The following is a 72,089-nucleotide window of genomic DNA, read 5'->3' as shown; positions in this document are numbered from 1 at the left end:
AACTGAAAAGTGATCCCTGTTAAATATAAGAGTGGGAATAAAAGAGGGAGGAGATGTACAATTTGGGACATGCTCAATCGGATTTACCCCAAATGGTGGAGTTAGAAACGTGCCAGGGAATTCCAATACAATCCCATCAAGGTGGCATGTACCAATGCCATCTCTCTAGTCCACGTGATCAATCTCAGTTCAGAATTAATCACACTGATAGGTCTAAGAGTCAAAGGAATCACACAAACAAGACTAGTGTCTGCTAATAGTAACTGATGGAATCAAAAATGGAGAGAACTATCCAATATGGGAAGCAGGATACACAGCAGACTCATAGAATGGCACATGTCCTAAATAGCACTCTGGCCTCAGAATGAGCCCTTAAGGCATTCGGATCTGACTGAAGAGCCCATGAGAGTATTTTAGGCATGGAAAGCTAGGACACTCTTGGGAAAAAAAAAAGAAGACCTAAATGAAAGATCTCTGTGATTGAGATCCCAGTGGAAACAACGGGGCCATCAAAGAAGGAGGTACCTTTCTCTGAAGGGAGGAGATAACTTCCACTTTGACTATGACCCTATTGGAATAAGATCGAAGTCGGCAAACCCAAAAGGCTTCCATAGCCTTGGCAACTCATGACTAGAGCCTAGGGAGATTACTGATGCCATAAACAAGAGTGCCAAATTGTTAAGTCAACAACATGAGTCACTGTGTACTTACTTCTCATGTGGGATCTGTCCTTAATGTGTTGTCCAATGTGAAGTAATGCTATAACTAGTACTGAAACAGTATTTTTACACTTTGTGTTTCGTGTGGGTGTAAACTGATGAAATCTTTACTTAATATTTACTGAATCAATCTTCTGTATATAAAGATAATTGAAAATGAATCTTGATGTGAATGGAATGGGAAAGTGGGAGATGGGAGGGGTGCGAGTGGGAGGGAAATTATGGGGGGGTGAGCCAATCTAATCCATAAACTGCACTTTGGAAATTTATATTTACTAAATAAAAAAAAAAGAAAAAAAACTTTAAAAAAATTCTGTATATAAAAGTCTATTAGAAATATAAAATCAGTTTCATTAATGAAAGTAGATTATAAATTTCAGGTGTAAACTTTATGATGATATTAAATTATAATAATAAAACTATGTAGGTTATTTACAATTTCTTATTCCATCCTTACTAAAATATATTTAGAAAATATGAAAGGGTGTTTTAGCAGTTCATTAACTTGTGGTACAGCACAGAATTTACTTTGCTTTGGAATTGTAGATATGCTATTTTTTTAAAAGATTTACTTTTTTGAAAGGCAGAATTGGAGAGAGGCAGGGGCTGAGAGAGAGGGAGAGAGAGAGAGAGAGAGTTCTTCCATCTGCTGATTTAATCTCCAAATGGCCACAACTGCCAGAACTCAGCTGATCCGAAACCAGGAGCCAGGAGCTTCTTCCGGGTCTCCTACGTGGGTGTAGAGGCCAAAACACTTAGGCCATCTTCTACTGTTTTCCCAGGTGATAATAGAGAACTGGATGTGGGCACAGAAGGCAGAGGTTTGGCCTACTATGCCACTGTGCCAGCCCCCACATATTACAAACTTTGCTGTAGATTATCTAGAAAATAAAAGGAACAGCAACTGATTTCAAGAAGGACTAGTAACCTCTCAATATGTCACTGAAGTTTTGAGCTGTGTGCTTTTCCAGGCATGAAAACATAATCTGTGTTCATTCTGTCTTTAAATTGCAAATAGTTGCTTAGCTTCAAAAATCCCTATGTAATCACTCACATGGAAGATTAGTGCTGACTTTTCCATAAGTATTTGTTCTCCATCTTACCATGGGGATAGTTCTCAGAAAAATTAATATTTTAAGATTAAGTAGATCAGTGCTGTACTGTTCTATAAACAGTCACTGGCCACATGGGGCTATGTATATTTAAGTATAAATTAATTAAAATTAAATAGAATTGAAGATTCCATTTCTTAGTCTTACTGGGCTTATTTCAGGTGGAAATAGTCACAAGTAGCTAGTGACCACTATATTGAACAATATAGGCCTAGAGCTACAGGACACATTCATAACTGCAGGAAGGTCAATGGTACAGTGCTGAGCTAGACTAAATATCTTATAAAATATCCCCTTTCTAATTAGAAGCCCATATCTTGCTTTATTTCTAAAATAACAGAGTAAATAAAAATATGAACAAAATCACAAATAGTGAATAAAAATGAGTGAGTTATTCTAAAATCATGTGATTACATTTGTTTAATGTGGCCTACATTGATGTATATTAAGATGAAGACAAATGTTTATATTCATTGGTAAAACAACCCCAAAAGGAAAGTTGGTGATGCTTACAAGGTGGGTCTGGAGGCAGCATTTTTGTAGGTGCAGCTAACACTCGAATCAGAACAAGCACAGGACAGCTTCATGACGTCCTCTTAATTATTTGTCCAGTGCATTTGTTTTTGTAATCTTAAAATTGCATATTTTTTCCAATTTAATTTGTGTAAAAAGTTATTGCAGAACTAGGAAGGAAAATACAGTGCTCTATTTGAATAGTGATAATAGTTTGCTTCCTTTTACCCAGTTTTATGATAAGGTATTAATTAGATTGTAAATTTCACATCACGAGTAGATATTTTCTTGGCCCATATACTATCAAACTATGACCTACTGAGACTTTACCTGGATAAATTTTGGGAGTATACAGCAAAAAAGTCAATCTTTAACTCAATTATAAAAAACAGGTCATAATATATCCTGATCATTACCTACAACTGTGCAAAAGTAAATATAAATATGAAAGATAAAATTGAAAGGTCTTGAAAGAAAATATAAAAGAAATATTTATGACCCTTTGGGGGGTAAATATTTCTAACTGTAAAGGAAAAGGAAATGTATTTACATTATGTTGAAAACAAGGACTCCTATTCATCAAGACACCATGAAAAGAGTGAGAGGGTAAGATACAGAATTAGAAAAAAATATTTGTAATACACAAATACTGTGGACAAAGAGTTTCTGTTTAGAGTATTGGACTCCCATAAATCAATAAGAAAATGATTTAAAAATAGAAAAAGTGGGGAAAAATCATAAATGTGAACTTCAAAAACTGGATTACCAAAATATATGATCAATATACAAAAAAGTTGTTTCAATGATTTTTCTACTTTTCACTCACTGAACACTATATACAGTAGAACATTAAGCCTGTGATTGTAAAGTAGATTGAAAGTATGTTTTCATTGGCTGGCACTGTGAGATAGTGGGTTATGCCACCTTCTGCAGTGCTGGTATCCCATATGAGCACAGGTTCTGTCCCAGCTGCTCCACTTCAGATCCAGCTTCCTGCTGGTGCACCTGGGAATACAGCAGAAGATGACTCACGTTCCTGGGACTCTGCAGCCACATAGGAGTCCCAGTGAAGGCTCCTGGCTTTAATCTGGCTCAGCTCCAGCCAATGTGGCCATTTGGAGAGTCAATCAAGGATGGAAGACCTCTCTCTCTCTCTCTCTCTCTCTCCTGTAATGTAAAGATGTAAAGAGGTAGATGGACTAACAAGCAGTCAGGTCAGTCTGGTTGGGATAAGGAAAAGGGAAGTCTCTTTGAGGGTACAAAATGCATGCTTCCCTGGAAAAGCTTCCTTTAGCAAGACAAAAGTGAAGATCCTACTTCTCTGAGTTTCCAGTTTTATCATGAAAATAGCAAGGAAGTACTGATTCCATTGTTCTGAGTTTTTAATTTATTATGAATCCAGGACTACTATCCCACCCTGCTGATTTTTTTTTTTTTAATCATGAGCACGCTAGACTGGAATACAATTCTGGCTCCCACCCTCATGATTGACTGTTAGCTGCTGTTTTGTTTTGTTTTGTTTTGTTTTGTTTTCCCCAAAATTGTGCTTACAGACTCCATCACAGTTTCTCAGGTATGCCTCTCTTGGAGCTCCCCTCCTGCTCCAGCAGGAGGTTTCTGAGTTAAATAAATCTTGCTTTGCTCATTGCCTTGTTCATATGGAAATTCTTTCATGGGAGATAAGAATGGTGGTCTCCTTTCTTTGCTTCCATTTAACCCATAATGAGAAGGGGTGGAAGTGGGAGTGTCCTTATTTTCTTAGAATTGTATCTATGAACTACATCAAGTCTATTCTCTTTGTATTGTTCTATTTCTATTTTATATTAATAAAAAGGTTTAAGAATGAAAAGTTTAGCTTTGTTATTTAAATTATTAATATATTTATTTGAATGGGAGAGAGAGAGAGAAAGAGAAAAAAACACACAGAAAGTTTTTATCCACTGGTTCATCCCTAAATATCTAAAAGTTTTTATACAATGGTTCATCCCTAAATATCTTCAACAACCTTGGCTGGGGCTATACTTGGGGTCTGGGAACTCAATACAGATCTCCTGTATGGATGGCAGGAATCCAATTCCTTGAGCCATCACTTCTGCATTAGCCGGAAGCTGGAGTCAGGAGCCTGGGGTGTGTACCACATCAAGACATTATAATATGGGACACAAGCATCTTAATTGGCATCTTAACTGCTAGGCCAAATGTCTGTCCCTGTTTAGCTTTATAAATCAGCAGGAAAATGAAATTAAAACTATGATTTCATGACACATTCACTAAAATGGCAATGATGAGAAACAATGAGGGTACCAACACCGAGACTCTGCTAGTTGAAGTGTAAATATGATCAAACCTTCTGCAGCGCAATTAGGCATTAAATCTGGGCATATAGAGGGCCGGCACTGTGGCACAGTGGGTTAAGCCTCTGCCTGCAGCACCGGCATCACATATGTGCACTAGTTCAAGTCCCAGCTGTTCCACTTCCAATCCAGTTCCCTGCTGATGACCTGGGAAAGCAATGGAATAAGGCCCAAGTGCTTGGGCCCCTGTACCCACATGGGGGACCCAGAAAAAGCTCCTGGCTCCTGGCTTTGAATTGGCCCAGCTCCAGCCACTGCAACCATTTTGGGAGTGAACTAGCAGATGGAAGACCTTTCTGTCTGTTTCTCCTTCTCTCTGTCTGTAATTCTACCTCTCAGATAAATAACTAAATCTTAAAAAAAATCCTGGACATATAAATATTCCATCACCAGTAATTCTACTTCTAGGTTTGTAGCCAAGAGAAATATGCACAGATATGCTCTAAAAGCAATAATGTTCTTAGCAACATTATTCACACAAGAACCAAACTGAAATAATCCAAATAGTTATCAAGAGTAAAATAGAGTCATCTTGTTTATTTTTACAGAATACTACACAGCAGTGAGAATGAATGAACTGTGAAATATGCAACAACATGGATACATTTCATAAAAACAATATTAAGTAAAAAAAAAAGACACATTATGAGTCCATTTATCTAAAACTTAAAAATCAAGTACACTAATCTATGATGTTAGCTAAATTAGGATGGTGGTTACTCTTGGATGAATAGTGATTAAAAGGAAAGTGATTGCATGAATCAATTCACTTTGTATATAGTTGTGATGAACAGTTTCTCTTTGAGTGTAATTTTTCAACAGGTGCAATAAAATAAAATGTTTGTTTAAAATATGGAATAATAGATTTTCAATGTATGACTTTTGCCTGTAGAATATTTGTATCTGTACAAAGGCCTTTGACAAAGCTCTCAGTGTATCCAAAATGAAATAGGTAGAAAGCCTAATTACCAATGCCTAGTTTTGTCTTGTGAGAGGATCTACAAAAAATAAGAACATCCTACATAAATTTGAGCATGAAAGGCTTCCTGGGGCTCTAGAAAATTCTAAGTAAACTTGAATAAGTTCTCCCAAGACCCTTCATCAGGATTTTTTGGTTTGGATTAGAGAATCTTCTGGTTATCTCAATTTCAGCACAAGGCACTATGATGACACTGACATCAATAGCATGTGTAAGAGAAGAAAGGTAAACCTGATTTGTTTGAGAATTGTCCTCTGTGACATCTGAGGGCCATCAAAATTACAATCTGAGAAGGCTTCACAGAGTCTCCTTATTTATAACACATTGATGTCAGTTCAGAGAACTCAAAGTGTGGTAAGAGAGGTACTCAGATCATCATGTGTCTCCTTCCAATGAAAAGTCAAGATGTATGTGCCTAAACATTTGTGTTTATATGTGTATGCACATCCATACATGCAGTTTGTAAATGTATCTATTAAGGGATATTTATTATTAAGAGGTTTACATTATGCAAGTCATTTATAGAGAAAGCAAAATGGAACCTAATGTCTCTGCTGAAAGTTTGGATTCCCTTGGAAATTCGCAAAAATCTGCATGTGAAAAATTGTATGCTCAATTAAGTCCAGAAAACCAGATTGGAGCGCCCAGACTGCATTCCTCACAGCTCATATACTTTATGCCAAGACAAGTTAAGTTCATTACCTTCTAGGACATTTCTAAGTATTAATATACACAAATGAAAACAAATACTACTTAATAGTCTCTGGAAATAACCAAAGGATACTTACATCTTCCTATTAAAAGAAGTTAGAAAGGAAAAAAAAAAAACTTCTTAAAGAAAAATTTTATTTTGAAAAACTAAATTATAACAGTTTAAAAAGAATCACCAAAAGGCACGAGGAAACTAATTGAAGTAATTCCAACTATAGGAACAGAGAGCTTTTATTACTTTGCCAAAAGAAAGATTATGTTGTCATTTGAAAGACTTGACTTATTAAAATCTACTTATAGAGGTGATGAATTTTTTAGGTGAAAAGATCCCAATTTGTGGAGACAGCAGTGTGATAGTTCTTTGAATGCATCTCCCTGTCAGGCAGGGATCCACGAAGAAGAAATTTAAGACTGGAGAGCACGTTTCATCTGTGAATATTGAGAAGGAACCCCGTGAGGCCCACATTTAATCTCCATTCCCTGAAAACACTTGTACCTTTTACACTCTGCTTATTCATGCAGCTGGATTAACTAAGTACATAAGCTGCTGCTTTCAGCTCTGCTTCTCCTGCTTTCTGCTGGTAAAGGTCACAGTGACTCATACATGAAGCTTTTTGTTTGTATCTCAGAGGTAGCTGACCCCATTGCACCTGCTGTTGAATATCTGGCAAGGGACAGCCTTTCAAATGAATATGTTTCTTTCAAGAAGTTGCTTATTTTAAAATAAAATTAGCATTTCCATAGGTGCCAAAGCACTGGCAGGGGAGAATGGGGACCTTTGTGTAAGGGAAGTCAGGTACATTATGGACCTGTGGCAGCATCTGCTTGTTTACTTCATCCTGTGAATGATATCTCTAAGTGATCGCTGAATGAATGTATGGGCAGATGCATAAAACACTTTTCCTTGGCCCATTTTACCCAGTTACCAACACTTTATTTTGTTTACCGAGACCTATTCAATAGCTGTGTAGAGGAGGAACTTCTTTACCACACTTTCTGACCTTCCCCACTAAAGTCTTTTCTATTACAGTGATTGATGTTTAACCATTGGAGTTATTTTTCTTTTATGTTAACCAGTGTCCACACCTTATAAATGATGTGGGAGGAAGCAAAGAGGATCAATTTGGAGGGTACTGCAGAACAAGTGGGAAGAGGGGATTTTTTGCAATGAGTGTAATACCAAGAGGTTAGAGTTCACTGTGATGCAGAGAACAGCTGGAAATTTGGTTTTTGGGAATGCCATGGATAGATGTGAGTTATAGAAAGAAAGTTCTAGTGTCCATCCATATAACTGATGGGGAGAGACTCTAGAGGCAAGATGGTAAGTTTAGAAGCCATCCCAGTATCAATGGCAGAAGGAATTCTCTACTATTATGCCTTAGGATCTTGTTTGTGCTTGTTGGGGTAGTGACAGGGAGACAACAAAAGGGGGGTTCCAGGGTACCTGTAAAATTCTGCTTCTTGATCTTGGGTGCTGTATGTTTGGATTTGATCATTTGCAAATATGCACTGAGCTACATGTTTTGTGCTCTTTTATGTATATACATTTAAATAAAAAGTATAAAAGAAAAAATGACACCTGAATTTGGGCTATGGAAATGAATAGGAGGGGATCATTGCTAGAGGTAGAAGATACAAAGATTTGCACAAGGACCAGAAGAAGAGAGTTAAGGAAAAGAGAATAAAAGATTGGTTTTGAGCTATTTAGTCTTGGAAATGGTGGTAGTTACTTCATTCACAGAGTTGGAAACCTTTGGAGAGGATCTCCTTGGAGGGGAATTGATGGATCACTATTAGATATTTGAGATGCCAATGAGATTGTAGGTGAGACTATCCAATAAGGAAATGTGAATGTTATTTGGAGATCAGCTGAGGGTTAAAAATAGGAACTTACTGAAAGTTGTACAAACAAAACAGTTGAAAATAGAAATATAGTGAATCCCTACGAGATTAAGGAAAGAAGATAATTGAGTACTAAATCTTAGGATCTATTCCAGAATTTTACCTCATGCCAGCTTGGTTCATGACAGAGTAGCTTTGGAACAAATGTCTAAAATATATTGTTTTATTTAATGGATAAGTGTTTAAATCGTTTTATTTTCTGTATTTTCCAAATTGCCTTTAGTGAAAATGTATTTATTTTGTGTTTTATACACAAAAGTTATACAATAAAATTAAAATATTGTATGTAGAATTATAGGTGCCTAATTGTAGAAGACAATATCTGAAAATAGCAATCACCTCTCTGGTTTATGATTGTATATTTTTGGTCCAGAAAAATACATATTTTTATCACTTATTTTAAAAATTTTCTTCTAAAATATCCAAAGAAATGTAGTGATCTTTAGATGTGACAAATAAACTTAGTATTTCTGTCACCTTTATGTGCAATTTGTTAATTACATACATTTAAGTAAGGGAAAATACATCTATATGCTTAGTGTATAATTTTTATAGAGTAAGAGATCCAATACTAAGTGTAATTTCAATAAAATAAGTTAATTGGGAAGTATAAGTTTTATTTACAGATTCAGATGCCATGTTTTTATTTTCCAATTATCTTATTTCAAGTGGATTAATCAGTTTATTAATAGAAGCCTTTTAACAAATTAGTAGACAAGTTATGAAGGGAAAACACATTCTTAAAAGAACTTTTCTAAATAGTTCTAGTAGGTTTTAATTATCAATGTGAACTTTCTGGAAATCTTTGCCACTATGTAGCATGCATAAATTTCTGTGTCACGCTACATTTAAGCCTTCTGGTCATTGTTCGTTTTGACTGATGTACATATTGTGATGACTCTGTTTAAAACCATATGGCGCTTAAGCTGATGAGTTTGCTCTTGCTGACACATGCTAGGCACCAGTAAGAAGCAGTTACCATGACAGAGAGCTTCAATGAGATGTTAAACCTGCCATCCTCATCTAAACGTGGTAGGAGGGTGGTTTTCTGCACTAATTCAACCACCACAAGAAGTGTTTTGCATTAGATTTAAGTGGGTTTGAGATGTGCAGAACATTTTTTGAGAGTGAAACATAACTTATGGGATTTGTAATAGAAAGATGTTTGGTATTGTTTGTTCCTGGAGAGCCTGATTTATTTTGTACTTAATGCTGCCCAATAAAACATTCTATATGTCCCATGAAAAAGGTACTTAAACTTGTTATAAGAAGGAAAATCTGAGCCAATGCGGTGGCTTAGTGGATAAAGTAACTGCCTGCAGAACCGGCATCCAGGTTTGAGTCCTGGCTGCTGTACTTCTGGTCCAGCTCCCTTCCTTGCTGGTGTGCCTGGGAAAGCAGTGGAAGATGACCTAAGCCCTTGGGCCCCTGCACCCATGTGAGAGACCTGGAAGAAGCTCCTGGCTCCTAGCTTCAGATTGGCTCAGCTCTGGCCATTGTGGCCACTTGGGAGTGAACTAGCAGATGGAAGATCTCTCTGTCTGATTCTCTCTGTCTCTCTGTCTCTCTCTCTCACTCTCTCTGTAATTCTGCCTTTAAATAAATTAATAAATCTTGAAACAAAAAACCAAGAAGGAAAAGCAGTTAACATTTGTAGCATTTTTTGGTAAAGATTTATTTATTTATCTGTTTATTTGAAAGGCAGAGGTATAGAGAGGCAGAGAGAGAGAAAAGTCTTCCATCCACTGGTTCACTCCCCAAATGGCTGCAATGGCCAGAGCTGGACTGACCCAAAGCCAGAAGCCAGGAGCTTCTTCTGGGTCTCCCATGTCAGTGCAGGGGCCCAAGGACTTGGGCCATACCCTCTACTGCTTTCTCAACCATAGCATAGAGCTAGATCCGAAGTGGAGCAGCCGGGAGTCGAACTGTCACCTATATGAGATGCCAGCCCTGCAGGCAGCGGCTTTACCCCATTTGACACAGCGCTGGCCCCAACATTTTAAATCTTTTAGGAAATTGCTTTACTGTTTTTAATTCTCCCAAATACATACATTTGACCTTTGAAACTAGGGGATGAGAGAGGTTTATTAACTGTAATAAGAAATATTAATAATTTAAGATCAATATAGATGATGACTATATAAATGACACATTGATAGTTCTCCCTTTCATTCAATAAAATGATTTTTTGATTCTTAGAAGGATAAAGTTACAATATACATTTCTCTCATAGTCTGCCTCTTTTAGTACCTAATCTCTACTAAGATATTTAAATGTGCTGGTGGCATGAAATGTCCATTACAGGATTCTCACCTACAGAAAGGACACTCTATTTGCAACTGGGGATCCCTCCGTTCTCATTCTGATCTCTATTTTTCTAAACCTATTCAACAGAGTGAAGACATTCACTATGGTGACCCCACCCCCTTGTTTCTGAGGCAATTGATGGACTCTTCTCCAGGCAATGATGATTCAAGATGCTGGAGGGAGCAAGGCCAGAATGATCACTAGCTTGCCTTTTAGAATATTCCAATCGCATATTAATCCTTTTCCAAATAGATGTTGGACAAATCTATTTTGACCCACAACCAGGACAGGGAGGCCAAATCTAGAATCATCCATTCTGGCTGAAGTTGAACCACTGGCAAATGTATTTTTAAAACTTTGTTTTGTAAGGAATTGAGTCCAATTCCTTTCCATATGAGGAAAAGCAATAATGAAAGCTTATGCTTGTAAAAATGAGACCAAAGAGCCGCAGGACATCATTATTTTGGAAAGAAAGTTAAAAATCCATGAAGTTAAGTCACAAAGCATTTTAGATGAAATCAACAGTTTAAAAGATAAATATTTTGTGTTTTTATGCAGATGTCCAAGATGTAAAAAAAAGCCACTGTGTTAAGAGAAAGCTTAAGTTTTCTATAGGAAAATATCCATGTATGCTGCCTTCAAAAATGGTTCCTGAGATACAAGTATAAGCAAAGGGGAAGTAGTGCCATGAACAGGAGTGTCAAATTGTTAAGTCAGCAACAGGAGTCACTGTGTACTTATACCCCATGTGGGATCTGTCCTTAATGTGTTGTCTAATGTGAAGTGATGCTATAACTAGTACTGAAACAGTATTTTTATACTTTGTGTTTCTGTGTGGGTACAAACTGATGAGGTCTTCACTAATTATATGCTGAATTGATCTTCTGTATATAAAGAGAATTGGAAATGAAAAAAAACAACCTGGTGTTAAATTGGAAATGGCATAGAAAATTAATTAATTTTTTTAAAAAAACTATTATGTAGTATCTCTGTCTTTAATGTGCTGTACATTGTTATTTAATGCTATAATTAGTACTCCAATGGTAGTTTTTTCACTTTGTGTTGCTATATGGGCAAACTGTTGAAATCTTTACCTAATATGTACTAAACTTATCTTCTGTATATAAAGAGAATTGAAAATGAATCTTTATGTGAGTGGAAGGGGAAAGGGAGCGGGAGGGGGGAGGGTTGCGGGTGGGAGGGAAGTTATGGGAGGGGGGAAGCCATTGTAACCCATAAGCTGTACTTTGGAAATTTATATTCATTAAATAAAAGTTTAAAAAAAATAGGTTCTTTAAAAAATATTTTGTTCCTGAATAGTTTTAATTTATTTATTCCCATATACCCTCAACCGATTTCCCCTATTAACATCTCATATTAATATCTTTATCACAATTAAAAGTTTTATTTCAAAGAAAATCATTCTCAAAGGAATATTTGTAAGCTCTTCAGTCAGAATGATGAATAAACAGAGATCAGCAATCTCCTCAGAATGGTAGATTATTGTTCCTTGGATTCTTAAGGCCTGGTGGTTAAGGACAGACATCACTATATCAAAGAGATTTATTGTAAGTTGATTGGTTTGTGATGCCAAATAATAAAGTTGGTAGAGTTTCTAGTAAAGACAAAGAAAGAGGAGGATGTGGTGGCATCAGCAGGTCTTTTTGCTTCCTTACATAGCACAGCAATCATTCCAAAGAGGAACTAGATGGTACATTCAAAGTAAGATAATTACAAGGGAGTTTACTTACAAATATATAATTTTATTCTATGTGAATGTAGGAGAAACTCATGGGATAGTGCAGTAATATGGGCTGGTCCCAGTTGCACTGGAATCATACCCAGGCAGGGAGAGATGCAGGCAGTAACAGTTTCCTAGAAACTCGATGGAGAGATTCATGTGGATTTGAAGGTCTTGAAAGGAGCAGTGAGTTTCAGTGTGGTGACGCAATTAGCTCACAGAGGCCTTGCAAGATGTGAACCAAGGGGATGAACTCCTTGACACTGCCATACTGTCTCCTGATTTCCTGCTGATGCTCCATATTGACTGAGTTGAAATCTAATTGTAAGTTGGAGGGTGGAGGTGATGAGTTGGAGGGGAGTATTCACTGTATTTCAGGTCTGTCTTCAAGGTAGAGCATAGGTGGAGAGGGATAAGGTAGGCCCTGAGAGGTAATTGAGGACTTGGCACATACCACTAGCTTCCAATAAACCAAAAGATCCTGCTTCCAATTCTGAGGGATCTACTTACCACCTTGAAGGCCAAGAAATATTTCCTTTTTCTCTTGTACCTTAATTAAACTGGCTGATGTCTACTTTTTTTCTCTTGTGATTTTCATTCATAAAATAACTCCTTATGAATTTTAATGATTTCTCTCAGTTGTCTCAAGTGCAGCTTAACCTTATACTCTACCTCTTCTCCTTCTCTCTGACAGCCCTCTGGACCCTATTGATTTCCTCTTCTCTTAAAAATATTGTTTGGTGACCATACTTTAATTGTGTGTGCAGTATTCTTCAAACTCATAACACATGCCCACAAACAGAAATGGTTTGATAAGAATCAACATCCCTTCATAATAAAACCTAGAAAAATGAGATATAGAAGAAATATACCTAAAAATTATAATGGCTACATATGACAAATCAGCAGTTGTTATGATATGGACCTTGATGAAAGAAAAATCAGGAAAGAAATTCCATTCTGGGGGCCAGCACTGCGGCATAGTGGACAAAGTCACTGCCTGCAGTGCCAGCATCCTATATGGGTGCCAGTTCTAGTCTCAGCCACTTCACTTCCGATCCAGCTCTCTGCTATGGCCTGGGAAAGCAGTAGAAGACAGTCCAAGTCCTCGGGCTGCTGCACCCACGTTGGAGACCCAGAAGAAGTTCCTGGCTTCGGATTGGCACAGCTCCGGCCATTGCAGCCAATTGGGGAGTGAACCAGTGGATGGAAGACCTCTCTATGTAACTCTGACTTTCAAATAAATAAATAAATCTTAAAAAAAAAAGAAATTCCATTCCCAATAGCTATAGAAATTTAAACATTTAGGAATAAATTTAACCAAAGGAGTGGAAGATCTCTACAATTAAAATTATAATACACCAATAAAAGAAATATCAAGGACACAAAAAATGGAAGAACATTCCCCGGTTTTGGCCTGGCCCAGCACTGGCCATTGCAGCCATTTGGGGAGTGAACCAGCAAATGATTTTTCTTTCTCTTTTTCTCTTCCTCTCTCTGTGTAACTCTGACTTCCAAATAAATAAATAAATCTTGAAAAAAAAGAGAATTGGAAGAATTCATACTACTGCAATATCCATACTACCTGAAGTTATCTACAGATTCAGTAAAATCCCTATCAAAACACCATTAGAGTTCTTTACAATGTTAGAAAAAAAGATCCTAAAATTTAATGGAATCAGTAAAGACACCAAAAAGCCAAAGTGATCCTGGTGGGAAGAGTATAAAATGAAGCTGGAGATATCACAATAACTGATTTGAAAGCATACTCCAAATCTATAGTAATTGAAACAGCATGGTACTGGCATCAAAAGAAACAAATAGATCAATGGCCAGAATAGAGAGCCAGGAAATTAATACAAGTACATACAGCCAACTGATTTTGGATAAAGATACCAAGATACCTTAGAGAAAGCATAGTCTTTTCAGTGAATGATACTAGCAAAATGGACATACCTTTGTAGAAGAATGAAATTAGATCCCTACCTCTCACCATATAAAAAAATCAATTCAAGACAGATCAACTACCCAAAAGTAAGGCCTGAAACTCAATTTGCTAGAAAAAAACATAGGAGAAACATTTCAAGACATTGGTATAGGTGATAATTTCTTGGATAAGAACTCAAAAATGCAAGCAAGCAAAGCAAAACTAGACAAATGAGATTATATCAAACTCAGAAGGCTCTGTGGAGCTTAAGAAAGTGAAGAGTCATCCCACAGAATGGGAGGAAATATTTGCAAGCTACTTATCTGAAAATATATAGGGAACTGAAAAAAATTCAGCAACAACACAAACAACCAATCAGTTAAGAAATGGGTTTAGGACCTGAGTAGACATCATGTTAAGTGAAATGAAGCCTACACAGCTTGCTCATATGTGGGAGCTAAGAAAAAAAACTTCAATTCTTTTAAAAGATTTATTTATTTACACAGAGAGAGAAGGAGAGGTAGAGAGGGAGAAGTGTTCCATCCGCTGGTTCACTCCCCCATTGGCCACAACGGCTGGAGCTGGGACAATCTGAAGCCAGGAGCTTCTTCTGGGTCTCCCACATGGATGCAGGACTTGGGCCATCCTCTTCTGCTTTCCCAGGCCATAGCAGAGAGCTGGATAGGAAGTGGTGCAGCCGAGACCTGAACTGGTGCCCATATGGGATGCCGGCACTGCAGGAGGCGACTTTACCTGCCTCAATTTGAAAATGGAATGTTGATTACTAGAGGCTGTGAGAGACAGAGGGTATTTGGATTATAAATTAGGGGAACCTGGGCAGGATACATTAATTGTGACAAATACACTAACATGAGATGTTAATAGTAGTGGAAGCTGGGTGTGATATATATGGAAACTGTACTATTTATAATTTTGTTTGGTAATTTTCTTTAAAAAAGATTTTTATTTATTTGGAAGGTAGAGTTACAGAGAGAGAGAGAGAGAGAGAGAGAGAGAGAGAGAGATCTTCAATTTGCTGATTCACTCCCCAAATGGCTGCAAAGGCCAAGGCTAGGCCAGACAGAAGCCAGGAGCCAGGAGCTTCTTCTTGGGTTTCCAAGATGAGTGGCAGGAGCCCAAGAATTTGGACCATTTTCCACTGCCTTCCCAGGTGCATTAGTAGGGAGCTGATTTGGAAGTGGATCAACCATGGCTTGAGCCAGCACCTATATGGAATGCTGGCAGTGCAGGCAACTGTTTAACCTGCTGCACTTAGCACCAGGCCCTTGTTTGTAAATTTAAAAATGTTCTGGGGGTCAATGCTGTGTCAAATCAGGTAAAGCCACCGCCTACAGTGCTGGCATCCCAGATGGGTACCTGTTTGAGTCCTGACTGCTCCATTTCTGATTCATCTCTTTGCTATGGCCTAGGAAAGCAGTAGAAGATAGCCTAAGTGCTTAGACTCCTGCACCCGCGAGGGAGACCCAGAAGAAGCTCCTGGTTTCTGGCTTCAGATTGGCTCAGCCTTGGCTGCTGTGGCGATGTGTGGAGTGAACCAGAGGATGGAAGACCTCTTTTTCTCTCCACCTCTGCCTCTCTATATCTCTGCTTTTCAAATAAGTAAATACATCTTTTAAAAACATTTTAAAAATATTCTGAAATAAAAGTTTAAAGAAAGGACAAATAGATAGAGAGGGCTAGAGATGAAGACAGATGGAGGGGGATTTCCTATTCACTTTTGTGATCCCCCAAAGCCTGCAATGTCCAGGTCTCCCACATGGGTGGCAGAGACACAACTATTTGATCCATCACCTGCTGCCTCCAAGGGTATACGTTAGCAGGATACTGGAATCATGAGAAGCACCAGAACTTGAACCCAAGTTTGTATAGGCATTTGGGGAGTGAGCTGGAAGGTGGGAGATTTCTGTCTGTCTCTCTGCCTTTCAATGAATAAATATTGAAGTAAATTTAAAAAGTATTTTATGAAACTACCAGTTTGACTCTTTAGTAGTCCTCACAGGATTCAAAAGCTGTGGGATAGATACTGTTAGTGCCCTTTGGATCCCTTTTACTAGTTCTGTCTCCCATGTTCTCTGTGCTTTGCTGATAACTGTTTGAACCTGTGTTCATCCAGAACTTACTTTTAGACACTGGATCTTCCTTGGTGTAATGAGAGCCAAAAGGCTGCATAGTTTAGTAGAAAATGATCATTACACAATCCAAACATGGATAAGTAAGTCGATGTGATGCTTTCTGTGTCAGAAGTGCAGTAACATAATAGTCTCAGTATATTTAATATTTATGACAAATAGGGCTTGATCCTGGAAACAGAAGATATATTGTGCATTTTAAGCAAAAAATTCTTTAAATTCAATGAGTTATAATAGTAATTGCTTTAGGGGTTGGAGAAACAGAGTCTAGTTTGGTACCCTATAAATGGAACATAGAAATACTGTGGTACTCACCTGTCTGAAGATCATCATTGAAAAGTACATCCCATTGCAGCTGCAATCTTAGGTTAGGATGGCACAACAGTTACAACTGCCTGAATGCTGGAGCTCGGATGTCTCAGCTGCAAATGTCTCTCAACACTCGTGAAGCTGGTGATTGGATGCTGGAATTTCTATAAACATTCCTGACAGCAGAAAACAGCCAAAAGCCGTATGAAGGTGGCCTCCACCTCATTTTTGCATTCCAAATATCTCATGATTGCTTCTAATTGGCAGACAAGTTTTCCAACTAAAATTTTAGCTGCAAGAACATCTGAGAAATGAAATTGTAAGATTTCTACTCTTTGGAGCACTGGACAGCATACTTGAAGGAGGTGGTAATAATTGCTGAATGCTAATCAAGACCGTGACGCTGCATAACTCCAATGAGCAGGTTTCATTGTGCAAATGGTGACCTGACACTGCCAACTGAGCATATCACTCACAATTCCAATTAAAGATCATCTACAGTAAGGTGTTCAATTTCAAGTGTCCCATTTTAAAATGCATATTAAGAAAATAAAATGTGCTGGAGCATAGCCATGACGATGGTCAGGAGTTTTAAAAAGACATCAAAAGAAGAAAAGGATGGAAATGGGAGTAAAAGAAGCCATCTATAAACATTTGAGAAAACAGGTATCTCCTTTGCGGGTGAAAATTTAGTTTTCCTTATTCTGTAACTAAATAGTGGTTTGATATTCTATAAACTTTCAAGAGAAATATGCTTTGAAATTAGAAAGGGTTTCTTCATTATTTTAATGTCACTTTTTGAAATTTTTTAATTGTTAAGAAACAAATATTCCAGGAGAATATGGGGAAAAAATGAGGGCATAGGTTGGTAATTTGGGCACTTGAAAAGAGAGATTCATTCTAATGGGAAAAATATAAAGTATATTAATATTTGAAAAATAATAATCCAAAACTCAAGTATTTTGTGGGCAGAATAAACCTAGGCTACTTTTATTGCCCAAAGAGACACATGGATGAAACTAGAGAGCAAATGATTTTGCCATGTGTAGTGTCAATAAATTAAGACTGATGTGGCCTTGCCCTGCTGAGGAAGGAACCTCACAGACAAGGGAGCAGACAGTTTTACAGTTTTGACAGATCAGTCGTCAGCTTTGGACAAATGGGTTCAAGAAATAAATGACAAAGAAGTGGGAAGATTTGGGGAAGCTGTTAGGTAAAAATGATCGTAAGGATAAGATGGATACATATGAATGATAAGTAAATGTATGACAAGTCTAAGAAAGTAATATTTTAAAGGATTAGATAAACATTATAAATACAATACTTAAGTGAAAATTTGCATCACATAAATGATCTAAGAAACTTTAGTAGAACGTACACTCATATAAATAACATTTTTTTTTGAAATCTCAAGACAATAACTGAAAATAATTCCCATCCTTTAGAAATCAGGAAACAATTTTTTATATCAATAATAATTACCAAGATCTGCAATACTTTGCACATACATAAATTATAACATATTGTTTGCTCAAGGAAGAAAGTGATACAAATAATATCTTGAAAATATAAATATAAAATAGAATAAAATATAAATGGAATCAATTGGCACATAGATAAAAGGTATGAAATATAGTTGCTGTAATTTTGGTTATCTGTTCAATGTAAATAAAACAAATCATTTTTTTCCTTTGAAAATCGAGGGTAGTTTCAGAGTAAACTTTCTCCAGTGGACAGCTCTCAACCATCATTACGATTGTGCAACATGTTCCCAGTTAGCCACGGTGTGTTTGATATGTTGAACAGAATATGCTTGTTGACTCTTGTGGGTTCCTGAAAGTAATTACCCTAACTACTTAGCTTTAGGCTGTGACTCTTGATAGCAAAACATTAGAAAACCAGTAAATGTTTTGATCAGTCAGCCAGTTTATTTTCCTACAAAATTGTCTAAATAGACAAAGTAGACAGGTACAGATGAAAGAGAGATAGGCAGATCTCCATTAGATCAGAGTCTGCTATCTTGTTGCTGAGGCTTTGAGATATAAGGAAATGTTCCCTGTGGAAAATGCAGAGACCTGCTCTGAGTGAGACTGTCTGGTGCACTGTAAATCAGTAGCATGTGGCCCAGTACCCATGCGTGCATCGCCTTCTATGTGCTATAGGTATAGCATCATTAAGTTCCCCAGATTTCTGAAGTACGCAATATCATATCATCTCCATTTTTGCAGTGAATGAAACCGAGGTGTGGCAAGATCGAAAAATTTGCACAAGACAAGCACTGTATTCAAACCAGGCTCTTAACCATTGATTAAACTTTACTGCTTCTGTTACAAGGCATAAAAAATGGATCAGGCAGCATTATCATTTTATTACTGTGAACAGAAAAAGTATTCACTCGTAAAATGAGAAAAATGAATATTAAACTATTATACTGCACTTTTCCGTCTTTTCTAGACTTTGCTACTTCACAAGTGATGAGTTGTTCCTTTAGTTTTCAGCTGATGGGATCTTTGGATTTCTTCCAATGAATGGATGTGAGGAGACCTAAGGCTGATTATATTAATGACTCTTCTCCTGAATTGAAGATGTGGTTACAGCAGAAAACCACAGAAGATCTGCTATTTTCCTTCTGGCAGAGCTTTGCATCTCATTCATCTTCATCTAAAAATATTTCCAATAATATAAATGGAGAAAATACTTTGATCAATTAAATAATGCCTCTGGTGGTTTAACTAGCTCTTTCAGCCAGAATTTTCTTTTACTGATTTACCCACTTTTTGACAATTAAGAAAATATTTTTATGATATTTATTTATTTATTTAGAAAATTAGAGTTACAAAAAAGAAGAAGAGACATACAGAGAGAGACATCTTCCATTCTCCAGATGGCTGCAGTGAAAAATGGTTGGCCAAAACAAAGCCAGAAGCTGGGAGCTTCATTTGGGGCTCTCATGTGGGTGGCAGGGACTCAGACACCTCGGTCATCTGCTGCTGCTTTTCCGAGGCCATTAGCAGACAGCTGGATTGAAAGTGGAGCAGCCGGCAAGGATGTGAGGAAAAAGGCACACTAATCCACTGTTGTTGGAAATGCAAATTGGTAAAGCCACTATGGAAGACAGTTTGGAGATTCCTCAGAAACCTGAATATAGCCCTACCACACAACCCAGCCATCCCACTCTTGGGAATTTACCCAAAGGAAATTAAATTGGCAAATAAAAGAGCTATCTGCACCTCAATGTTTATTGCAGCTCAATTCACAATGGCTAAGACATGGAATCAACCTAAATGTTTATCAACAGAAGACTGGATAAAGAAATTATGGGATATGTACTCTATAGAATACTATACAGAAGTAAAAAACATGAAATCTGGTCATTTGCAACAAAATGGAGGAATGTGGAAAACATCATGATGAATGAAATATGCCAGTCCCAAAAGGACAAATATCATATGTTCTCCCTTATCTGTGACAACTAACTGAGCACCTAAAAAGAAACCTGTTGAAGTGAAATGGACACTATGAGAAACAGTGACTTGATCAGCCCTTGTCCTGAAGGTCAAGGAACAGCTTACTATTTTATTCTTTTTAGTATTTCTTGTACTACTTAATACCATTGGTTGAACTCTGTAATTAACACACAATTGGTCTTAGGTGTTTAAATTTAACAGAAAATTGATCCCTGTTAAAAATAACTGTGGAAAAAAAAATGACCTAAATGAAAGATCTCTGCGAGTGAGATCCCAGTGGAAAGAACAGGCCATCAAAGAAGGAGGTTCCTTTCTCTGAAGGGAGGAGAGAAATTCCACTTTGACTACGGCCTTGTCTAAATAAGATCGGAGTTGGTGAACTCCAAAGGCTTCCATAGCCTTGGCAGCTCATGAGAAGAGCCTCAGGTGATTACTGACATCATAAATAAGAGTATCAATTAAATCAACAACGGGAGTCACTGTGCACTTACTCCCCATGTAGGATCTCTGTCCTTAATGTGTTGTTTAATGTGAATTAATACTATAACTAGTACTCAAACAGTACTTTATACTTTGTGTTTCTGTGTGGGTGCAAACTGTTGAAACCTTTACTTAGTACATACTAAATTGATCTTCTGTATATAAAGATAATTAAAAATGAATCTTACTGAATAATGGGATGGGAGAGGGAGTAGGAGATGGGATGGTTTGTGGGTGGGAGGGTGGTTATGGGGGGAAAATGCTATAATCCAAAAGTTGTACTTTCAAAATTTATATTTATTAAATAAAAGTTTAAAAAACAAATAAAAAAAGGAAGTGGAGTAGCCAGGGCTCCAACCATACCCATATGGGATTCTGGCTTCCTAGGTGACAGTATTGTCCACTAGGAAAAAACGCCAGCTTCTAGAATATATTTTTAATGAAATGAAGACTCAGTTGCCATACATAAAGAAAATTAAAAACAAATAATAGAGTCTCATTTGTAAAAGTGGAAAGTCTCAGAATTCTTTTTGTTCCTAGTGCTAAGACTAGTACTAAGCCAACATGGGAAGTGGGATACACAGCAGACTCATAGAATGGCAGATGTCCTAAACAACACTCTGGCCTCAGAATCAGCCCTTAAGGCATTCGGATCTGGCTGAAGAGCCCATGAGAGTATTTTAGGCAAGGAAAGCTAAGACACTCTGGCAGCATGGTGTCTCCTGCCAGCATCATTATCTATCTTCCATACCTCGGTTCTGTTCTGCTACAAATGGACATCAGCCCAATTTGAATGACACTGAATTTAATATTCATTAAATTTCATTTTTACTTGTAAAAAAAAAAAACCAAACAAACAAAAAAAACAAACAAAAAAACTAAATGAAAGGTCTCTGTGAGTGAGATCCCAGTAGAAAGAATGGGCCATCAAAGAAGTAGGTACCTTTCTCTGAAGGGAGGAGAGAACTTCCACTTTGACTATGACCTTGTCTAAATAAGATCGAAGTCAGCGAACTCAAGAGGCTTCCATAGCCTTGGCAACTCATGACTAGAGCCTAGGGAGATTACTGATGCCATAAACAAGAGTGTCAAATTGTTAAGTCAACAACAGGAGTCACTGTGTACTTACTCCTTATGTGGGATCTCTGTCCTTAAGGTGTTATCCAATGTGAATTAATGCTATAACTAGTACTGAAACAGTATTTTACACTTTATGTTCTGTGTGGGTGAAAACTGATGAAATCTTTACTTAATATATACTAAATTGATCTTCTGTATATAAAGATAATTGAAAATGTTATTTAATGCTATAACTAGTACTCCAACAGTATTTTTCACTTAGTGTTGCTATGTGGGGGCAAACTGTTGAAATTTTTGCTTAATATATACTGAACTGATCTTCTGTATATAAAGAGAATTGAAAATGAATCTTGATGTGAATGGAATGGGAGAGGGAGCGGGAGATGGGAGGGGTTCGGGTGGGAGGGAAGTTATGGGGGGGAAGCCATTGTAATCCATAAACTGTACTTTGGAAAATTATATTTACTAAATAAAAGTTTTAAAAAAATCTTTTTAATGTTTAACTTTACATACTTCTAAATATTAAAAAGGGACAATTTTCTATATAGTGGTTTAAAATTGATTTTAAAGTAAATGATTTATAGTAAGTTTTTAAAATCTCAATCATATCTCACAAGCCATAATGGCAACTAATTTTGCCATTCACTATATTTTTGCTAGAATTCATGACATCAGTGCTTTCCACAATGTGGAATTTAAAGTTTCCAAATATCTAATCCACTTAGCCATAAATTATGTCTATTAAAGCTGTATTTGTCAGAAATTGGGTATGTTCCTGTTTCTAGGATATTCTTTGCAAGCTAAGTAATAGGCTGGTGCCGTGGCTCACTTGGCTAATCCTCTGCCTGCGGCTCTGGCACCCCAGGTTCTAATCCCGGTTGGGGCACCGGATTCTGTCCCGGTTGCTCCTCTTCCAGTCCAGCTCTCTGCTGTGGCCTGATAAGGCAGTGGAGGATGGCCCAGGTCCTTGGGTCCTGCACCCCTGCATGGGAGACCAGGAGGAGGCACCTGGCTCCTAGCTTCGGATCAGCGCAGCGCGTTGGCCATAGCAGCCACTTGGGGGATGAATTAACGGAAAAAGGAAGACCTTTCTCTTTGTCTCTCTCTCTCACTGTCTAACTCTGCCTGTCAAAAAAAAAAAAAAAGTAAGTAATAGTATTTGAGGTAATTGACTAATATTGTCACTTATGCTCCATTTGGAGCAGTGGTTCTTAACTCTAGAAGCATATTGGAATCTCTGAGAAAGATTTTAGAATATAAATCTTGGTCTCAACCTCAAGAAGTTTGGATTTAATTGAGTTGGAGACCTAGTCTCAGAATTTTTTTTTCAGAAGTTTCTCAGGTGAGAATTAGAAATAGTGGTTTAGAGTTAATCTTTAGTTCACAAGTCTTACAGATGTATACTCAAAATAATATTCTTTTCCTCTGAACAAGCTGATAGTAAACTTGTATTAGCTGGGTTTATTTTTTCTTCCTACAAAATAATTTTCCAAATAAGAAAATATACACTGATCGAATAAAAGAAAAAGCCTATTGGCAATTTACTCAAATACACAATTAACTGGATGTTTTTTGTGTCTCATAATTCGGCTGATGCAGAAGCTATGTACGAACTGGAAAGCATTATCTTGACCTTTAAATTATATTAATCTGCAATTTAATGAGGAGCTGGAGGAAATGCCCGAGAAGATCATCTGAGGAAGAATGAAAGGAAGTGGGCTGGAGTGTCATTCTCTATATTAAGAATGTCACCTTGCTTGCTCATAATCTTGATTATTTCCTAGGCTGAATCATTTGTTTTCATTCTCCTGCCGTTTTATTTTTCTCTTGCCCATTCCTTATCACTGCTTCAATTGTGAAAAGGCATTGTTTTATTGTCAACTTAGATACTAGAGATAATGGGCAAAAATGTCATGTCAGAGCATTTGGATAAATGGATCTGACTTTTCTGATTACTTTCCTGTTTGAACATCGAAACTCCTCATACTCTGGTTGAAAAAACTGGGTTTATTTCTCATTGCCATGCAGGAGAACACACACTGTGGAAACAGTGGATTGAGTAGTAGCTCTTAAAATGATATGTCCAGAGCCTGTGAATGGTATCTGATTTGGAAAAAATGTCTCTGTAGATATATTTAAATTATATATCTTAACATGAAGTCATCACTCTAAATACTCTGGAATTGTCCTGAATCCTTACAAAGATGCCCAGAGAAGGAGACAGACATTTAAATGATCAGAGGATCTGACCATGGAGACAAAGATTAGAGTGATGGAGCTACAAAGCCACAAGTCAAAGAATACCAACGGCTGCCAGAAGGACCAGGTTCTCCTTTAGAGCCTCCAGAGGGAGCACAGTCCTCTATCGCTTTGAATTCTGACTTCTGGCTCCAGAATTTTGAGTGAATTTCTGTTGTTTTAAGCAACCTAGTTAATGGGAACTTATTACAGCAATCGAAAGAGACTAATACATACATTGAAAGGATGTTAGAGGAAACCTAATACAGTATAGGAGTTGGTCTTTGGAGACTTGAAGAGGAGACCAAAGAAGCTGCAGTGTGGTTTATAGTGGATGCTGTCAGAAATCAGGGGCAGTGGTCAGTGTTGTGGCACAGCGGGTGAAGCAGCTGTCTGTGATGCTGGCATCACGTATGGGCTCAAGCTTGTGTTCTGGCTGCTCCACTTCTGACCCAGCTTCCTACTAATGGCCTGGGGAAAGCAGTGGAAGATGGCTCAAGTACTTGGGTCCCTGCACTTGTGTGGGAGACCCAGGTGAAGCACCTGGCTCCTGGCTTCAGTCTGACCCAGACCTGGCTGTTGCAGGCTATACTGGGAGTGAACCAGAGGTTGGAAGATTCTCTCTCTCTCTGTCTCTCTCTCTCTCTGTCTCTCTCTCTCTCTGTCTCTGTCTCTCTCTCCCTAACTCTGATTTTCAAATAAATAAATAAATGTTAAAAAATTAAAAAAAAAGAAATCAGGGGCAATTTTAGGGTTGGGTATATCAATAAGTCTAATTTATAGAAGAGGAAGCCTAGAACAGAGATAAAGTTGTGATATAAAGAAGCATCAGTCGTTCACTGTGGCTGAGATATAGGATGCTTGTTATTTTGTGGGTGTGACAGGGACCTTGGTTTTATGAAAGCTATGAAGTGGTCTTGGTTTGTCTAATTTTATCATGGTTTCAAAGTAACCTTGTCTACTTTGGTATTCTGTGAGTTTGTGTTCAGTAGTAAAATAACATATCCTAACTATGAATGCTAGACCAACTTATGAGTAGCAGTAGTTTCTTATGATTCTGCCTGGATTTCCTTGGTAGAAGTGCACACATTTGTGATATCTTCTATTTCTCCCTGTTGGAGAAGCCAATCAGCCTATGGGTAGAAATTAAGTTCATGCAGAATTGTACTACAGCATTTCATTGAAGCCTTTCAGCAATTAATGCATGTTGTTTTCCCACTTGAAATGGAATGTATCAATATTTTATAAAATACTAATCATGGTTTAGAATATAAATTGATCTCTAGTAGTTTGTCAAAACCCTTTGGATTGAATATATATATCATTTTCCTAATAATAGGTATCTCTTTGAGATTTTGGATACCTGATCAGAGTTGTATTGTCATGTAGGGATAATTATTTTTGCTTGCTTGTCAATGCTGTGTTTTATCTATTTGCTGGTATTGAATGTTATTTATCTGTAAGGTCAAGGTGTAGAGAAAGGATGGGCTTGCAAATTCATTGTCAATCCAGCCTGGCAGTCAAGAAGTTCAGAATTATTTTCATTATCCTTTCGATAGGTTTTCCTCAGGTCACCATTTCAAACTTTACTAAGAATTTCTTTCCTCAATCTTGTTTTTGTGTTTGTGAGAACTCATTTTATTTTAGATTTATTTGCTGATTTTGTCTGACTCCTGATAGGTGACAATTGACTAAACTTCAGCAACAAAAACTCATGCAAGCACCAGGCTTACATTTTGCAGTTCTCATGGGTTTTTTTCAATCTAAAACCGCATTTCTTTCAGGCCAAACACCTGCTTCTTTTATGTTTTCTCACTAAAATGCAAGCTCTTTTCCATGCCTTTCTGTCACAATTTTACCAGACAATTTGGATTTATAGTGGTCACTCTGGGGATCTTTTGATACGGACAAAATTGTCCATGTAAGAGGTAGCTGGGAGCAAAACTCTACAAAATTCTGACTGTCCAATTGTCTAGTTTCTTTAATTAGTATGAGGAGACAATTAAACACCATTTGGGCTGAAAAACAAATTGCTCTCTTACAATTAAAGGGAATATACACAATTCACCTTTAATAATGTAATTTTTACTTCTAGATTATGATCTGCTTTCATACTGAGATAATATTGTAGATTCATTATTTATCCTCCACATTTCCAAGTAAAATTTTGAAGTTTTTACATAAGTCTGTTGATTTATTATGTGAAGACTCTAGCAATTGTATAACAAATTAGACATGTGAGTTGTATTTTGTATAGTCTGCTTTTTAAAATCATTTTAATATAATTTATACTCTCTGTGTTAGCAGGTTCATGTGCCTTGTTATCCAAAGGGCATAAGAAAAAAAAAAGTGGTTTGGCAGAGAGCTTTCTAGTAATTAAATCCTGCATGAAAATTGTTAAAAACTATTCCTGTACAGTAATGCATTTATAGGAAGAGTCTCATTTGTGTTTAGTTTGCATTTCAACTCATTCCAAATGAAAACTCATATCTTGGGAGGTATAGTCAGGAAAAATGAGGTTCAGGGACAGAGCCCACTTAGGGGGGAACTGGCATGGGTAGGCATGGAAGAGCAAGCTTTTCTATATCTTACCAAGTTGATGGTGGTATTTGATTACCAATCCAAGAATTAAAAACTAAATTATGATGAAACAAAATTCTAAGAAAGCCTCTTGTGTGTTTTAAGAGGAAGGAATTTATTTTATCATGGTTCTTATTGTGCTTGAACAAAGTATTTCACCAAAGTATCTTGATTCAGGAGTAACAAAATATGTGATTTTGTGGACCTAAACATAAACACTGACAATACATGCCAGATTTAGCCTCTGTCTTATTGTCTTATTCTCTGTTACTAGTTCCTTGATATCACTGATACTTAATATGTACTGTTTGATTTGAATTAGGTTGTTACAAAAAATATAGAAGTTATGATTTCTATTTTTCTGTGGACCAAGATAACTGAGAAGAAACACTCTCAGAAACTTTTAAAAGTGACACAATGAAAATATTCTACCCTTTATAAAAATCAGAAAAAATGTATTTGGCATCATTAAATTCAAAATATAGTTAATTTTAGCTAGAAGACATCAATTATATCCAAATGAGGTTTCATAGTTAGCCTGTTAATTCAATTCCAGGTATTAGGTTTATGTTGAGATGATAGTTGATTCCAAGGATATGATATGGTCTAAATATATTAGGATAGTTCTCATGTTGATATAAGTTTCTCCAAACATAATATATGTCTAAAGACTGATATTAAAGTGTATGATCATTCCATCCTTCATTAATGAGATTATAGAAAGTTTTCAGGCATTTGGAAAGGATAAAACATCCCCAATTCTGTTTATCATCCATATACTTGTATAGCTCGGTTTAGTTAAAGATTCATTTGTAGAAGCTGGCACTGTGATGTAGCAGGTTATATCACCACTGGTGACACCAGCATCCCATATGGGCTTAAAATCCAGCTGCTCCACCTCTGATCCAGATTCCTGCTGATACACCTGGAGAGGTGCAGCAGAAGATGCTCAAGTACTTGGGCCCCTGCACTCACCTAGACTACCCAGAAGAAGCTCCTGATTCCTGGCATAGGCCTGGCCTAGTCCCAGCCGTTGAGACCATCTGGGTGGTGAACAAATGGTTGGAAGACTTCTCTCTCTCTCTGTAACTCTGCCTTTCAAATAAATAAAATAAAATAAAAAAGATTTGTTTGTAAACCATTTTCCCAACTAACCAAAAAAAAAAAAAAAAGGAAAATGGAGAAGACCCATATTAATAAAATCAGAGATGAAAACAATGAACAGTTGGTGCCAATGGGATAAAAATAATAATCAGAAATTATTACAAATGGCTTCATGCCAACAGACTCTTAAATCTAGAAGAAATACTTTGATTTCTGGACACATAAACTTTGCCAAAATTGAGACATAAAGATATAGAAAACCCAGCCACACCAATAATCAAGAAGGGAATTGGATCAGTAATAAAGACTCCCCAACAAATAAAAGCCCCGGATCAAATGGTGTCACTGCTGAGCCTTTCCAAACTTAAAGAACTAATCCTAATTCTTCTTAACTATTCAAAGCAATTGAAAGAGAAGGAATCCTCCTAAACTCCTATGAAGCCAACATCACTTTAATTAAAAAGCTAGACAAAGATACAACAAAGAAGAGAACTATAGATCAATATCACTGATGAACATAGATGCAAAAATCTTCAACAAAATACTAGGTAATCAAATCCAACAACATGTAAAAAAAAATTGTCCACCCAGACCAAGTGGGATTTATCCCAAGGATGCAGGGATGATTCAACACACACAAATCAATTAATATGATACATCACATTAATAAACTGAAGAATAAAAAGCATATGATTATCTGAATAGAGATAGCATTTAATAAAATACAACATCCTTTCATGATGAAAACCTTAATCTAATTGTGTATAGAAGGAACATAGCTCAACATAACAGCTTCATATTGAATGGAGAAATGCTGGAAGAATTTCTACTAAGATCCAGAACCAGACAATGATGTCCAGTTTCAGCATTACTTTTCAAGGTAGTTCTGGAAGTTTTAACCAGAGCCATTAGAAAAGAAAAGTAAAATGAATACAAATTGGAAATAAGGAAGTCAAATTATCCCTTTTACAAATGACATGATCCTTTATATTGGGGAACCAAAACACTCCATTAAAGACTATTGGAACTCATAAGAGAGTTTTTTAAAGTTGCAGAATACAAAATCAACACACAAAAATCTGTAGTATTTGTGTATGCAGATAACGCTCTGGCTGCGAATGAACTCGTTAGATCAGTCCCATTCACAATGACTACAAAAGAATTTAAATAATGTGAAGTAAATTTAATTAAGGATGTGAAAGTTCTCTACAATGAAAATTACAAAACATTAAGGAAATAAATAGAAGACATACACACACACAAACACACAAAATGCAAAGATCTTCCATGTTAATGGATTAGAAGAGTTAAAATCAAAATGTTCATACTACCCAAAGAGATTTACAGATTCAATGTGATCATAATCAAAATACCAAGGACATTCTTCTCAGATCTAGAAAAATTTGATCCAAAAATTCATATGGAAGCATAAGAGACCTCAAATAGCTAAAGCAATCTTAAAGAATAAAAAGAAATCTAGAGGCATCACAACACCAGATTTCAAAACATACTACATGGCAGTTATAAGAAAAACAACCTCATACTGGCACAAAAATAGACATGTAGATCAATGGAACAGAATAGGAACCCCAGAAATTAATCCACATATCTATAAACAACTAATCCTTGACAAATGTGCTAAAGTAACTCCTGGAAAAAGGATAGTCTCTTCAATAAATGGTGTTGGGAAAATTGGATCTCTGCATGCAGAAGTGTGAAACAAGAGCCCTACCTTACATACTATACAAAAATTAACTCACAATGGATAAAGGATTTAAACCTAACACCTGAAACCATCAGATTACTAGAGGAAAATGTAGGGGAAACACTGCAAGACAATGGCATTAGCATAGACTTCTTGGATAATACCTCAGGAGCACAAACAATTAAAGCAAGAATAGACAAATGGAATTACATCAAGTTAAGAAGTGTCTGTACAGCAAAGGAAACACATAACAAAGTGAAGAGATAAATGGCAGAATGAGAGAAAATATTTGTAAGCTATACATCTGATAAAGGATTAATATCCAGAATATATAAGGAACTCAAGATACTCAGTAGCAGCAAAACAAACAATCCAGTTAAGAAATGGGCAAAGGACATGAACAGGCATTTTTCAAAGGATGAAATACAGATGTCAACAGACACATGAAAAACTGCTCGGGATCACTATCTATCAGGGAAATGCAAATTAGATCCACAATGAATTTTCACCTAGCCCCATTTAGAATGACTATTACCCCAAACAAACAAAAAAATAAGGGCTGACGTTGTGATATGGCTGGTTAAGCTGCCTGACATTGGCAGCCCATATGGAACTGGTTGGAGACCAGGCTGCTCTGCTTCTGAGCCACCTCCCTGCTAATGTGCCTGAGAGGGCAGCAGAAGATGAACCAAGTGCTTGGGCCCCTCCATCCATGTGGAATACCCAGAAGAAGCTTCAGTCTCCTGGCTTTGGCCTGACACAGCTCCAGCCATTGTGGACATTTGGGGAGTGAGTGAATCAGTGGATGGAAGATTATCTTGCTCTGTAACTGTGTCTTTCAAATAAATAAAAATAAAATTTTTTAAATACACAATTGCTGGCAAGGATGTGGTGAAAAATGTACCATGATACACTATTGGTGGGAGTATAAACTAGTACAACCATTGTGAAAGACAGTTTGGAGATTCCTCAGAAATCTGAAAGTAGATCTACCATATGACCCAACCATTCCACTCCTGGGATCCAAATGCAATGAAATCCAAAGGCAATGAAATCAGCATATGAAAGAGTTATCTGTACCCCCATGTTGGTAGCAGCTCAATTCACAATAGCTAAGAAGGAATCAATCCAGATATGCATCAAATGATGACTGGATAATAAAAATGTGGTACATATATACCATGGAATACTACTTAGACATAAAAATAGAATGCAATCCTAGAGCTGGCACTGTAGCATGGTGGGTTAAGTCATGAGCTACAGCTAAGACATCCCATATGGTTGCCAGTTCCTGTCCTGGCTGCTCCATTACTGATCCAACTCACTGCTATGTGCCTGGGAAAGAAACAGAGGATGGCTCAAGTCCTTGGGTCCCTGCTAGTTTCAGCTTGGCCCAACCTCTATTGTTGCATCCATTTGGAGAGTGAATCAGGGAATGGAAAATCACTCTCTCTCTCTCACACACACACATACACACAAACACACTGTCTCTCATTCTCTCTCTTTGTAACTCTGCCTTTCAAATACATGAATTAAAAAAGAAATCCTGGCTGGCGCCGTGGCTCACTAGGCTAATCCTCTGCCTTGTTGCGCTGACACACTGTGTTCTAGTCCTGGTCGGGGTGTCGGATTCTGTCCCGGTTGCCCCTCTTCCAGGCCAGCTCTCTGCTGTGGCCAGGGAGTGCAGTGGAGGATGGCCAAGTGCTTGGGCCCTGCACCCCATGGGAGACCAGGAGAAGCATCTGGCTCCTGCCATCGGATCAGCGCGGTGCGCCGGCCGCAGCGCGCCAGCCGCGGCGGCCATTGGAGGGTGAACCAACGGCAAAAGGAAGACCTTTCTCTCTGTCTCTCTCTCACACTGTCTACTCTGCCTGTCAAATAAATAAATAAATAAATAAATCCTGTCTTTTGCAACAAAATAGATGCAACTGTAGCCTGTTATGCTTAGTGAAATAAGCCAGACCCCAAAAGACAAATATCAAATGTTTTTTCTGACTAGTTGTAACTCTTATATAGAGTACACAAAAAGTTAATGAATATTGAGTTAAGCTGACAACTTATGATCTTGTGATTTGATTGTTGTCTATAACACCTACTATACTCCTGTGGAATAGTGATCTATTTACCTTTTACTTGTAGAGCTCAGTGTTTAGAGAAGCACTGGGCCTGTGCTTATAAAGTAAATTGAAAGCCTGTTATTGCAAAAAATTAAAAGAAAAAAGAAAGGAAGGAGGTTGCAGGGAGGGATGGAGGGACAGCTGAAGGTATCATTGCATATATGAAATTCATGAAATATGTTCTCTATATACTAATAAATAAAAAATCTAACAATTGCAAACATAAATTTGGAAAGATAAAAATAAAAAATAAAGTTTATTTTTCCCTTTTAATTTATTATTAATTATAAAATTGTTGTTGCTTGCATTCTTTCTTTCCTAAGAGGAAACATTGTTAATTGGCATTACTGGTTTTTTTTTTATTAAATATATTTTAAAAATTCATTTCAATGATGAGAACAGGAGGGGGTAGCAAGATGGCGGAATAGGAAGGGTGCACACTGATAGTCAGAGAAGAGACAGTTTAAAAAAAATGGAGATACTGCAGGTTCAAGGAAGAGTAGGGGAATAAACAGCAGATGAAACTCTTCTAGAACTAGTGATTCATGGTGGACCTGCGTGGAGGGCGTGGGAGCCCATTTCTCAGGACACCAGCGGCAGAATCAATGCACCAGCACTGGAACGTGAGGTGAGCCAAATCTCAATAGCCCGAGACACCGGCAGGAAAGTGGAAAGAGGAGCCTAGAGGGAACAAGGCTTGAAACCCCGTGGGGAAAATTTCAACAGGCTAACTAGAAGAGAGAGGAAAAAAAAAGTGACCAGTACAGGCACAAGTTTCTCTCTCTCCACTCACCTCTCAAAGGTGAGCAAGACAAAGAGCAGGTGCCATTTTGGACATACGTCATAAGCGGTGTGACCTCAGGGCTGCAACCGCCCTCAGCCAAGCAGAAAAAGCTGACTCTCGGCGGGGTGGTGGTGGTGGTGGGTGAAATAACAGGAGATTAGGACCTAGTGAATGTGTGGTGCTAATGAACTGAGACTGTGCAAAAAGAGACAGTGGGACAGAGAACTCATGGAATTCACGTGAGTACTCTCCAGAGGCGCTACAATTTGGTAACATTGGCAACCTAGTGGGAGACTGTAGGAGAATTTGAGAACACACTGAGGGCAGCAAAGATTCCCTGTGTGGTCCTAGGGAAAGAGCTTCCAATCTCTGGCTCCTGTGGCTATATCATTTGCCTGCTAACTACCTTCAATTCCGCTCAACTGTACGGAATTACTTCTCTTTTGAATAAAAAAAAAAAAGAAAGAGAGAGATTTAACATGCCTAACCTGGGAGTGTCACCTTTGGCACACCCTTACTTAAGGAACCAAACAGAGCTCTCTGGCAACACCCATCTCAAGCCTCGAAGGCTCCATCAAAAGCAGATAGTCCACTTAATACAGTCATAGTATAACAACAAAAAAACACCACAGAGAGGGAAGAAGAATCCAAAGAATATCTCCACAATGCCAAGCACCAAACACAGAAATCGAGGAAACAAGAACAAGGGAGACATTATGATGCCCCCAAATGAACAAGACACCCCAAGCCAAGATTATGAAGATGATGAGATGAAAGAAATGCAAGATACAGATTTCAAAAAATTTCTAAGAACATTTAGAAGTTTTCAAAAACAAATGCTTGAGCTACATAAATCCTTACTGGACAGGATAGAAAATCTCTCGTGAAAATGAAATCTTAAGGAAGAATAAAAATGAACACAGGAACTAGTAGAACAGGAAAGTGTGATAGTGAAGAGAAATCAAAATGAAAGAACTCAATAGATCAAATGAAAAACACATTAGAGAGCCTTAAAAACAGAATCAGTGAAGCAGAAGAGAGAATATCAGACTTAGAAGACAGAGCACAGGAAAGTATACAGTCAAACCAAAGAAAAGAAGAGGAAATTAGAAATCTAAAAATATTGTTGGGAATCCACAGGATACTATTAAAAAACCCAACATTCGGGTTCTAGGAGTTCCTGAAGGCATGAAGAGAAAGGATTAGAAGGCCTTTTTAGTGAGACACTAGCAGAAAACTTCCCAGGTTTGGAGAAGGACAGAGACATCCTATTACAGGAAGCTTATAGAACCCCTAATTACCATGATCAAAAGAGATCCTCACCACTACACATTGTAATCAAACTCACCACAGTGAAACACAAAGAAAAGATTCTAAAATGTGCAAGAGAGAAACGGCAGCTTACTCTCAGAGGATCTTCAATTAGACTCACAGCTGACTTCTCATCAGAAACCCTACAGGCTAGAAGGAAATGGCGAGACATAGCCCAGGTACTAAGAGAGAAAAACTGCCAACCCAGAATATTATATCCTGCAAAGCTCTCATTTGTGGATGAAGGTGAAATAAAGACCTTTCAGAGCAAACAGAAATTGAAAGAATTGGTTACCACTCGTCCAGCCCTGCAAAAGATGCTTAAAGATGTGTTAAACACAGAAACACAGTCATCAATATGAAAGAAGGTAAAGGAAGGAAACCTCACAGCTAGAGATCACAGGAAGTTCAAAGCATATATTAGAAAATATCTTTGGCAAATGGCAGGGCAAAGTTATTACATATTAATAGTCACATTGAATGTTAATGGCCTCAACTCTCCAGTTAAAAGACACAGATTGGCTGATTGGGTTAAGGAACATAACCCATCTATCTGCTGCTTAGAAGAAACACATCTTTCCAACAAAGATGCATACAGACTGAAAGTGAAAGGTTGGAAAAGGATATACCAAGCCAACAGAAATGAAAAAAGAGCGGGCATAGCCATCTTAATATCAGACAAAATATACTTTAACACAAAAACTCTTGAGAGACAAAGAGGGACACTATATAATGATTAAGGGATCAATTCAACAGGAAGATATAACGATTATCAATGTATATGCACCTAATTACAGGGCACTGGTTTATTTAAAAGACTTGTTAAGGGACTTAAAGGGAGACTTAGACTCCAATAAAAGAGTACTGGGGGACTTCAATACTCCACTCTCAGAAATAGACAGATCAACAGGACAGAAGATCAACAAGGAGACAGTAGATTTAAATGACACTATAGCTCAAATGGATCTAACAGATATCTACAGAACTTTTCATCCTACACATAAAGCATTTGCATCCTTCTCAGCAGTACATGGATCCTTCTCTAGGATTGAACACATACTAGGCCATAAATGAAGTCTCAGCAAATTCAAAAGAATTAGAATCATACGATGCAGCTTCACAGACCATAGAGGAATGAAGTTGGAAATTAGCAACTCAGGAATCCCTAGAGCATATGCAAACACATGGAGATGAACAACATGCTCCTGAATGAACACTGGGTCACAGAAGAAATCAAAAGAGAAATCAAAAATTTTCTGGAAGTAAATTAGGATAACAGCACAACATACCAAAACTTATGGGATTCAGCAAAAGCAGTGTAAAGAGGAAAGCTTATAGCAATAGGTGTCTACATCAAGAAATTGGAAGGCACAAATAAATGAGATTTCAATGTATTTCAAGGATCTAGAAAACTGCAGCAAACCAGACCCAAATCTAGTAGGAGAAGAGAAATAATTAAAATCAGAGAAGAAATCAACAGGATTGAATGCCAAAAAAAAATTACAAAAAATCAGCAAAACGAGGAGCTGGTTTTTGAAAAAATAAACAAAATTGACACACCATTGGCCCAACTAACTAAGAAAAGAAGAGAAAAGACCCAAATCAATAATATCAGAGATGAAAAAGGAAATGTAACAACAGACACCACAGAAATAAAAAGAATCATCGAAATTACTGCAAGGACTTGTATGCCAGCAAACAGGGAAATCTATCAGAAATGGATAGATTCCTTGGATCTCACTCACAGAGATCTTTCATTTAGGTCTTCTTCTTTTATTCTTTTCCATGGTATCTTGGCTTTCCATGCCTACAATACTCTCATGGACTCTTCAGCCAGATCCGAATGCCTTAAGGCCTGATTCTGAGGCCAGAGTGTTGTTTAGGACACGCAACCTACCTAAATTGAACCAGAAAGACATAGAAAACCTACACAGACCCATAACTGAGACAGAAATTGAAACAGTAATAAAGGTCCTCCCAACAAAGAAAAGCCCAGGACCAGATGAATTCACCACTGAATTCTACCTGACATTTAAAGAACTAACCCCAATTCTTCTCAAACTATTCAGAACAATTGAAAAAGATGGAATCCTCCCAAATTCTTTCTATGAAACCAGCATCACCTTAATTCCAAAGCTCAAAAAAGATGCAGCATTGAAAGAGAATTACAGACCAATATCCCTGATGAACATAGATGCAAAAATCCTCAATAAAATTCTCACCAATAGAATGCAACAACACATTAGAAAGATCATCCACCCAGACCAGGTGGGATTTATCCCTGGTATACAGGGATAGTTCAAAATCGCAAAACAATCAATGTGATACACCACATTAACAGACTGCAGAAGAAAAACCATATGATTATCTCAATAGATGCAGAGAAAGCATTTAATAAAATTCAACACCCTTTCATGATGAAAACTCTAAGCAAATTGAGTATTGAAGGAACATTCTTCAATACAATCAAAGCAATTTATGAAAACCCACGGCCAACATCCTATTGAATGGGGAAAAGTTGGAAGCATTTCCACTGAGGTCTGGTACCAGACAGGGATGTCCACTCTCACCACTGCTATTCAATATAGTTCTTGAAGTCTTAGCCAGAGCCATCAGGCAAGAAAAAGAAATTAAAGGAATACAAATTGGGAAGGAAGAAGTCAAACTATCCCTTTTTGCAGATGATATCATTCTTTATTTAGGGGATCCACAGAACTCTACTAAGAGACTATTGGAACTCATAGAAGAGTTTGGCAAAGTAGCAGGATATAAAATCAATGCATAAAAATCAATAGCCTTTCTATACACAGGCAATGCCATGGCTGAGAAAGAACTTCTAAGATCAATCCCATTCACAATAGCTACAAAAACAATCAAATACCTTGGAATAAACTTAACCAAGTACGTTAAAGATCTTTACAATGAGAATTATAAGTTCTTAAAGAAAGAAATAGAAGAAGATACCAAAAAATTGAAAAATCTTCCATGCTCATGGATTGGAAGAATCAATATCATCAAAATGTCCATTCTCCCAAAAGCAATTTACAAATTCAATGTGATACCAATCAAGATGCCAAAGACATTCTTCTCAGATCTGGAAAAAATGATGCTGAAATTCATATGGAGAAGCAAGAGACCTCAAATAGCTAACGCAATATTGTACAACAAAAACAAAACCGGAGGCATCACAATACCAGATTTCAGGACGTACTACAGGGCAGTTGTATTCAACAGCATGGTACAGGTACAGAAACAGATGGATAGACCAATGGGACAGAATAGAAACACCAGAAATCAACCCAAACATCTACAGCCAACTTATATTTGATCAAAGATCTAAAACCAATTCCTGGAGCAAGGACAGTCTATTGAATAAGTGGTGCTGGGAAAACTGGATTTCCACGTACAGAATCATGAAGCAAGACCCCTACCTTACACCTTACACAAAAATCCATTCAACATGGATTAAAGACCTAAATCTACGACCCAACACCATCAAATTGTTAGAGAACATTGGAGAAACACTGCAAGATATTGGCAGCAGCAAAGACTTCTTGGAAAAGACCTCAGAGGCACAGGCAGTGCAAGCCACAATTAACATTTGGGATTGCATCAAATTGAGAAGTTTCTGTACTGCAAAAGAAACAGTCAGGAAAGTGAAGGGGCAACCGACAGAATGGGAAAAAATATTTGCAAACTATGCTACAGATAAAGGATTAATAACCAGAATCTACAAAGAGATCAAGAAACTCCACAACATCAAAACAAACAACCCACTTAAGAGATGGGCCAAGGACCTCAGTAGACATTTTTCAAAAGAGGAAATCCAAATGGCCAACAGGTACATGAAAAAATATTCAATCACTAGCAATCAGGGAAATGAAAATCAAAAGCACAGTGAGGTTTCACCTCACCCCAGTTAGAATGGCTCACATACAGAAATCTACCAACAACAGATGCTGGAGAGGATGTGGGGAGAAAGGGACACTAACCCACTGTTGGTGGGAATTCAAACCGGTTAAGCCACTATGGAAGTCAGTCTGGAGATTCCTCAGAAACCTGAATATAACCCTACCATACAACCCAGCCATCCCACTCCTTGGAATTTACCCAAAGTATATTAAATTGGCAAAAAACAAAACAAAACAAAACAAAAACAAAACAAAACTAAAAAACAGTATTTTTCACTTTGTGTTGCTATGTGGGTGCAAACTGTTGAAATTTTTACTTAATATATACTAAACTGATCTTCTGTATATAAAGAGAATTGAAAATGAATCTTGATGTGAATGGGAGAGTGAGTGGGAAAGGGGAGGGTTGCAGGTGGGAGGGAAGTTATAGGGGGGAAACCATTGTAATCCATAAGCTGTACTTTGGAAATTTATATTCATTAAATAAAAGTAAAAAAGAAATTAAAAAAAGATAATTGAAAATGAATCTTGATGTGAATGGAATGGGAGAGGGAGCAGGAGATGGGAGAGGTGCAGGTGGGAGGGAAGTTTTGGGGGGGAAAGCCATTGTAATCCATAAACTGTACTTTGGAAATTATATTTACTAAATAAAAATTTTTTTTGACAGGCAGAGTGGATAGTGAGAGAGAGAGACAGAGAGAAAGGTCTTCCTTTTTGCCACTGGTTCACCCTCCAATGGCCGCTGCAGCCAGCGCATCACACTGATCCGAAGCCAGGAGCCAGGTGCTTCTCCTGGTCTCCCATGCGGGTGCAGGGCCCAAGGACTTGGGCCATCCTCCACTGCCTTCCCGGGCCATAACAGAGAGCTGGCCTGGAAGAGGGGCAACCAGGATAGAATCCAGCGCCCCAACCGGGACTAGAACCTGGTGTGCCAGTGCCACAAGGCGGAGGATTAGCCTGTTCAGCCACAGCGCCGGCCTAAATAAAAAATTTTTAAAAAAGATGAGAACAGAGAGAACTCTCTTATCTGCTTTTCATTCCCTCAAATGCCTGCAACAGCTGGAACTGGACCAAGTCATAACCAGGAGCTGAGAATTCAGTCTGGGTTTTCCGTGTGGGTGGCAGAGACTCAAGTACTGTGCTATCACTGCTGCATTCTAGGGTGTGCATTAGCAGGAAGCTGAAATCAAGAGCAGTGTCAAGACTAGTATCTTAGGCTCTTAACTACTAGGTCAAATGCCCACCATTTGACAAGACTGTTTTAAAGGAGAATGAAGTTTAGGGTCTGGTGCTTGTGTGGAGATAGGGTGTAGGACCCATTGGAGAACACAATTTTACATTTTCTGATACTTTGCCATCTAAACCCCTTTTATTCTAAGATGGAACTCTCAGGGGAATCTTTAACAGATCTATCTTTCTCTGCTAGCTTTGCTGAATTTTGTTGTCTTTGTGCTAATAAAGTTTGGAAAAATGGTTACAGTTTTGCAAACGCAATTACAATCAAAATGAGTCATGGTGCTAAAAGGTGAAGTCGCTTGTCTACATTTACGGTATGTACATCATTCCTATGATTCTTAATTAACAATATCATTATGGTCTTTTGTTACCATCAGAAATCTCTCAGACTTATGTAAGGGAATATTTTTATTCCAGATTTTATGTTTGAGCTGATGAGAAGTGGTTAGGGCATTTTTAAAAAGTGGGAGAAAATGCTTCATGTTATCATCCATTTGTATGGAATTCTAAAATATCTCTAAAATTTATCTGTGTTGAGCTAGAATTGTGTCCAATTATTCTCACAATTTCTGTACATGCAGAACTTTGCTATTTTCTTGTCTGAGGCCAACTATGTTAGCATTTTATGGTTTACATTTGTGTCATTAAGTCCAGTGAAACTTCCTAATATAGATTTTTGTTTCAGGAAACAGATGTCCATATAGTTAATGTTATACCTTTCCATGTTAGCTTAGCAATAAGCAAGCAGGTAATAAACAGGATTTCAATGTAAATCCTTCACTGAAGCAACCATTATTTTGAGCTAATCACATTAGAAATGCAGGTATTAAACTCCAAAAGAGAAAGCAAATCACTATTAGGAATGCAAAATGAACAAAGCGCATTACTCCTGGCAACTGTAATTATCTATAATTCTTTTAATTCCATACCCCCATTACATGCCAAGCTTTTATTAGAATCCTTAAATACATTTTGGATCCCCATTAAGAGCATGTTAATAGTTATTTGCCAGGGAGGCACAGCTACCCCATTTTAACTGGGACTCTGATGAGGTCTAAACTCAGATGACTTGGAGGAAGTTGAGCCCATTGGGTTCATTACTTTATCTGCATGGAGAGATAGTCTCACACTTTGACTTCACTGCCAATCTGCTCTCTGGAACTTAAAGGAACAGGCCCCTCAATCTAAACTACCATGCAGGAAATCATAGTAGTCTAGTTTGCTAGTATCTGTGAAAATAATATGAAAAAATGAAGAGCGTCTGTACTCACCCAGACTAGTATATTTTGGAGAAAATCCTATTGTATTGGCAGTAACTGTTTTAATCTGCTGACTAGTGCCACATAAGAGAATGCCTGAATGAAGCTAGGGTGGTTTTCCTGGGAATGTTAGCAGGGCTACTTCACTCTGCTACCTTCTGAATTTTGCTGCCTTTAATCAAGATTCATAATTTTTTTTGTCTTGCTTTATGTGGCGATGAGTTGAATATGAGATTTTGGGGCAGGCTGAATTGTATGGCACAGTTGAATAGGGAACAGAGAGGTTGTGTGTAATTGCTGTTAAACAAATGATGTTTTTGGAGAAGAAGTGGCTTTGAACATTATTTTTCATGAAGTGTGGTTTGAAAACCCCTCCTTTCATTTTTTCTCAAAGTCTTTAACAAATTTAATGGTGTTCAGTTATACTGCTTGTGAGTAGACCTCCTACAACAGAATTTGAAAGTACAAGAGAAGCATTGACTGGAATTATGCCAGAGAGGAAAACCTTTTGACAAAAAGCAAATGAGAAGTAAAACATATTGACTAGAAGCTAGAATCTATTTTTGTTTGTCAAGCAATTTCAGTTCTACCTGTAAGCTATGAATAGCAGAGAGGAATGACTCCCAAACATGAACATGGTCTGCCATTTTTGAAAATGATAAGCCTGGTAAATATCAGCTGTCTAGCTAGCACAGCCAGAATATTCTGCTCCATTCTTTCAATCGAGCATTTCCCTGGGGCTGATGTGGTACAGTAATGGCAAAAGACACATGTGACTATTTCCATTTTGAAGAGAATAAATCTAGACCTGTTGTCAGAAAAAATTCTGAATTAAGATCACGTCAAGCTAGTTTTTGAAAAAAACACCTAGAACATTTGTAAAGTTCTTTTCTCAAAATGGTTCTGCAGAATGGTGTGGATTCTTTGTACTGTATATTGTCATGTTTAAGACCAAAATGACACTTTTAAAGTGCTTCTCAACTTTGACATTTTTTATTGTATGAAAAGTTTCAGGCCATTAGAATAGTCTGCAGTCTATTAAAACTTCTCAAATGCTTTGTTTACAATTCCCATGTAGACTCCATGAAGTCTTATCTTCTACTAGAATTTAATGTTGGCATGACTTGTCTTGTCCATCTTGTGTGTGAGAATGACTCAAAAATGCTATGAATAAATACTTCAGTAATCTTTAAGATTTTTCTCCTCAATGGAAGGACAAATGTAAAGCTTTCAGTTGACTAAGTTCAATAACTAGATACTGGTTACTGGGTAGATTTCAGCTAAATTAAACTGATACTTATTCAGGGCCTTGTTTATTTTTGGATCTCTGCCAGGTGTTGAACTTGTCACAGTTGAAGTATTCTTATGGAATTAATTCAGATGAGCTTGGACCTCTTATTTAGAAACTTTTGTAGAATAGAACATGTAACTTTCCCCATGAAGATTCCCTGTAGTATATTCACCACACACTTTAAAGTCATCAGCCAAGATGGTCTAACAACTGAAGCAAAGGCTCTTACTTTGTTTTTATTTAAAAAAATCATCAGTAGTGCCTTTGAGTGCTGTAACATTCATGGTTATTTAAGGTGATATCGCAGAATATTAAGCACATCTAATAACCTTAGTCCTTAAACTTTGTCATTCATTATATGAAGAATCAGTTACCTGTTTATTTTTCCCACTTTTTAAACATTTTATTTAAGGTATACAAATTTCATGTATTTTCATGTAGACATATTTAGGAACATAGTGATACTTCCCACCCTACCCTCCTGCCTGCCTACATTCCAACCCTTCTTCCTCCTCCCTCTCCTATTCTCACTCTGAATTTTTACAAAGATCTATCTGTTAGCTTTATACTCATAGGTTAACACTACACTAAGTAAAGAGTTCAACAAATAGTATGAAGAAAAAGTACTGTTCCTTAACAGTAAAGACAAGGGCTGTAAACAATCATCAGATCTCATAATGTGAATTTCACTCCAATACATTACATTTTAGGTAAACTATTAGTTACCACAGATCAGGGAAACCATATGGTATCCGTCTTTTTGGGACTGGCTTATTTCAGTAAGTATAACGGTTTCCAGTTGCATCCATTTTGTTGCAAAAGACAAGATTTCACTTTGTTTTTTCAACTGAGTAGTACTCCATAGTGTATATGTGCCACAATTTCTTTATCCTATTGATGGACATCTGTTGTGAATTGAACTGTAATGACATGGAGTTACAGATAACTCTCTGATATTCTGATTCCATTTCACTTGGGTAAATTCCCAGGAGTAGAATGACTGGGTCTATGGTAGGTCTCTATTCAGATTCCTGAGGTATCTCCGTACTGTCTTCCACAATGGCTGCACTGGTTTATATTCCCACCAACAATGGATTAGGGTATCTTTTCTCCCACATCCTTGCCAGCATTTATTGTTTGTTGATTTCTGTATTAGAGCAATTCTAACTCAGGTGAGGTGGAAACTCATTGTGGTTTTGATTTGTAATTCCTTGATGGCTAGTGATCCTGAGCATTTTTTCGTGTGTCTGTTGGCCATTTGAATTTTCTCCTTTGAAATATACCTGTTCAAATCCTTTGACCATTTCTTAATTGGATTGCTGGTTTTGTTGTTGTTGAGTTTCTTGAGCTCTTTGTAGATTCTGAATATCAATCGATTATCACTTTTATAGTTTACAAATATTCTGTTGGTTGCTTCTTCACTTTGCTGAGTGTATCTTTTGCAGTGAAAAAGATTGTCAGCTTGACGTAATCCCATTTGTCAATTTGGGTTTTGGTTGACTATGCTTCTGGGGATTTTTTCCAAGAAGGTTTTGCCTATGCCAATGTCTAGCAGAGTTTCCCCAAAGTTGTCTAGTAATTTGATGGTATCGGATCATAGATATAGATCTTTGATCCTTTTTGAGTTAATTTTTATATAAAGTATAAGGTAAGGGTTTTGTTTCACGATTCTGCATGTGGAGATCCAGTTTTCCCAGCACCATTTCTTGAAGAGACTGTCCTTGTTCTGGGGATTGATTTTAGCTGCTTTGTCAAAGATAAGTTGGTTGTAGAAGTGTGTATTGACTTCTGGAGTGTCCATTCTGTTCCACTGATCTATACATCTAGTATTTTTTTTTTTTGCCAGTACTGGGATATTTTGATTATAACTGCCCTGTAGTATGTCTTGAAATCTGTTATTATGATGCTTCTGGCTTTGTTTTTATTGTTTTAGCTTGCTTTAGCTATTCTGGGTCTCTTGTGTTTCCTTATGAATTTTAACAATATTTTTTTCTAGATCTGAAAAGAATGTTGTTGGTATTTTGATTGAGATCACATTGAATGTGTAAATTGATTTTGATAGCAGGACATTTTGATGATATTAATTCTTCCAATCCTTAAACATGGAAGATTTTTTTCACTTTTTGTGTGTCTTGTTTTCAATTACCTGTTTCAATGGCACTGCTACAGTCTGGATTTTAACAGAAGGTATTTTAAATGGCATATTCTCTCAAAAGAGAACTTCCTTTTATAAACACTAACTTTATGTGCATGATTCTGTTGAAAGAGCCATTATTTTATGAACTCAGTCTGTGTATGATTTATTTTGTCAAAATTCAATCTGTGTTGCCACTACTGAATTGACCCTATGGGAAGAGTTTTCCATTTATGTGTTACGGCAGCCTTTATATTAGAAATTTCTCCTTAAACTTCCAGGATTAATTTGATGACACAATATTACTATTAGTACTCATAAGTTCATGAGGCTTTAATGGCAAAATGTTGAAAATGACTTAAATCAAGTGATCTTCAGAATACTTCTTTGAGAATTCTACATGGAAGTAAATTTCACATTTTAATGCAAAAACATTTACCAAAGTCACATGTTTTCATTGCCTTCCCCAGACTTTTAATTCAAACCACTAAATTGTATTAAATCCCCAATGGTATCAGTAAAATATTCCTTTTTAAATGTTACAAATTTATTGAATATGTGCATCTGAGGAGGAATCTATGATAAACTATCTTGAAGACACAACAAATTGAGTCCTCTTATTTTCAACATAGAATAGTCTTTTTGGCATATGAGTTTTAAGGATTCAATTTGAGGAAACCCCTTTGCTCTCTTCAGGGTATTTATTTTAAGTAAAGAGTCAATTCAGATTTCAGGTCGAGACTCATGGCTGCTTACTAGGTACACCTGTTTGCTTGTTTTGGGTGAGCTTGTACTTACACTACTTACCGTATGTCTTTCAATATGATGTCATTCTAGTCACTAAAAAATGTTGAGGGTAGAGAAAATATGTATGTAATTAGCGAAAGTTCAACAAAGCCTGTTAATTGAAGCTAGAACTACTCTGAAACAATTCTGTTCTTACCCTTCAAATGCAGTTATTCATAATTACAAACTCAAAAGGAATATAACATTATGTAAATAATATGTAATAGTTTATTACACTACATTTTCACTCGTTATCAAATGATTAATTTTATTTATTTATTTATTTATTTATTTTGGCAGGCAGAGTGGACAGTGAGAGAGAGAGACAGAGAGAAAGGTCTTCCTTTGCCATTGGTTCACCCTCCAATGGCCGCCGCGGCTGGCGCGCTGCGGCCGGCGCACCGCGCTGATCCGATGGCAGGAGCCAGGTGCCTATCCTGGTCTCCCATGGGGTGCAGGGCCCAAGCACTTGAGCCATCCTCCACTGCACTCCTGGGCCACAGCAGAGAGCTGGCCTGGAAGAGGGGCAGCCGGGACAGAACCGGCGCCCCGACTGGGACTAGAACCCGGTGTGCCGGCGCCGCAAGGCAGAGGATTAGCCTAGTGAGCCACGGCACTGGCAAGTTTATTTATTAAAATAAGTTCATTGTTAAAATGTTTATTGTATAATATATAGAAACTGATAAAAATGCAGAAGAAATAGAATATTCAGTTTCTTTCCATGCACCTGAGTCTCTAAGATTTCATTTGATAGTAATATATTTAATGAAAGGGTACAAATTTAATAAGCATTTTTATGCACCAATTTATCATAGTAACTCCTGGAAGTATCAGGAAAGTCTTTAATGTCATCACTTTATAAATGCAAGAAATTCAGCTCAAAATTAAATACAAACTTGTTATATGGTAAATGCTTAGAATACAGTGTTGAGTAAGACAGAGACCTTGTAGAAAGAGCTAACTACTGCATGAGGGAATTGATCTCACTCTGACTAAATAGTCTGAGAAGGTGATGTGGCCTTAGGCTTTCATTGCTTCAACTCACTGGAAAAAAAAATCTGGCTTCAGAACTCTTACAAAGACTACCTATGATCATATTTTCGTTTTGGAGTTGGTTAGAAAAACATATAAATCAGACACCTGAAATATACACAGCAAATTTTTAAAGCCATAAAAACAGGGATTTTCCTAAGTTTGCATCTAATAAAATAGAAAAGCAGCCTTCTTGACAGAAAGTGGGCTTCCTAAAGGCAGCAGCAGAGCCAAGCCGTGCAGTACACAGTACTGTACATTCAGTCACCAGGCTGTGTTGACATGGTGCAATAAATGGGGCTCTACTCTTGCTACTGCTGCCACTATCAACTAATGGAAGAATTTCAAAGATACATTTCCAGGACCAACATTTTAATGGCTTTTCTTGATTCTGGTGGTTCACTCTAGGAAAGTACAGATAGCTCCTGGCAGAACATGTAGAAGGATCATCCACAGACATTTGAATGCCATTGTGGGGCTGCCAGGAATGTGTGCAAGTATTTTTCACAATCTCAAAATTGCCACATTGGTTAGAAGGTGGATATTTTAAATCATTTTTCTTGTTGAAGCTACTCCTTGATCTTGTGTTTTGCTTTATTTTCATTCATTCTTCTTAAAGAAGGTTCTCGTTCTCTTGGTAGTCAAGGGTCCACCATTTATAATAGAATTTTTTTTCTTGGTTATCCATGAAGAGAGACAGAGGTAAGTAGCACATCTTAGTTGTCTGTGTTTTATCCAATTTTACTAGTTTTTTTCCCATTTAAGTATAATTTTTGTTTCATTGGTAGTGCACAACATGCACATATGAAGCAAATTGGAAAAAAAATGCTAGAGAAAAACATTAAGAATACAGTTCTCATAAAGCCACCAACTGCTATGCCAGCAATCTATAGGTGTACTGGTTTGAGTCTCAGCTGCTCCACTTCCTATCCAGCTCCCTGCTCATGGCCTGGGAAAAGCAGCAGAGAATGGCTGAAGTGCTTGAACCCAAACCATCAATGTAGGCAACCTGGAATAAGCTCCTGACTCTTGGCTTTAGACACCAACACTCACAGCAGCTAAGTGGTATATGGATATTCTAGATTGGTAAAAGTAACCTGGTTTTATGCAGCAGCAGAATTACAAAACTTAGAGCTAATGCAGAGCTGGCTCTACATGTGACAGATAAGGTTGGCATCTATGTTGAGCAATTTAAAGAGTCAGTATTTCTATGCCAGGAAGATCACATGCTATCTGCATTGCTTTACAAGAACATTTAAGGCTTAGGTCTTCGGTTTCATTTTTAGACACTCCACACTTTTCATTTCATATAAAAGTTCTTTGATTCACTAAATCTACCATCCTTTCACTCATCCACACTCATCTCGATCTTGTTCTTCACTAGTATTTTTATTGAACTTTTTCCCACCATTTTGCCATAGTTTAGACATCTCTTCTAATTGGAAGCCTTTCATGACACCTTGAATTAGTTACCCCTTCTATCCTTCCTAAGACACCTTCAAACTGCTTTTCATAGTACTTTTTAGAATTATGTTTTACTGGGTGGTTGGATTATTGATAAATGCATCTTGGTAGACTACCAATTCTATGATGGCAAGCATTATAATTGTGTTCACTGTTGTATTCCATTACCTGGCATATAGTAAGAGCATGCATAATGAAATGTGAATATGCACAAAATAAATGAAAGGATAACTAAAAATTTTGATTTTTATGGAGAATGAAGATAGATATCTGTTGAATTTTATAGTATTACAAACTATAGATTAACATGCACATACAAAAGGATGCCCTCTGTTACAAAGGTAAGTTTTTAGCACAATTAGGAGAGGACTAGACAGTGAATTCCAGTGAGCTGGCTACAGATTTCTGGGGTGAGTGGCTTTGGAATTATTAGTATGTTCCCAGAATCTATGAGTACAGGAAACACTGCTTAGGTTACCAATTTATCTTTCATACAACATTAAATCTAATTTTCTATTTAAAATTAATATAATTTATTTATTAATTTTTTAAATCAGTTTTCTGATGCATGCAGCCATTGTAATGCCTAATAGCATGTAGCTATATATGTAAGAATGTTTACAATCAAGATAGTCCCATAGTCCCAAAAGAAGTTAAAAGTATCATTGGAGAGGTGTGTAATAAAGGCCAATACATGGCCGGCACCATGGCGCACTAGGTTAATCCTCTGCCTGCGGCGCCAGCATCCTATATGGGCACCTGGTTGCTTCTCTTCTAGTTCAGCTTTCTGCTGTGGCCCGGAAAGTCAGTGGAGGATGGCCCAAGTGCTTGGGCCCCTGCAACCACATGAGAGACCGGGAGGAGGCAGCTGGCTCTGGATTGGCTTTGCTCAGGCCGTTGCGGCCATTTGGAAGGTGAACCATTGGATGGAAGACCTTTCTCTCTGTCTCTCTCTCTCTCACTGTCTGTAACTCTACCTGTCAAATAAAAAAAAAAAAAAGGCCAATACAGTTTTTGTCTTTATTTAAAAAATGTTTTAATTTATTTGAAAGGCAGAAATACAGAGAGAGAAGGAGAGAGAGAGAGAGAGAGAGAGAGAGAGACAGAGACAGAGACAGAGAGAGAAGTATTTTTCATCATTGGTTCACTCTTGAAATGCTGGGAACTCCATGTGGGTCTGTCACATAGGTAGCAGGAGTTCAAGCAATTGGCCGTCATCTGCTGCCTTCCCGGAACATAAGTAGGAAGCTGAATCTGAAGCAAAGCAGCTGGAACTCAAACAGGCAATCTGCTATGACCTGTAGGTAGTGCAAGCAGTGACTTACACTGATGTGCCACAACACCACTTCCAAGTTTTATCTTTAAAAATAAGCTAATCAAGAATAGTTTGGGGAGCACTTGTCTCAAGAAGAGGAGAGTCACCTCATCAGAATGGTGCTGGATGCAGGTGCTGTAACTGTGTGATGAGGACAGGCATGAGCTTTGGTGCCAGAAGTGCAGGGCTACCTTAGATGACACTATCACCATTCTAATTCCTTTGATTTTTCATTTGTGACACTTACAACCTCATAGGTTGTTGTGGACAGTCAGTGAGATCATATACAAGTGAAATCCAAAGTTTGTGGAAAAGTAGGATGAGATGTTTATTTTGGTGTAAAAAGTTGAAATTCACACATAATTTTTTTGTCATATTCATTTTTCATGAGCTTTTTGAATCCCTGTTGTATGTATGAGTGTCAAAAGTTTTTACGGCCGGCGCTGTGGCTTAACAGGCTAATCCTCCGCATAGCAGCACTGGCACACCGGGTTCTAGTCCCGGTCGGGGCGCCGTATTCTGTCTCGGTTGCCCCTCTTCCAGGCCAGCTCTCTGCTGTGGCCCAGGAGTGCAGTGGAGAATGGCCCAAGTGCTTGGACCATGCACCCCATGGGAGACCAGAGAAGCATCTGGCTCCTGCTTTCCGATCAGTGCGGTGCACTGGCCGCAGTGCGCAGGCAGCGGCAGCCATTGGAGGGTGAACCAACGGCAAAGGAAGACCTTTCTCTTTGTCTCTCTGTCTCTCACTGTCCACTCTGCCTGTCAAAAATAAAAATAATAAATAAAAAAAAGTTTTTACACCAAAATTAACTTTTCTTTAATTCCATTTTTTCCATGAGGTTTTTGAAATTCTCCTATATGTGATAGCCTGAGAATACAGTAAATGTACAATGACTTTTGGCTATTCCACCACAACACCCTCTCCATACTAGGTGTGGATAAAGCTCAGATAGTTGCTCACTTGATAGATGTGAGAATACTGGACATCTACATGAAGTGATTTTGTTATATGGAGATGGTATGGGAATGGATTCCACCCATTGCCTCTTCAGGCTTGGGTTTAGATTTGTATATACAGAGCCTGAGAATGTAATGGTGAACACTACTTCTTATTAAACACTGTTTGCCAGAAAGTTTAACAAATGCTAGGATTTGCACACTATTTCAAGTTAAATACTATCATTTCATTTTTTAAAGATTATTTATTTGAAAGGCAGAGTTAGAGAGAGAGAGAGAGGCAGTGAAATAGAGAGATATCTTCCATCCACTGGTTCACTCTCCAAATAGCCACAACAGTCTGGGATGGGCCAGGCTGAAGCCAGGATCTAGGAATTTCACCTTTGCCTCCCACCTGGGTACAGAGGCCCAGGCCTTTGTCCCATCCTCTGTTGCTTTCCCAGGTGCATTAGCAGGGATTTATATTGGAAGTGGAGCAATCAGGATTTGATCTGCTGCCCTTATGAGATGTCAGCATTGCAGGCAATGGCTTAAATCACTATGCTACAACACTGGCCCAAAACATTATTATTTATATTTTACATATAAGAGAAATAGGTGCAGAGAAATCAAAGGATTTGCCAAAGCAAATATAGTCATGAAGTGATAGTGTCAAGATTGGACCCAAATTCATCTAGCTGAATGCAAATTCTAAGATTAATTTTACAAAAGTGAGAGGAAAAATAAAGCCCAGACCTCAGCATTGCCTTTTCTTTTCATCCTGCCCTGTTAGGAAAGTATTACCCTACCCTCAGAGAAAGTGCATGTCCTCTGTAACATAAGGGTGGGAAGGAGAATAATTATAATCCAACTGAAAAGTAATTTTGTGATTTTCCCATGACCATAGTATCCAGGGTGATTCTACACTGAATCTCTTTTCGGCTTCATGAAGTGCTGTGGAATGGATGTGGTTTGGGTACCTTTTTCCCCATATCCTCACCAGTATTTATTGTTTGTTGATTTCTGTATGAGAACCATTCTAACTAGGCTGAGGTGAGACCTCATTGTGGTTTTTATTTGCATTTCCCTGAAGGATAGTGATCTTGAGCATTTTCTCACATGCCTGTTGGCCATTTGAATTTCATCTTTTGAAAAATGCCTGTTCAATACTTTTTCCCATTTCTTCTTATTTTTTAAAATGGATTTCTTTATTTATGTGCAAGGCAGAGTTACAGAAAGAAAGAGAAGGAGAGTACAGAAAGAGTTCTTCTATCTGCTGCTTCACCCTTGAAATTGCAGGACTGAGCCAGGCCAAAACCAGGAAACAAGAACTTCTTCTAGCTCTCCCACATGAGTGTGGGGCACAAGCACTTGGGCCATCCTCCAATATTTTTCCAGAAACATTAGCAGGCACCTGGATTCAAAGTGGAGCAGCCAGGACTAGAACTGGCACCCATATGGGATGCCGGTTCTGCAGGCTGGGGCTTTAACCTGCTGAGCCATACTGCTGCCCTCCTTTGCCCATTTCTTAACTAGATTGTTAGTTATGTTATTGTCGAGGTTCTTGATCTTTATAGATTCTGGATATGAATCCTTTATTATTTTTATACTCTGCAAATATTTTCTCCCCTCCCGTCAATTGCCTCTTCACTTTGCTGAGTTTCCTTTACAATGCAGAAACTTCTCAGTTTGTTGTAATCACATTTATCTATTTTTTTCTTGGATTACCTATGCTTCTGGGGCCTTTTCCAAGAAGTCTTTGCCTATACCATTGTCTTGCATAGTTTCCCCGATTCAATGGCATCAGGTCATAGATTTAAATCTTTAATCCATTTTGAGTTGATTTTTGTATAAGCTGTAAGGTAGGGGTCTTGTTTCATGCTTCTGCATGTGGAATCCAATTTTCTGAGCACCATTTGTTGAAAAGACTGTTCTTTTTTCTTAAGGGGTTGTTTTTAGATCCTTTGTCAAATACTAGTTGGTTGTAGATGTATGGATTGATTCCTGGAGTTTCTATCCTGTTCCATTGTTCCATTGTTCTACACTTCTATTTTTTTCCAGTACCAGGCTGTTTGGTTTATAATTGTCTTGTAGTATGCCTTGAAATCTGGTATTATGATGACTCTGGCTTTGTTTTTGTTGTTTTAAGATTGTTTTAGATATTCAGGGTCATTTGTTTTTCCATATGCATTTTAGCATCATTTTTCTAGATCTGAGAAGAATGTCATTGGTATTTTGACTAGGATCACACTGAATCTATAAATTGCTTTTGGTAGTATGAATATTTTGATGATATTGATTCTTTCAAACCATGAATATGTGATATTTTCCATTTTTTAGTGTCTTCTAAAATTCTTTTGTAATGTTTTGTAGTTTTTCTCATAGAGATATTTGACATCCTTGGTTAAATTTATTTCAAAGTATTTAATTTTTTTGTAACTATTGTGAATGAGATTGATCTTGGAAGTTCTTTCTCAGCCAAGGCGTTGTCTGTATATACAGAAGCTATTGACTTTTGCATATTAATTTTATATCCTACCACTTTACCGAACTATTTTATGAGTTCTGATAGTCTACATATAGTTTTTTGGGTCCCAATTACAGAATCATGTCATCTGCAAAAAGGGATAGTTTGACTTCCTCCTTCTCAATTTGTATCCCTTTGATTTCCTTTTATTGCCTAATTGACTTGGCTAAAACTTCCATAACTATATTAATAACAATGGTGAAAGCAGACATCTTTGTCTGGTTCTAGATCTTAGTGGTAATGCTTCCAGCTTTTCCCCATTCACCAGATGCTGGCTGTGGGTTTGTCACAAATTACCTTGATTGTTCCTTCTACACCTAGTTTGCTTGAGTTTTTTATCATGAAAAGATGTTATATTTTGTCAAATGCTTTCTGTGCATCTATTGAGATAGTTATATAGTTTTTATTCTTCAGTTTGTTCATGTGATAAATCACATTTATTGATTGTATATGTGGAACCAACTCTGCATACCAGGGATAAATTCAACTTGGTCCAGGTGAATGATCTGATGTGATGTTGGACTCAACTAGCTAGAGTTTTGTTAAGGACTTTTGCATCTATGCTCATCAATGATATTTGTAAATAGTTCTTTTTCTTTGTTGTTTCTCTTACTGTTTTTGGAATGAAGGTGATGCTGGCCTCATAGAAGGAGTTTGGGAGGATTCTGTTTCTTTCAATTTCTTTGAATAGCTTGAGAAGAATTTGAATTAGCTCTTAAATGTCTGGTAGAATTTGGCTAGCTCTGTGGTGTAGTGCATTAAAAGTATGGTCGAATTCAGCAGTGAAGCCATCTCATCTTGGGCTTTTCTTTGTTGGTAAGGTCTTTGTTATTGATTCATTCTCCATCTTAGTTATTTTTCTGTTCAGGTTTTCTATATCTTCATGAGTCAATTTTGGTAAATTGTATATGTCCAGAAATCTATCAGTTTCATCTAGTTTTTCAAGTTTGTTGGCATATAGTTGTTTGTAGTAACTCCTGATGAGTACGTTTATTTCTTTTGTGTCTCTGTTATGTCTCCTTTTTCATCTCTAATTTTATTGATTTGGGTCTTCTCCCTCTTTTTATTGGTGAGTTTGCTGAATGGTGTATCAATTTTGTTTATTTTTTTCCAAAACCAGCTCTTCATTTCACTGATCTTTTGTATTTTTTTATTTTGGTTTCAATTTTTTAAATTTCTTCTCTAATTTTATTTAGTTATTTCCTTCTACTAATTTTGTATTTGATTTGTTGTTCTTTTTCCAGATCCTTGAGATGCATTGATAGCTCATTTATTTGGTGCCTTTTCAATTTCTTGATGTAGACACCAGTTGCTATAACTCTCACTGCTTTTACTGTGCTCCATAAGTTTCGACACGTTATATTGTAATCGTCATTCATTGCTAGTAATTTTTTTATTTCCCTTTTGATTTCTTCTATGATCCACTGTTCATTCAGGAGCATGTTGTTCAGTCTCTGTGTGTTTGCATATGTTCTAGGGATTCTTGAGTTGTTACCTCTCAGCTTCATTCCATTGTAGTCATAAAATATGCTTGGTATGACTTCAGTTTTTTTTTTTCTTCAATTTGCTAAGACTTGCTTTATAGGCTAGCATATTGTCCGTCCTAGAGAAAGTTCCATGTGCTAATGTGTATTCTGCAATTGTGGGGTGAAAGATTCTGTAGTTATCAGCTAGGTCCATTTGGTTTATAGTATAGATTAGCTCTGCTGTTCTTTGTTGATTTTCTGTCTAGTTGATCTGTCCATTGATGAAAGTGGGGTCTTAAAGTCCTCCATTACTATTGAGTTGGAGTCTATGTCTCTATTTAGATACACAGCATTTGTTTTAAATAGCTAGGCACCTTGGCATTGGGTGCACATACACTTATTATAGTCACATCTTCCTGTTGAATTGTTCCTTTAAGCATCACATAGTGTGCTTCTCTCTTTTTTTCTTTCAAAGATTTATTTATTTGAAAGGCAGAGTTACAGAGGGATGAGAAGAGAGAGAGACAGATCTTCTATCTGATAGTTCACTCCCCAAATGGCTGCAACAGTCAGGGTTGGGCCAGACTGAAGCCATGAGTTTCTTCTGGGTCTCCCATGTAAGTGGTGAGCCCCAAGCGCTTTGGTCATCTTCCTCTGCTTTTCCCAGGCTATCAGAAGGGGGGGTGATTCAGAATTAGAGCCACCAGGACTCAAACCTTTGCCCAAATTGGATGCCAGTGCTGCAGCCCATGACTTAATCCTCAGTGCCACAGTGCTGGCCTCCATTTTGTGTCACTTTTAACAGTTTTTATGTTAAATTCTATTTTGTCTTATACTAGGATAGCTACATCTGCTTGTATTTGCATTTTTTAGCATGGAATATCATTTTCCACCCTTTCACTTTCAGAGTGTATGTATCTTTGTTGGTGAGGTGCATTTCTTGAATGCAGCAAATAGATGGGTCTTGTTTCTAATCCATTCAGCCAGTCTGTATCTCCTAATTGGAGTATTTAGGCCATTTGCATTGAAGTTTACTGTTACTAAGTAATGACTTAGTTGTGCTATTTTTCCTTAAATATTCTTATTATTTGTTTTGTATTTCTTTGGTACTTTTACTGGGAGATTTTCTGCCTTCACATTCTTTCATATTGAGGGTTATCTTTCTGTGTTTCTCTGTGTAGCAGATCTTTAAAAATCATTTGCAAGGCTAGATGAGTGGTGACAAATTTTTTAGTTTCTGTTTGTTATAGAAGGTCATTATTTCACCTTCATTCATAAAAGAGAGCTTTTCAGGGTAGAATATTCTGGGTTGATTTTTTTAATATGGACTGTATCTTGCCATTCTCTCCTAGGCTGTAGTGTTTCTCATGAAAAGTTAGCTGTGAATCTAATTGTAGAGCTTCTGAATGTAATCTGAAGTTTATCTCATGAACATTTTAGAATATTTTCTTTATGTTTTACTGTTGAAAGTTTGACTACATTGTATCATGATGAAGATATTTTCTGGCCATGTCTATTAGGAGGTCTATATGTCTCAATCCTTGGGCATCCCTTTATTTCTCCAAATTAGGAAGTTTTCTGTAATTATTTCACTGGGTAAGACTTCTAATCCATTCTCTGTTTACACAACTTCAGTAACACTTGACACCTGCATTTTGAGTCATTTGATAGTATCCCATATATATTGAACATTATTTTTAATTTTTCTATTTTGTTCCTTCCCCTTTTTTGGTCTGAGATATTTCCAAAGATTTGTCTTCTTGCTCAGATATCCTTTCCTCATAAATTTGTTTATCATTGCTTCTGAGTAATCCTATGATGATTTTTTGAAATTCATTTTCAGGCATTTCATCAATCTCTTCATCTTCACATTCTACTATTGAAGTGTTGTGTTCTTTGGGGGAATAATGTTGTCTTCTTTATTTTTGTTTCTTGAAATTCTGTGTTTACTTTTAGGAATTTGTGGAAATGCTAGTTGGTTTTCTTCCCTGATGGATTTTTTTCTTTGAACTATGCCTCTGTGTCTTTGTGGAGTTTCTACTTTTTTCAGTCAGTGCTCAGTGTCATGTGCTGGGTGTGGCCAGGGAGCTCTGGTCATTTCTTCAGCGTGGGGTGAGTATCTAGGGTGACAGTCAAGTTAGGAATCGTAGATTTCCTCTATTGTCAGCAGGGGAGAGTGTATGACTACCTCTGTTGGAGTAAACATACCCCCATTTCCTCCCTTCCATGGTGATCAATGCCAGGGGTTATCCCATAGTAGGTATAACACTCAGGTGTACTGCTGCATGAACTCCACAAAGAATCTGTGCAGTCCTCAATGTGACACAGAACCATAAGCAATGACTCATTCCAAGCATTTAGGGAGCTCTGTGCCTCTGACAACAGACACAGTGATTGTCCAGAGACCCAGCTACACCCCACACTTTTTCATGTAGCCACACAATTCCCACAGTCACAGTGTGCAATGTTCCCACAGTCATGGAATGCAGAGGATCCACTCTGTCCTGCTAACCTGCTCTGTCCATGGAAAGCACAGAAACATTCTCAGAGCCCACTGCCTGTGGCACTCCATCTTGGCAGTTTGAGCCCTGGAGTCTGTGATACGTTGAGAGGCTAGGGGTACCTCACAGGCTTATGTGTATGTCTGACCCCTTGTCAACCCTCCCAGCCAGACTCAAAGTAAGAGAGGAACATGGATTTTTCCCTCTGGTAAAATTCCCTGATCACTCTTTCATACAAGAGCCACTGCAGCCTCCACTTGTGTCAAAATGATGACTCCTCACCACCACTTGCTGGGCACCCTTGTTATGGGGGATGAGAAGAAGGAAACAGATTAGGCAGATACCTTGCCCCCCAGGTAGGGCTCCAGGCAGGACTCAAAGACAGTATGGTCCATAAGGGTCTCCCTCAGACAATATCACCACTGGTACAGGCTGCCACAGTCTGCTCTAACCTTGCTCTCCAAAGCTGGCATGTCACCCAGTTTTCAGCTGCAGGGATTGTGTGTGGGGTCTGCACTTGTTGCTATGTGTTGGCAGCTTCCACACTGCTCCACTGCACCCTTCTTCCTTCTGTAGAATTTCCACTGCAAACTTCTCTCCAGCTATCCCCTGGGAATGCATTTCCTCCACTTTTTTCTGCTTTTTCCTGTCCTCTAAAGCAGTACATCCTTTCACTATTCAGCCATCTTGGAATCCTTGCTCTTTGTTTTTTATATCATACAAATAATAAAGTTTTATTGTATATAAAAATGATACCACTGTATAAAGACTGCTATTAAAACTAAATTTTGGGGCCGGTGCCACAGCTCACTTGGCTAATCCTCCGCCTGTCGCACCGGCACCCTAGGGTTCTAGTCCCGGTTGGGGCGCTGGATTCTGTCCCGGTTGCTCCTCTTCCAGTCCAGCTCTCCGCTGTGGCCCGGGAGTGCAGTGGAGAATGGCCCAGGTCCTTGGGCCCTGCACCCACATTGGGAGATCAGGAGGAAGCACCTGGCTCCTGGCTTTGGATCGCACAGCACCGGCTGTAGCGGCCATTTGGGGGGTGAACCAATGGAAAAGGAAGACCTTTGTCTCTCTCTCTCTCTCTCTCTCTCTCTCTCACTGTCTAACTCTGCCTGTCAAAGAAAAAAACCTGAATTTTGGAAATGAAAGCAGTAATCATAAAATTTAATAATCTTATGTCTATTTCATTTTTTATGATGCCTTATGTATCTGTAAGGCATCTCTTTGTGGTATGAAATATCAAGAAAAAGGTGTATTTAGAACTAGTCATTTTTCAGTGACTGCTTTTAAAAAGAGATTTATTTATTGGAAAGACAGAATGACATAGGGAGAGGGAAAAACAGAGAGAGAGAGAGATCTTCCACCTACATATTTATTCTCCAAATTGCTGCAATGGCCCAGGTTGAAACCAGGAGACTGGAACTCCATTTGTGTCTCCTACATAGATATCAGGGGCCCCTTGCACTACTTTTCCAGGTGCATTAGAAGGGAGCTGGATTGGAATCAGAGCTGCTGATCCGTGAACTTGCATTCTGATCATGAATGCTGGTATTGCAGGTGGTTGCTTGAACTGTTGGGCCACAACACTGGTCTCAGTGAGAATTTTTATTAGTGTTTAATTAATTTGTTCCTATGATGTAAATTTTATCAATACTCATAAGGTTTTCTGACGTAAATGCCTTATAATCAAGGTACATCTTAGCTCCTCTTTTATAGACCAACATAACAGAAAATTTCAGGGCTAGAAGGGGTGTTAATGCTTGCAAGAGCTGTGTTTTTTTGATGTACAGTGTAAAATATGATTTTTGAGATATCAGAATAGTTCAGCAATTTAAATCTATTAAATGATCTAGTTGAGATTAATTATGCAAAAAAACAAGAAGATAATGCATATTTCCAGATCATATTAAAATAGCATGAAATATTTTGTTTTTATTTATGGAAGGAGTATTCTCTCAGGGGATGCAAATGATTTTAAGGATCTAGTTTGGGGCCAGCGCCACGGTTCAATAGGCTAATCCTCCGCATGCGCATGCGGCGCCGGCACACCGGGTTCTAGTCCCAGTTGGGGTGCCGGATTCTGTCCCGGTTGCTCCTCTTCCAGGCCAGCTCTCTGCTGTGGCCCGGGAGTGCAGTGGAGGATGCCCCAAGTGCTTGGGCCCTGCACCCCATGGGAGACCAGGATAAGCACCTGGCTGCTGGCTTCAGATCAGAGCGGTGCGCCGGCTGCAGCACGCCGGCCACGGCCGTCATTGGAGGGTGAACCAACGGCAAAAGGAAGACCTTTCTCTCTGTCTCTCTCCCACTGTCCACTCTGCCTGTCAAAAAAAAAAAAAAAAAAAAAAGGAAAAAGAAAAAATGAGAAAAGTTCACTCATATGCCCAATGCCCAAAGGTAATAATTATTTAGTTCTTTCTGTTCAATTTTTAAAAATAAATAGGGATTTTTAAAATATAATTTTGGTCAGTGTCATTTATGCCTGCGTCCTCTATTTTTCTGGCTGGCATTTTCAACTAAGCATTTTTTTAAATTAAAACTTTTAATTTAAAATTAAAAAAGATTTTGTTTATTTATTTGAGAAGCAGAATTACAGAGAGAGAGAGGAAGAGACAAAGAGAAAGGTCTCCCGTTTGCTGGTTTACTCTCTAAATGGCCACAATGGTTGGAGCTGGACTGATCTAAAGCCAGGAACCAGAAGCTTGTTCTAGATCTCCCACATGGGTGCAGGGGCCCAAGCACTTGGGCCATCTTCTACTGTTTTCTCAGGCCAAAGCAGAGAGCTGGATCGGAAGAGAAACAGCTGGCACCTGTATGGGATACCAACACCACAGACAGAAGCTTAGCCTACTATGCCACAGCGCCAGCCCCCAACTAAGTATTTTACAATGTTATTACAAAATATTTTGACTTGAACCTAGTCTGTGATAACAACTCCACTGTGAACCAATTTGTTCTTTGTCATCTATGATCCCCAAACTTGACCTTTCTCATTTAGTAAATTGCTTTATCAGTAGACTTAAGACTACATTTTAACAGATTAGTTCATAATCCTCCTTTAAGTGGACTCTGACAGAACAAAAAAAGGCAAAGTATTTATTTACTTCATATTCTGAATTACAGTCTTTATTATATATTATGAAGCAGCAATAGCAGACAGTAATATTTAGCTAGATATCATGAGTCACTGGGCAATTAGGAATGTAACAATAGCTCACTGAATTAAGAAAAAACGTACAATCATTGAAATACAAAAAAATTCCTAAAAGCTTTGTGACTGTCAATAAATTGCAAGACACTTTAGAAAGGCTTTTAGCAGCTCAAGATTTACAAAGATAAGAAACTTTTGTTCAAGCAAGGACATATATTTAAACAGTACAAAAATGGATGTTTGATCCAGTTTATTTTAATTTCTCATTTCTTTGCAATGCATATTGAATATTGAAAGCATTTTTATCTCCTTTTTCTGAAATGTGCATTTCTTGGGACAACAATTTGTCACCAAGGCAACCAGATCTTTGCTTTGAATCCTGGACTTTAGGGAAATGCATGTCATTTTAAGTAGAATTTTCCCTCCCTAGCAGAGATGCTTTGAGATTTTACTTTGAATGAAAATGAAACTATTTATAAATCCATTTACCACAAAACACACATATCCCTTTCTAAGTATTTAGAAGGGTCATTCTCAGAAGTACGATGATTTCAGGTTCTAGGAGTCATTCTTCTCTCCTCTGTCTTTTACACTTGAAACATTAACAATCATAATCAAATTTAGCTTTTGATCCTCACTCACCTATGCAAATTGAACTACCTCAACCCTAGTTGAAACACACTGAGTGTAGGTAATAAAGTATTCAAACTGAATAAGCAAGTGAAGTTCTCCACAGTCCTCAGCCTGTAGAGACAATAGCTGGACAGTTCCGGGCTAAGAAACACATTTTTTGATGTCAGTGGTTTCAATTTCCCTACTCATTATCAAAAGCAACACTGACGCTTTCTGCCTCACGTCTGCTGACCATGTTGTATACATGCAACTTCCCAACATCCAGATCTTGCAGGGATCCATGGTCTGCTTTTTCATTTGTAGAGTAATTTCATTTGTTTTGGAAGAGCTGTTGCCTCTGTTTGTCCATGGGAATGTTTGTGATGGACGGTAACTTCTCTAGGACATATACCAAGCCTTCAGCATGAAGTCTACCTTCATCTCAGGTGTTCCATTTCACACCACTAGCAATATAGTTTGTTTGTTGGCTCAGTCATTCTAAATAATATGTCTAGGAAAGTGAGAAAGAAAGAGGTGGGAGCAGAGTTTTGATTATCTGCCTTCTGTGGATTTGAGGAAAAAAGTCAAACACATAGGCCTTCTTGTTACCTTCTCAAAAGGAAGTCAGCAGTTATAAACCAAGGATCATGAGTATAAGAAATTTATTAGATTCTCAAACTCATTGACTTTCCCACTTTAATTACTTATTATTCCCTGTCATTCCTAAATTTAACTGCCTAAACAGAGCTTCTGTGAATTGGCCTCCACAAATTGTCAGAGTAGTGGGGAAATCAAGGAGGAAAAGGTACAATGGGTGACTCCACCCAACGCTTTAACAATTTGAGAAATACGGAAATAAATATCAAAGAACAGAATGAGTAATGTTAGTATTAAAAACTAACGGAGAGGCCGGCGCCACGGCTCACTAAGCTAATCCTCCGCCTGCGGCGCTGGCACCCTGGGTTCTAGTCCTGGTTGGGGCACCGGATTCTGTCCCGGTTGCTCCTCTTGCAGTCCAGCTCTCTGTTGTGGCCCAGGAGTGCAGTGGAGGATGGCCCAGGTCTTTGGGCCCTGCACCCACATGGAAGACCAGGAGGAAGCATCTGGCTCCTGGCTTCAGACTGGCGCAGCGTGCCCGCCGCAACACGCCGGCCATAGCAGCCACTTGGGGGGTGAACCAAATGAAAAGGAAGACCTCTCTCTCTCTCTCTCTCTCTCTCTCTCTCTCTCTCTCTCACTGTCTAACTCTCCCTGGAAAAAAAATTTAAAAATAAATTAAAAAAATAATAATGGAGAGTCTGCTGGGTTCCTGAATTCTGTACTTGGAATCTGTATCATGGAAGAAAGGATGAATCTGAACTTGATACACACCAGCACTAATGATAGAAATACCAGCATATCTTAGCATCCAGATTCCCAAATTGTCTTCTTCAGGCTGTTCCCACTTTTCTTAAATGTTCCTTAAGGTTTTCTTAAATGGTCCTCCTTGATCAAATCGACAAGATTTTCACAGCAACGTCTTTGACTTCTGATGTTGGGACTGAGGAGACTGAGGTCCCAGTATTTTGTTTGTGTGTGTGAGTGTGTGTGTAAGTGTGTGTGAATGAGTGTGTGTGTGAGTGTGTGTGTTTATCTAGTAAGTCAGGATGCCTAGCATGTAAGAGCAAGGGTGAGCACTTTGAGGTTCAGTTTTGATTTTTCTTATTCTTTCTTTCTTTTTTTTAAATTTTTTTGACAGGCAGAGTGGACAGTGAGAGAGAGAGACAGAGACAAAGGTCTTCCTTTGCCTTTGGTTCACCCCCCCAATAGCCTCTGCGACAGGTGTGCTGTGGCCAGCGCACCACGCTGATCCGAAGGCAGGAGCCAGGTGCTTCTCCTGGTCTCCCACAAGGGTTCAGGGTGCAAGGACTTGGGCCATCCTCCACTGCACTCCCGGGCCACAGCAGAGAGCTGGACTGGAAGAGGAGTAACAAGGACAGAATCCAGTGCCCCGACCCGGACTAGAACCCGGTGTGCCGGCGCCGCATGCGGAAGATTAGCCTAGTGAGCCGCGATGTCAGCCCAGTTTTTTTTTTTTTTATATGTGAAGAATAAATAATAGTATCTGCCTCATATCAGAAATCAAACTTGACAATGCAGGACAGTCACCTAGACAATAGCTGGTCTTTCTTGTGTTGCTAGGCTTAGGACACCGAAATCCTGTGTCAAAGTGGTAGTTTGAGTCCTCACTTCTCTGTTTCCAATCCAGCTTTGGTGAATGCACCAAGAAGGCACCAGATGATGGTCCAAGTACTTGAGTTCCTGTCATTCATGTGCAGACTGGGATTTATTTCCTGGCTGCTAGCTTTTGCCAGGGTCAGCCTCTCTGGTGCAGGCATCTGGGGAGGGAATCATCAGATGAAAGATCCCTCTCTCTGTCTCTCTGCCTTTCCCATAATAAATCTTTTTAAACAACAAAAACATATACATGCTTTTTAAATCTTAATTGCTTTTAAACATTCTTAGTTAACAAGAGCATGTGTTAAAACTCAAATTCTTATAACTGTAGTGCCTATCACAAAGCATTGCGGATTGTGGCATTCAGTGAATGGCTTTTTATGAAGGCTGTAGGTTTATGGATAAAGGATAATAACAGCTAAAACTTAACAGAGCTATTTCTTTTTTTTATTTTTTAACTTTTATTTAATGAATATAAATTTCCAGTGTACAGCTTATGGATTACAATGGCTTCCCCCTCCCATAACTTCCCTCCCACCCGCAACCCTCCCCTCTCCCGCTCCCTCTCTCCTTACATTCACATCAAGATTCATTTTCAATTCTCTTTATATACAGAAGATCAATTTAGTATATATTAAGTAAAGATTTCAATAGTTTGCACCCACATAGAAACACAAAGTGAAACATACTGTTTGAGTACTATTTATAGCGTTAAATCAAAATGTACAGCACATTAAGGACAGAGATCCCACATGAGGAGCAAGTGCACAGTGGCTCCTGTTGTTGACCCAACAAATTGACACTCTAGTTTATGGCGCCAGTAACCACCCTAGGCTGTCGTCATGAGTTGCCAAGGCTATGGAAGCCTTCCAAGTTCGCCGACTCTGATCATATTTAGAGAAGGTCATAAAAGACAGGGTGAGGATAGTAACCAATGATCCTAAGAGTGGCATTAACCAGGTCTGAACAATTATACAGCATTAAGTGGGGAAGAGGACCATCAGTACACACAGGTTGGGAGTAGAGCCATTGGTGGTAGAGTAGAGGTTATGATTACCAAGGAATGAGGCCCAAGTGCGCTAGACAGGGTCTAGAACAAAGGACAGAGTCATTATTAGAGGAGCTAAGAAAGGTGCTGTCTAAGCTACAATTACGTTTTCTGATTGAGAGGCAAATAGAACCTGAAAGAAGGGGCTTGATAGTAATCTGGTGGGTTTTAGGCCTTGTAAATTCAGAGGCCCAGACCTATTTATCTCTTCACATGGGGTACATCCCAAGGGAGGTGTGAACCTCCTAGGGGAAGGCATTCTGTTGACTTTCATTACTTGGCTGGGCTGGGAGGAGAGCTTGCCAGGTAAAGGCAGGTGGCATCTCTAACAAGAAATTTACAGTTCTGCCTGCAATGTTGCTGACCCTACTTGGCCATCCCCTCAGCTGCAGTGGTCACTTTGGAAGCTGGGCTGAGTGAAGGGCTTTTCAGCTTAGAGCCAATAAGATCTGTGGCTCTGACCTGGGCATCCTTTGACTCCAGGGCAGGTCCATTTCCAGTGATCCAACTCTTGGCAGAGCTACCAGGGCTCTTCACAAGCTGATTTCTGCTGAAGCCCAGGCTTACCACATTGAAAGCCACTGCAGTAGACTGGCCTGTTGGGTCTCCTTGAGGGCAGATCACTGTACAGATCAGCCGTTAATAGGCCTGCCACCCATTGCTTCTGATGCCTAGCTTTCTTTTCCTCCTGGTTTGTGTTAAAGCAGACCAGAGGATGCAAGTCAAGGGAGTGCTCAAGTCCCATCTCTAATCTTCAGTGGCCTGAACTACAAGTCTATAGTCACAGGCATGTTCTAACAGAGCTATTTCTATGTGCTAGGTTAGTTACACAATTTGAGGGGAATTGATCATTGCAATTTTTTTTAAAGATTTATTTCTTTAAAGGTAGAGTTAAAGAGAAAGAGGGGATGACAGAGAGAGGTTTTCCATCTGCTGGTTTACTCCCAAGATGACCTCAACGGCCAGGGCTGGGCCAGGCTGAAGCCAGGAGTCAGGAGCTTCTTCCATGTCTGTCATGTGGGTGCAGGGGCCAAGAACTTGGACCATCCTCTGCTGCTTTCCTAGGTGCATTAACATGGAGCTGGATTGGAAGTAGAGCAGCCAGGTCTTGAACCAGATCCCATATGGGATGGCAGTGCTGCAGGTAGTGACTTAACCTGCTACACCACAATGCCCTCCCTGATCATTGCAATTTTGCAGATAAGGAAACTGAAGGCCAGAGATGGCGTAACTTGACCAATTGGTCCAGCTAGGATTTGAATACTGGTAATCTGACTCCAGAACACCCTCTTAATCTTTATACTCTTTCAATAGTAATTTGTGCAAAGAAGAAGAAACATTCGTGTCTGCACAAAGTGGACACGTAGCCACCGGTGCTTCTGAGATGAACCATTTTTAGAAGTACTTAATGCCCAATAGCAAATCATGTTCTTCCTCTTCCAGGAAAGTGTGATAAATGGATTTCAGAATGCAGAGAACATTTTTGGAGCATGCTGTGTGAGTCAGATGTTACCACTCCAGTAGTCAACTCTTTTTTTTTTTAATACGTTTATTTGTTTGAAAGGCAAAGTTACAAAGACAAAGAGAGCAAGAGACACAGAGAGAAAGATCTTCGATCCACTGGTTTACCTGTCACATGGCAACAAAAGCCAGGGCTGGACCAGACCAAAACCATATGCCTGGCATTCCATCCGAGCTCTCTTCCATAGGTGGAAGGGGTCCAGGTACTGGCAACATTTACTTGGTTGCTTTCCCAGGTGCACTAGCAGGGAGCTGGATGGGAAGTGGAGCAGCTGGGACTGTAACTTGCACTCATATGGGATGCCAGAGTCTCAGACAGTGGCTTAACCCACTACATCATAACGCCTAGCCCTAGCAATCAACTCTTGCTGAAGAGTTCTCTTAGTTCTTCACTGAGCAATTAGAAACTCTTGCTGTCCACAACTGAACAACACGAACAATCACAGAAGTAACACAACTCATAAAAGTATGGCTGTATTCACATGCCCTCATGTTCGACTAGCAAGTTTTAGAATGTAGGTAACTTTCTGTTGTCATATTCACACACATACTATTAATGTGTATGATTAATTTGGAATTATGTTTTTTCTCCAGAAGAACTTTATGTTGCCGAGAAGAAGGAGGTGATGTAATAGAAGGGCCATGAGCTGCAGAAACTGACAGACATATGTTCAAACCTTGCTCGCTTAAGAATGAATTCCATGAATTTGGTCGTTACTTAATTACACTGAGCCTTCAGGGGTGAAAATGCACAACTTGCAAAACTACTGTGTTTATAATATTTTGAATTCCAAATGGTTTATATGGACAACACAAATTTTTACTCAGCTCACCCAAATTGAGTCTTAACTTCTTTACCAGTATGGCTGTCCACAGTTAGCCAGATATTGTAGAGTATTACACAATTACCTATTTCTTTTTGGTTTCACAAACCTGAGCATAGGTTCCTTTCAGGATTCTTAGAAACCTCTGATGACAACAACAGTTCCTTGTCTTGGGCATTAAAACATAAAACCTTAGCCCCAGGTGTTCTCAGAATCCTAGGCAGTGTTATTCTGTGAATGAACATAATTTTCTACTATGTAGCAGAATAGAAATGTTGACTTAATAGTTTAAAAAGGAGTTATTGAATCTAATGGGTCTAATAAGTGTTTGAAATATTCCCTAAATTATCCTACATGCTAATGTAAATGCTAACTTCAGGGATAAGTATCTAATCAACGCAGGGAAAGCAGTTGAGAGCAGAGTGAACTCTTTTCAACCGCAGGTTTTTCATCTGTGTCTGCCACAGAATTTTAGAGTGCGAGTTGTTTGATCTCCCAGTATTCATTTGCTTCACACAGTTTGTATGACCAATCATACACGTTTCCTGATACATAAAACTTTCGGTACTCAGAGTAAGGAAGTCCTATACAAACTGAAGCAATTTGGTTACTCTGCATTCAGAAATGAGTGGGAAACGTTTTAAAATTGGTATCACAGATTTATCTTTTTCCCCCAGAAACCTTTTATTTAAGGTATACAAACTTCACGCATTTCATAAATACAACTTTAGAAACATAGTGATTATTCCCACCAGTTACCCACCCTCCCACACTCCTTCCTCCCTCCTCTCATATTCCCATTATTATTTTTACTGAAATCTATATTTTGAAATGCTATTAAAAAGCACTATTTAAATGCATAAAGACTAGTACAAGCTACACTCTCATTATCAATAAAGCCTGTTGTTCATAGGATATACCCAAATATGATCAAACATTGCTAATACTGTTTTAATTAAGAATTCCTTGGGAGAAGATTAAACAAAAAAGATGCTCAAGAATAATTATGAAGATACATTAAGGAGAGAATGTGTTTTGATGAAGGAAAACATGTAAAAGAAAATCCTCCCAAAGCATTATATTAAAGAAATTTTAAGGAATGTTTCTTTGCATGTGACTAGCAATGTTTGTATTTTTTAATTATAAAGAGAAAGGAGGGAAAAGCAGTTATGCTGTAGAAGTAGCATTATGATAAAACAATTTTCTGTTTGCTTTTATATTATATATCTATTTTTATTTATTTGAAAGTCAGAATTATGGGGGGGGGGGTGGAGAGAGAGAGAGAGAGAGAGATACCTGCCATCCACTGGTTCACTCCTTAGATGGCCACAACTGACAGGGCTGGGCCAGGCTGAAGCCAAGAGCCAGGAGCTTCTTTTGGGTTTTCCACATGGGTGACAGGAACCCAAAAACTTGGGCCATGTTTCATTGCTTTTCCAGGCCATTAGCAGGGAACTTGGAAGTAGAGCAGCTGGGACTCTCACAAGTACCCATTTGGGATGGTGGCATTGCAGACATCAGCTTTACCTGTTATGTTACAATGCCAGCCTACAAAAATACAGATTTTATTAATTATTTCTTTCAGTGTTAGGTTTTTAGGTCATTTATTATTTTCTTGATTATAGAAGTTATTTATGTTCATATTTCAAAATTCAGAAAAATATAGAAATCATTTCACTGAATTATGATTGATCTTAACAATTGGATATATTTTTTCAGTGTTCTTTTTAGCATTTTCACTTTTTTTTTTAAAGATTTATTTGTTTACTTGAAAGTCAGAGTTACATACAGAGAGAGGAGAGGCAGAGAGAAAGAGAGAGAGAGGTCTTCCATCCTCTGGTTCACTCTCCAATTGGCCGCAAGGGCCAGAGCTGCATCAATCCAAAGCTAGGAGCCAGGAGCTTCTTCAGGGTCTCCCACATGGGTGCAGGGGCCCAAGGACTTGGGCCATCCTCTACTGCTTTCCCAGGCCATAGCAGAGAACTGATCAGAAGAGGAGCAGCCGGGTCTTGAACCAGCACCCATATGGGATGCCAGCACTTCAGGCCAGGGCGTTAACCCGCTGTGCCACAGCGCCAGCCCCAGCATTTTCATTTATTCACTCATATTTTCTCACTGTTTTAAAAAATGCTTGGATACAACCCTCCCATGTTAGATTTCTGGGACTACAGTAAAAAATCATTGCAAACATGAGGCTTAAACACATCCAAACAGGGGCCAGTGTGGTGGTATAACAGATTAAGCCACCACCTGCAGTACTGGCATCCCATATGGGCACAGGTTTGAATCCCAGCTGTTCCACTTCAGATCCAGCTCCTTGCTAATGCACCTGGGAAAGCAGTGAAGGATGTCCCAAGTGCTTGGGCCTATGCAGCCATGTGGGAAACCTGGAGGAAGCTTCTGGGTCCTGGCTTTGGCCTCGCCATTACAGCCATTTGGAGAGTGAACCAGTATATGGAGGAGCTGTCTCTCTCTCTGTAACTCTGCTTTTCAAATAAATAAACTAAATCTTAAGGAAAAAAAACATACAAACATACATACAATTAAAAATTATTCCTGGAGGCCAGAAGTCCAAATCAAGGTGTCAGCAGGACTGTTTTCCTTTCAGGGTTCCAAGGGAGAATCTGTTCCTCACCACGTCCAGTTTCTGATTGCTCTTTATCTTGTGGCTACATTAACCCCAAACTCTGCCTACGTCTTTTTATGGCCTTCCCTATTTTCTCTGCATATCTTTTCCCATGTATTCTCTTATAAGAACACTGGTCATTGGATTTAGGGGTCACCTGGATAATCCAAAATGATCTTGTCTTGATAGCATAACTTTTAGGGAGTCACCATTCAACTGAGAGTACCAACTCTTTGGAAATTAGTGGATACATGAATTTGATTTTTAAAAAAATAATCATGCTATTGTTGCATCCACTCATCAGCTAAAATAGAGTATTACAAAAACCAGTGACAGTCACACATGAATTTCATTGAAAATGAAAAGCAAGTGAGAAACAAATGAGAGGCAAGGTAATCGATTGCAACCGGCCACTCATAGGGACCGATACTCCTTACCAGAGAGTGGCCCCCAACAGCGGGTTACATAGCTTTTTATAGTATTCAGTCTATTAGGGCTCACAGTTTCGAACTGGACCCCCCCCCCCCCAGTATGCAGTGAACAATAAAAAGAAAACCAGAATATGGTTGTAAGATAACAGTTAACAACAACAAACCCAGTAACAGATCCAAGATATGGCTGTAAGATAACAGTGAAGGACATATTTCAGTCAACTTAGTTCCTGGGAATTTGGGCCCACATAGTTTCACAAGATACACCCTTAGCCATTAGCAAGCAAAGCTAATATGTGCAGAAGCAAGAGATCTGCAATTAGCTTTTAGCCACACTCACTCCATTTTGATTCTGATTCTACACTATAATGCCTATCTTTTATAGATCATCATTTCTAAAATTCACATGTATTTTTTATAATTGATAGCATATTATAGTTCGCCAAAATATTTTAGTGGTACTTAATATTGTGTTACACCTTACACTCAGATTAATTGAAATATAGAATATTACCAAATAAATTTGAGAAAAGCTGAACCAGTCACATTATCAGCAATACTCTGAAAATAGTGTTTGACTGCTAAGATTTTTTTCAAGAAATTACTCAGAAAAAGTTAGCTCATGGTTTTAAATTTCATTTGTTTGTATATTTTGACCACTCACCAAGCTCTTATTTTTGTCATTTGCCTTTTCTGTTAAACTATTAATGTTTTCCTTTAACATTTACTATTAATAAGTATGGCCTATTGAATATCTATCAAATGCTTGTTAGATATCGTAATTTATAAAGTAGAATGATTTTTCTTATTTTATCAAATAGTCAATTGACTTGTAGGAGTTTGAGAATTGCCTTTTTCATTTGTTTATATTTCTTAATATTCAAAAGTGGCTTTGGTTTATTTTTTTAATGTAACTTTTACTTTCTATAAACATCATTTGTAGGAAGGCTTTCCTCACCCCAAGAGTTATTGGAATAATCTACTTTTTTCATGTTTTTTATACAATTTACTTTTTTTTGTTTGTTTGTTTGACAGGCAGAGTTAGACAGTGAGAGATAGAAAGACAGAGAGAAAGGTCTTCTTTTTTCCGGTGGTTCACCAAATGGCCGCTACAGCCTGCGCTGTGCCGTCCGAAGCCAGGAGCTACCTCCTGGTCTCCCATGCGGGTGCAGGTATACAATTTACTTTTAATAATATCTCTTTGGTTGGTCTGGAATTTTGTTTTTATTATATTGTGCTGGCTTAAGACCTAATCACAATTTTTGCAAATATCTGATTTATCTATACTGATTTAAAATTATTTATCTTTCATTTTTTTGACGCGATACTCACTTGAGACTATACTAAATTGTGTATAGGTTGTGGGTTCCTTCAAACTCTTGCAGGTGTTCTGTTGATCTCTGTGTTACATTTTTAGTAGCATCACATTACAAATGATTGTAGTTTTAAATACATTTCAGCATTTTGCGAGACCAGTTTTCCACTTCAGCTTCATTTCTACACAACCCCTCAATCTCCTTCTTTTTCAAAATTGTCTTTGATATTCTTATTTCATCATCCAAATGGATATATGTTAATATATTTTTTCAAGTTCTGCCTTTATTCAAAATCTTTAAAAAAATATTTCTTAAATGACTTTGAACGTTAGTTTCTGTACAAAATTTCCTCTTTTTATCTAAGTTATTTTAAAATGTATGTAATAATGAATTAAAGTATGATAAGAAAACAATTGTCTTCCTAATCATACATAGTTATTATTTCATTCAATATTTTATTATTGAATGTCTATTTTGTATCAGTCGGTGTTTTGGTTGTTATGGATACAAATGTGAATAAGACAATTATGTCCCTTCTCTGAAGAATTCCATCCACTTTGGAGAGAAGTAAAACAAATACATTCATCAATAAATACATGCCAAGTTTTCAGACATGGATTAATGCAGTGCAAAAAAATAAAGCCGAGTAAAGGGCTAGGCAGGGGGTAGAATGAGTGCTGGTTTATAGATGATGACTGGAGAGGTCCTTCTGAGGAACTGATAGTGGAGCAGAGAGCAAGTGAGGAATATGGGAGGATATGGGAAAGTTCTTTCCAGGCAGAGAGATTGGCAATTAAGTTGTACTCAGTTTGTATTATAACATGTATTAGAAAAATGAATGGTATATTAGGAAGACTAGCTTTGGAATCAGATATCAATGATAAAACTTATGTCACTATTCACTATTGCTAGGCTACTAGGAAACTATAACTATAAACCTGGGCAGCTTATGAGTATTAAGTAGGAAGGAAACTATATACTTCACAGAGTCTGGAAGATTCAATGAGATAATGAGCCTGAAATAGGTAGAATACCTGCACACTAGTGGACATTCAGTAAATATTGTTTCCTGCCTTATTTGCTAGGGAAGCTTGCTATTTAAAGAATCATAGTGGGGCTGGCGCTGTGGCTTAGCGGGTAAAGCCGCCTCCTGCGGTGCCAGCATCCCGTTTGGGTGCCCCCTGCACCCATGTGGGAGACCCGGAAGAAACTCCTGGCTCCTGGCTTCAGTTCAACGCAGCTCCAGCCATTACAGCCAATTGGAGAGTAAACCAGCTGATGGAAGACTCTCTCTCTCCCTCTCCCACTCCCTCTCCCTCTCCCTCTCCCTCTCCCTCTCCCTCTCCATCTGTGTAACTCTTTCAAATAAATAAATCTTAAAAAATAAAAATAAAAACACCCTCACAGGCACACCTGGATATTTGCTTTACCATCTTTCTGGGCACCCTTAGCCCAGTCAAGTTGACATATAAAATTAATCATTGCACAAGGATCCTAAAGTGGAACTTACAGTAGTAGACTTGATGAATGGTGTTGGTATCCAAGGGGCTGGAGTAAAGGGTCAGGGAGAGTGGTGAGGGGGCTACAGATATAAATAGGGCCCGATGTTTTAAGACCTTTACTGTTACAAAAAAAGTTTGCATTTTGTGCCAAGTATGATAGACAAGAAGCTGTTGGAGGATTTTGAGTCAATAATTAAACATATATATTTGCATCAAAATAGGCAGAACTGAAGCACACCGTGTTGAGTGAAAAAAGCCAGACACAGAAGGACAAATAGCACATGTCCTCCCTTGTATCTGTGAGTTAGAATTAAAGAAAAACAAATCAAAAACAACAACAAAAAAGAAATACCCCTGTGTGTCAGTTTTGGTCAGATATGGTGTTTTGTCAATCTTTGTTTCAAATAATTGTCAAATTATTAGGAATTATATACTACTGTGGTTTTAGTGATCTGTGACTATTTTAAAATTTACTTTATATGAGTGAAATTAACATCTTTTCATTTGATTATTGTATCTAGCCCTTTCTTATTTTCCTGCTGTACTATGATCTTTTACTTTTTATTTGTTGAACACTTTATTTAGTGGGACATTAAACTTAAAAAAAATCACTATGTTATCTGAAAATAATAAAATACTAAGTTAAAAATACAATGTAATCTGTGTTTTTAAAGTTTCCTTTGGCTTCTGTGTGGCGAAGACTGTAGAAGACAAAAGGAAACATGGAGAAGCCAGATGAGCATCTCTATGTGAAATTCAGGTAAGAGGTGATGATGGCGTGTGCCACAGAGGCAGTAAAGAGATTTGAGATGTGTTTGGCTTCTATACAGGCGTACAGGAGTTATTTCTAGATTAATTATTTGTGGAGAGAGGTTAGATTCCTAGGTGCAGACCCAACGGCTTGAGTGATGAAATCCTCACAGAAGAGCGGAAGAAATCTTGGCAGTTTTAAATGGCTTTCATGTTTGTATTATATGGATGGAGAACTTAGGAAATACTGCATCGGGAGTTGTAACTTTGGGTGCTAGTAGCATATGAATAGTATTTAAAGCCCAGGGTTTGGTGAGACTTCCAGGGAGGGGTGATTACAGGTAGAGCCTGAGACCTACTAAAGAGAAACAGGAGAAAAGGGTCGGAAAGAGAATATTCACAAAGACTTGCCAGTGAATGGGACAAAAGCCTTGAAGGTGTGCTACCTGAAGAGCTGGGTGAAGACAATGTTGCAAGAAGGAGGGAGTAATAGATTGTGTAAGTGTCATTGGGTGTGAACTATGAATTAAACACAGGATGTGTTGTCATGTTTGCCACTGCTACATGTATTTCACTTATTTTCACTGGAAGTGCCCCATGGGAAGGAAAGGAAACCTAGAAGTGGGTTCAGGAGAAAATTGAA

Source organism: Lepus europaeus, chromosome 3 (genome assembly GCF_033115175.1).
Source record: "Lepus europaeus isolate LE1 chromosome 3, mLepTim1.pri, whole genome shotgun sequence".
In the NCBI taxonomy this organism is placed as follows: domain Eukaryota; kingdom Metazoa; phylum Chordata; class Mammalia; order Lagomorpha; family Leporidae; genus Lepus; species Lepus europaeus.
Note: the sequence above shows the minus strand (reverse complement) of the source record.